Genomic DNA, 72,089 nt, shown 5'->3' with positions numbered 1-72,089 from the left:
CATCTTATTTATGCTCTAATCGCAGTGTGGCATAACGTAAACAGGAGTTCACACACCACGCTTCCCTTCAGGTGAGCAGTCTGCTCCCTGAATTATTAATACCACTCCAGGGTGTCTACCCAACCTGCAGGATGCAGCTGATCTGTACAGATTAGATTTATGCAGATTTCACAGTGAAAACGCTATCCTCGTATATCCTGCGGCCCAGGGAGAATCATCCGGCAGCGAAGGTTTATATCTGTGATTCCTTTTTAATTCTTTCCTGGCTTGGCTCTGTTTGCTGGCCTATCATTCAGGGAAATGAGGAGAGATCTTTCTATCATGACTGAATAAGAAAATGGTTGAGTCATGAAATATGAAAAAATGTTCAGCAAATTCATCTTCCAAATACAAACCAGAAATCTAATGACAGGGCTGGTTATTAGTTACATGCATAGTCGCAAATGTTAGAGGATGGCCCCACTAGGAATTCAGTTAAAAGGGGTTATTCAAGAGTCACACAGACATTCCAGAATGGCCGACCCCTTATGGAGATCATACTTACCTGCTTCCCGTATGCTGTGTTCGGTATCTAACACTCTTGTGCCGGCTCTTCCTCCCTGCTGCGCTGACGGGGGATAGGTGACAGGTGACCTGTTCCGCTCACTTCAAGACTACTGTTCACATGACGCCTATGATCGGCTGCAACGGTCACATGTCCCCCTATCGACGGATATTGATTTCAGCGTGGCAGGGAGAGGAGGAGCAGTCCCAGGAGCATTGGACACCAAACCCAGAAGCGGAGACCAGGTAAGCATGATGTATTGTACTATTCCCTAGATGCACTGCTTACTAACATACTGTATGGCTCTCCACCTGTCCTACATATACCATATTGCTATCTACCTGTACTGTATGACCAGGGTCGGTGCAAGGATTTTTGCCGCCCTAGGCAAGATAAAAATTGCCGCCCCCCCCCCCCTTATCAGATAATCTGCCCATATCATGACATCACATATGTTGCTGTCCGTGTTTTGTGGATCCGCAAAACACACACGGATGTGTGAATGGACCCTAAATGTGAGGTAAATTAGTCTCCAATGTAGTATTAATAACTAAACAATTACATAATAAACATATTGCATTGTCTACTTACCACCAGAACAATAAGATGATCTGGTCTCTGGCTGCAGTCTGGCTCTTGGTCTGGCTCTGGGGACTCCCTTGTCACTCTCTTCTGCTGGACACCACTCTCGGAAAACACATCCGAAAATTCAGAGAGAAAAGATGGCACAGTCTTGGTAGAAACCTCTGAAAGAGACGCTGTGAGGAAATTCTCTCTGCAAAACTCACTCCAACCATTTATTTGCCTTGCTTGCCAATCAATAGTGGGGTTATGTTTAGTGAGCCAGGGTAGCCCCAACACTAAAGGAGTAGGTAATCCGCTTAAGACGAAACATGACATATCCTCAACATGAGCGTCACCCACAGTCAAACGGATATTGTGAACTATGCCCTTTAACGATCTTTGAGAAAGTGGAGCAGAATCGATAGCAAAAACAGGTATATCCTTTTCCAAAGTGCATACCTGGAAACCATGCGTTATTGCAAATTGATTATCAATGAGATTGACAGCTGCTCCACTATCTACAAAAATCTCACAAACAATGTTCTTGCTGTCTAGCGCCACCCTGGCAGGTAGGAGAAAATGGGAACTACAAGTAAACGGCAAATCTTCAATTTCCGCATCAACCTTGCCAATAGTAGCAAATGGAAAGTTTTTAGAGGGTTTTTTTCCCTCATCAAGCCAGCAAGGAAACACAAATAAAGGAAAAAGACTTATCTGAGGAATCAGCAGTAGCAGGCTCCAGCAGTGAACAACTCATCCAGGAAGAAGTATAAACCGCAAAGTGAGGCAGTATGGGAGGGAATATAAAGGGAGACAATTAGTGTAAATAGGTGACAGCTGGGAGAAGGAAAGAAGATGACAAAGTGAAACCAAAACAAAGAACGTCATGCAAGAGGTAGAGAAGAACGTCTAACAGACCTTCTCACAGAACTGGTGGTGACATGGAGGAATTCAGGTACAAAAGAATACAGGCGAGGCAGACGAGGCATTGGGCTAGCTTCTCTAGTCTCCTCCCTGGCAGAAGAAGGGTTTGATGCTGAGGAAAGGCCTGAGCTAGCTGTCCCTCTCTCTCTTCAGGAGGCTGGCAACTTGGTCCAAGGTTGGTGATCAAGGGTCTGTGGCAGAGTATCTCCATTTCAGCGTCTTCTTCTGGTCACTCAGTAGACTGTATAACAAAACAATAACAAACACAGGTGCACTCTGCAGTAATACTAAATCCTCAAACTGATTTTAAAATTGAGAGATTAGTCAACATGTCCTACGGTGTAGAACATGTCTAAGCCCGGACACCGCGACAAGGTTTCTCAAGTAGCCCGGGACCCTACACTCTCCAACCTGAGCCGTTGGGCGATACCAGGAGCCAGTGGGCAAATTACAGGAGCATAAGGCCGACTCACAAACAACTCACCAGTTACCTCCAGCATGTGGCCATGCCTGCAATGGGAGGAGGGAGGAGTCTGTGAGTCCCACTCAAGACTTGCTGATATGTCCCAGGCCTCACAGGTGCACCTAAATGTGGCCTGTAGATGGAAAACAGGCACATTTAAATAGGAGTTTATACACCTCCAGAAATCTATATATACAAACTAAGAAGACAGGTTGGCATTAGCAGGAGGTGCTTCAAACCCACATGCAGTTGTGCATATATATAGGGGAGCAAATCCTGCACTTGTGGCCCGTTGCTATTGGCAATCCCCAGCAAAATGCATACAATGGAGGATGCCCGCGGCGAACCACAAGTACCACAATAGACATCCTACACAAGGTAACAAGTGCGGATGTAATAATTAATATAACAATATAACAAAACAATAACAAACACAGGTGCACTCTGCAGTAATACTAAATCCTCAAACTGATTTTAAAATTGAGAGATTAGTCAACATGTCCTACGGTGTAGAACATGTCTAAGCCCGGACACCGCGACAAGGTTTCTCAAGTAGCCCGGGACCCTACACTCTCCAACCTGAGCCGTTGGGCGATACCAGGAGCCAGTGGGCAAATTACAGGAGCATAAGGCCGACTCACAAACAACTCACCAGTTACCTCCAGCATGTGGCCATGCCTGCAATGGGAGGAGGGAGGAGTCTGTGAGTCCCACTCAAGACTTGCTGATATGTCCCAGGCCTCACAGGTGCACCTAAATGTGGCCTGTAGATGGAAAACAGGCACATTTAAATAGGAGTTTATACACCTCCAGAAATCTATATATACAAACTAAGAAGACAGGTTGGCATTAGCAGGAGGTGCTTCAAACCCACATGCAGTTGTGCATATATATAGGGGAGCAAATCCTGCACTTGTGGCCCGTTGCTATTGGCAATCCCCAGCAAAATGCATACAATGGAGGATGCCCGCGGCGAACCACAAGTACCACAATAGACATCCTACACAAGGTAACAAGTGCGGATGTAATAATTAATATAACAATATAACAAAACAATAACAAACACAGGTGCACTCTGCAGTAATACTAAATCCTCAAACTGATTTTAAAATTGAGAGATTAGCCAACATGTCCTACGGTGTAGAACATGTCTAAGCCCGGACACCGCGACAAGGTTTCTCAAGTAGCCCGGGACCCTACACTCTCCAACCTGAGCCGTTGGGCGATACCAGGAGCCAGTGGGCAAATTACAGGAGCATAAGGCCGACTCACAAACAACTCACCAGTTACCTCCAGCATGTGGCCATGCCTGCAATGGGAGGAGGGAGGAGTCTGTGAGTCCCACTCAAGACTTGCTGATATGTCCCAGGCCTCACAGGTGCACCTAAATGTGGCCTGTAGATGGAAAACAGGCACATTTAAATAGGAGTTTATACACCTCCAGAAATCTATATATACAAACTAAGAAGACAGGTTGGCATTAGCAGGAGGTGCTTCAAACCCACATGCAGTTGTGCATATATATAGGGGAGCAAATCCTGCACTTGTGGCCCGTTGCTATTGGCAATCCCCAGCAAAATGCATACAATGGAGGATGCCCGCGGCGAACCACAAGTACCACAATAGACATCCTACACAAGGTAACAAGTGCGGATGTAATAATTAATATAACAATATAACAAAGAGTGCACCTGTGTTTGTTATTGTTTTGTTATATTGTTATATTAATTATTACATCCGCACTTGTTACCTTGTGTAGGATGTCTATTGTGGTACTTGTGGTTCGCCGCGGGCATCCTCCATTGTATGCATTTTGCTGGGGATTGCCAATAGCAACGGGCCACAAGTGCAGGATTTGCTCCCCTATATATATGCACAACTGCATGTGGGTTTGAAGCACCTCCTGCTAATGCCAACCTGTCTTCTTAGTTTGTATATATAGATTTCTGGAGGTGTATAAACTCCTATTTAAATGTGCCTGTTTTCCATCTACAGGCCACATTTAGGTGCACCTGTGAGGCCTGGGACATATCAGCAAGTCTTGAGTGGGACTCACAGACTCCTCCCTCCTCCCATTGCAGGCATGGCCACATGCTGGAGGTAACTGGTGAGTTGTTTGTGAGTCGGCCTTATGCTCCTGTAATTTGCCCACTGGCTCCTGGTATCGCCCAACGGCTCAGGTTGGAGAGTGTAGGGTCCCGGGCTACTTGAGAAACCTTGTCGCGGTGTCCGGGCTTAGACATGTTCTACACCGTAGGACATGTTGACTAATCTCTCAATTTTAAAATCAGTTTGAGGATTTAGTATTACTGCAGAGTGCACCTGTGTTTGTTATTGTTTTGTTATATTGTTATATTAATTATTACATCCGCACTTGTTACCTTGTGTAGGATGTCTATTGTGGTACTTGTGGTTCGCCGCGGGCATCCTCCATTGTATGCATTTTGCTGGGGATTGCCAATAGCAACGGGCCACAAGTGCAGGATTTGCTCCCCTATATATATGCACAACTGCATGTGGGTTTGAAGCACCTCCTGCTAATGCCAACCTGTCTTCTTAGTTTGTATATATAGATTTCTGGAGGTGTATAAACTCCTATTTAAATGTGCCTGTTTTCCATCTACAGGCCACATTTAGGTGCACCTGTGAGGCCTGGGACATATCAGCAAGTCTTGAGTGGGACTCACAGACTCCTCCCTCCTCCCATTGCAGGCATGGCCACATGCTGGAGGTAACTGGTGAGTTGTTTGTGAGTCGGCCTTATGCTCCTGTAATTTGCCCACTGGCTCCTGGTATCGCCCAACGGCTCAGGTTGGAGAGTGTAGGGTCCCGGGCTACTTGAGAAACCTTGTCGCGGTGTCCGGGCTTAGACATGTTCTACACCGTAGGACATGTTGACTAATCTCTCAATTTTAAAATCAGTTTGAGGATTTAGTATTACTGCAGAGTGCACCTGTGTTTGTTATTGTTTTGTTATATTGTTATATTAATTATTACATCCGCACTTGTTACCTTGTGTAGGATGTCTATTGTGGTACTTGTGGTTCGCCGCGGGCATCCTCCATTGTATGCATTTTGCTGGGGATTGCCAATAGCAACGGGCCACAAGTGCAGGATTTGCTCCCCTATATATATGCACAACTGCATGTGGGTTTGAAGCACCTCCTGCTAATGCCAACCTGTCTTCTTAGTTTGTATATATAGATTTCTGGAGGTGTATAAACTCCTATTTAAATGTGCCTGTTTTCCATCTACAGGCCACATTTAGGTGCACCTGTGAGGCCTGGGACATATCAGCAAGTCTTGAGTGGGACTCACAGACTCCTCCCTCCTCCCATTGCAGGCATGGCCACATGCTGGAGGTAACTGGTGAGTTGTTTGTGAGTCGGCCTTATGCTCCTGTAATTTGCCCACTGGCTCCTGGTATCGCCCAACGGCTCAGGTTGGAGAGTGTAGGGTCCCGGGCTACTTGAGAAACCTTGTCGCGGTGTCCGGGCTTAGACATGTTCTACACCGTAGGACATGTTGACTAATCTCTCAATTTTAAAATCAGTTTGAGGATTTAGTATTACTGCAGAGTGCACCTGTGTTTGTTATTGTTTTGTTATATTGTTATATTAATTATTACATCCGCACTTGTTACCTTGTGTAGGATGTCTATTGTGGTACTTGTGGTTCGCCGCGGGCATCCTCCATTGTATGCATTTTGCTGGGGATTGCCAATAGCAACGGGCCACAAGTGCAGGATTTGCTCCCCTATATATATGCACAACTGCATGTGGGTTTGAAGCACCTCCTGCTAATGCCAACCTGTCTTCTTAGTTTGTACACTCAGTAGACTGGCAGAGTCTCCTCTTCCAAGCACTGTTCCCTAACTGCAGCACACTAGGGGCTCTGACTGCTCTCCTTATATACAGTTTTTGATAGACTAGAACCTTCTAGTGGGAGGGGTGGAGTGGAGAAACTTAGCACAAACAGATACATTGTAACATTTTCTATCTCTCATAGACTTACTTTAGACCTTCAATGATACTCAATGGCAATGACACAGCAGTTTTTCCAGACAAAAACAAGTTTCCAGACATAACAACATAGCTAAAACCAGACATTCAAAAGGTCAAACTGTGTGGTAAACAATATCTGGCTTTTTCCCTCCAAAACATGGTCTTCTTTAATCCTATGGCAGCTTCTCATTTAAAGGATAACTGTCGTATTATATTTTTTTTTTTGAGTATTGGATTGTGGTGATTAATATCACATTGGTGTCCCTATTTCAACTTTTCACTGTGTATTCAATTACCCCTTAATTCCACATTTTTGTTCCCTGTACTGCCTACTTTTACCTGTGCTTAAAATAGGGTTGCTAGGCATGGTCCGTCTATCTGTTGAAGGACGCAGAAGCAGGCTGCTGCAAGGTCACATTATTGACAGCCAGGGACTGTAAGTAAATGATTAAAGCCAGGTCCTCCCCAGCAGCTGATAACAGTGCCTGGGCTGTGTGCACTTCTCCCTGTCCCTGCGCTTGGCAGACGCTCCCTCAGCAGAGCTGGAGAATTCAGAGTTGGAGCAGCGCACACCAGGGAAGGGAGATCTGCCATCTGCTCAGTGTATAAATGAAAGCAACAAGGACCCCTTTGTGCTGCGGGAGATTAACCCTTTAGGGGGAGGGCTCTAGTTACTGACACTTTTGGGGGGCTATTGTTACTGGCTAGTGAGGGCAGGCGGTATTAGCCTCAGGGTGAGGGCAGTGGCTCTGGTGCAACCAATTACCTTCAGAAGTCACATAATTAGTGAAATGATATGCACCTGTGTGCAATCTAAGTGTCACATGACCTGTCATTAAATATACATACCATTTTTGAAAGGCCCCAGAGGCTGCAACACCTAAGCAAGAGGCATCACTAACCAAACAGTGCCATGAAGACCAAGGAACTCTCCAAACAAGTAAGGGACAATGTTGTTGAGAAGTACAAGTCAAATCTATCATAACCAAATGGAAGGAACATGGCACAACAGCAAACCTGCCAAAAGACGGCCGCCCACCAAAACTCACAGACCGGGCAAGGAGGGCATTAATCCGAGAGGCAGCACAGAGACCTAAGGTAACCCTAGAGGAGCTGCAGAGTTCCACAGCAGAGACTGGAGTATCTGTACATAGGACGACAATAAGCCGTACGCTCCATAGAGTTGGGCTTTATGGCAGAGTGGCCAGAAGAAAGCCATCACTTTCAGCTAAAAACAAAAAGGCACGTTGTGAGTTTGTGAAAAGCATGTGGGAGACTCCCAAAATGTATGGAGGAAGGTGCTCTGGTCTCATGAGATTAAAATTGAACTTTTCGGCCATCAAAGAAAACGCTATGTCTGGCTCAAACCCAACACATCACCCAAAGAACACCATCCCCACTGTGGTCAGACTTAAAGATTGCTGTACACAAGCGCAAACCATCCAACTTGAAGGAGCTGGAGCAGTTCTGCAAGGAGGAATGGACAAAAATCCCAGTGGTAAGATGTGGAAAGCTCATAGAGACATTTCCAAAGTGACTTGGAGCTGTGATTGTCACAAAAGGTGGCTCTACAAAATTGACTTTAAGGGGGTGAATACTTATACACATTGACTTTTTCTGTTATTTTGTCCTATTTGTTGTCTGCTTCACAATAAATAAATAAAAAAAATCTTCAAAGTTGTGGGCATGTTCTGTAAATTAAATGATGCAAATCCTCAAACAATTCATGCTAATTCCAGGTTATGAGGCACCAAAAAAATGAAAAAAAAAAGCCAAGGAGGGTGAATACTTTTGCAAGGCACTGTATATCACAAAATACATATAAAATGCAGTTACATAGTATTAAACAGTGCAAGTTAACCTTTTCAAGTGAAATAAAGTAAGAAGTTTATAACTTTGCATAGGGGAAATAGACAAATGTTCACAAATGTCCAAAAGTCTAAGTACCCCCTGCTCTAGGGCACTACATTCTCTACCTGTACTGCATATACATACTGCAATCTACCGGGACTGTATGGCTCTCTATCTTTTCTACATATACCATACTGCTATCTAACTGTACTGTATGCATGCTGCAGTTTTTGTTCGGCCGCCTCTCGGCATGCTTGCTGTGCTGCGGCCTGATCTCCGCAGCCTGATCGACTTCCGGCGGCACACTTGGGCTAGCGTTAGCACGGACCCTGCTAGCGCAAGTGTGAAAGTAGCCTTAGATAAGTTTCTTTATGCATCTCAGTCAGAGTACAATGTGATGTGGATGCTGTCTTCTAAGATACATGACTGTAATGTATTTGTAACACATGCGCTATATCCTGTACAAGCTTGATTCATGGATTTTGTACTCCTTGTTTATTCCTTTTTTTTTTTTAAAGAAAAATTCATAATAAAAATGATTTGATTTAAAAAAAAGATAAGTTTCTTTTCCTTGTCTAGTTCTACTTCAAAACAGAAGGCCATTATAGCCCAACTGAAAACGACACTTTTCCAGGACCAGCAACACTGTTTTTCTAATTTCTCTAAAAGACAAACGTTACAAAGTAGATTTTTATTAGTAATGGTTCATTAAAATTGCTGCCATACATTATTTACCAGCTAAACACTAATATGGCATTGGCTAATCCAGGGCTATACTACACAGTGTATTATTTTCAGCAGAAGATCAATAACTCAGTCAAACAGTTAATAATGAAAGAGTAGATTTACCTTTAGTACTTAGTGAAACTGCAATTTGACCAATTCCATTTAATCAGTCTATTGCCCATATCACTCCAGTTACAAACAGAAGCAATTTGAGTAATATGGATAAGCCATATTTTGTGAGGGCACACAGCACAGGCTTCCACAATGTGCTGATGGTTATCTATACAACTTCTCTCTAGTTCATTATTTACTTTGGAGAGAATTTATTAAGACTGGAGTTTCTTATGCCAGTCTTATGCATTTTACGTTAGATGTACCAAAATGATTAAAGCGTTACATACAGTTTAATAATTTTATAAAAGTCTGTACACCAGAAAATGAAAGCTCTTCACTCCAATTACCATAATCACTCTGAACTGAATGATTTGCCCAGTGGTGGATTATAATATGGGCAGTTTTTTGAGTGCTCAGGGACCTAGGTTCCCGAGGGGCCCATGGCTTCCCAAAGTGGCCAAAGTTTTAAAGCACAATGCAATTTTCTCTTGTTTTTTTAAGTGAATACTGCTTTCTGCAATGACACTTTGCACAAAAGTACTGTATGCAGGACCTGCAGAAAGACCCACGCAGGTGAAGTCACTGTTACTGATGAAGGACCTGTACAGAAACATAATGATATCTGTGTAGATCTGAAAGCCAAAGGGCAGAGCAGCAAGGAGACTGCAAAGAGTTGCAGAATGTGAGCTGATTTGCCAGCCAGTGATACATAGACAGACCAGCTCCTTTTACTTAGTGGCTCCATGCTCTAACTGATAGAAGCACGTGTAAGCAGGAGATGCCCTTCTATATCATCCATAAGCCCTAATATTAAAGAAAAGGGTAAAGAAAAGCTACTGGTATAAGTACAGCAAATGAGTTGTGTGCTGAATCCCATACAGTGGCCATTAACAGGGCCATGTGCACAAGGGTTTTCTGAGATTTTAATACTGATGACCTATCGTCTAAATAGGTCATCAGTAGCTAATCGTTGGGGGTCCGACACCCAGGACCCCCACCAATGAGCTGTTTGAGAAAGGCACCAGTGCTCCTGTGAGCACCGCTGCCTTCTCATAGCTTATCTAGCACAGTGCTGTACATTATATAGCGACTGTGCTTGGTATTGATCTCAGCCCCATTCACTTCAATGGGGATGAGCTGTGTCTAGGCCACGTGACCGATGAACATGTTGTCAGATGGCCTAGGAAAAGCTGAGAGAAGGCCGCAGCGTTAATGCGAGTGCCACTGCCTTCTCAAACAGCTGATCGGCGGGGTACCAAGCACAGCCACTATACAATGTACGGGCTGTGCTAGGTAAGTTATGAGAAGTCAGTGGCGCTCAGAGGAGCACCGGTGCCTTCTCAAACAGTTCATTGGCGGGGGTCCTGGGTGTCGGATCCCCACCGATCAGATACTGATGACCTATCCAGACGATAGGTCATCAGTAGTGTTGAGCGAATCAAAGCATCCAAAGTGGAATTTGATACGAAGTTTAGGAAAAATTTAATTTGCAATGAATCTGAATTTGACGGCTACACATTACAAAATGAAAGTAAGAAACCTGCGAATGCAAGATCACTCATAATTCCGTGCAGACAGCAAATCAGAAGATAGCCAGCCCCTGTGATGTCACAGCCCTTTAAACGCCTTATCCCGCATGGTCTCCTCCATTTCACTGTGAGCTGAGCATAGGGAGAGACATGACAAGCGCTAGGGACAGTGTTGCTAAAAGCTTTTAATTATGGAATATTGGATAGGGAGGTGCAGTGACAGTCGGAGGGACAGCGTAGGGAGATCATAGGGAGAGTTTTTACACACTGTCAGGAGAGAATAGGGAGACTATTAAGCTTGCTGACTTTAGACATGTGCTAATGTCAGCTTTAGGTAACAGTCTTTGCCCCTTCTTTCTATGTAAATGGTCTAGGAGCAATGAAGGTGCTGCCCCTACTCCTAGAGGCCCTGTTCTTCCTCCTCTGGCCATGCCCTCATCATGCTGATCAAATGTTCACATTATCCTGGCTGGCCCTCTCAATCAGCATGATGAGGGTGCAGCCAGAGAAGGGAGAACAAATCCTCTAGGACTAGTGTCAACACCCCCATTGCTCCTAGAGGCTCATAAAAGTTTGTTTTTCACAAAAACGGAGGCACATAGAAAAAAGGTACAATGACTGTTAGCTTCAGCAGACATTAGCACATGTCTAAAGTCAGCCGGTTTAATAACAATGTTCCTGATGACAGAAGCCCTTTATTCTCAAATTGGGGTGAATAAGCTGTTTAGTTCTACTGTTATTGGGGTGTCCCCCTGCCTGTCACTACCGGAAAGGGCTATCTATGCATGTTGCTGCAATGCACAGTGATGTACACCGAGACACACTCTCTCTGAAGGGCGGGATATAGCTGATTTAACGCACTTCATGAGAAATTCATTTGGAACTAAGTGAATTTCTTCGACAAAGCGTCTAAATTGAATTTTTGAAAACTTTGCTCATCTCTAGTCATCAGTATTAAAGTCTCAGAAAAACCCTATAAACTAGATAGCCTCACATGATATAAACAATATGTATGTAAAATTATTCTTCAACATGAACACCAATTTCCATACAAGTCAATATTTTAAAATTTGCTAGGATTTCATGTTATGCTTCCAACTAACAACATTAAGACACGTGTTGACGTGTCAGACACACAGCGTGGTAGTGTTCATCTGGGAATGTGTCGTTTCTTTTATTTCTTGCCATCATTCTGCAGTTTAGCTTTCAGTGGCCTGGCACATTTCCCCTGGAGTTTTGTTCATCTGAAATATCTGAAGCAATAATTGTAAAAGAAAGTTCCCCATGGCCATTTTTCCAAAACCTCTCATTTTGTGATCAGTTGAGACACTTGCTTGCAACCACAATATAAAATAACTTTGCATGCATGTGCCGTGCTCTCATAACACAGCGCCTTCTGACCCACTGCATGCCAGTGAATTTACTCCCTCAGCCAATAATAATAGAGAAGCCCCGCTAGCAGCAAGTCACTCCAGATTCATTATTAAAGCCATTTCCTCTGAAGTGGAAAACTCTCCCTTGCAAAATGTATGTGTCATTTTAAAGCATGGCCAAAATTGTTTCTAAATAATGGCAATTTCACTTCGGTACTGTAGGAAATAATGGCAGCTTCAGAAATATACACAAAGAGATTCAAACAAAAGAACAGCTTATTGCTCTAAAACACATACAGAAAGTTTGCTTTTCACAAAAGTTGTCTTCATATATATTTCACTACATAACATACACTACTGGAAAATGAAGAACTACACATGGAACGCTTAAAGGGTTGTTCTTCCCAGCATTTATAATGCTTTAGTAGTGGCTCCCAGCATTTATATTCCCAGCAGTGCCCATTAGTATTTATAATACTCCGTGTAGTGCCACCAGAATTTATAAATACCACCCTGTGGTGCCGTGAGTATTTATAATGCCCCCCTATAGCACCCCCAGTATCTATAATGCCTCTTGTATTTATAATGACTTCCTATAGTGGCCCTAGTATTTATGCCCTCTGTAGTGCCCCCAGTATTTATAATGCCTCCTGTATTTATAATGACTTCCTATAGTAGCCCCCTGTAGTGCCTCCAGTATTCATAATGCCCCCAGTAGTGCCCCCAGTATTTATAATGTCCATCTGTAGCACCCACAGTACTTAATATGTCCCTATGAAGTGCCTCGAATATTAATAATACCCCATTTATTGTTGCCAGTAGTTATAATGCACCCTCTAGTGCCCCCAGAATTTATTATGCCTCCTTGTAGTGCCTCTAGTATTTATAATAAACCCCTGTAGTGACCCTATAATGTCTATATGTAGTGCCGCCAGGCAATAATAATGCCCCAAGTAGTGTCAACAAATATGAAACCAGAATATTCACTTGACCGAATGGTCTGCAGTTACACAGCAAACTGAAGTGCAATGTGTTATGACGCATTTCTATCATAGCCAATATTAACTTTTACAATTTGTTCTACAGTAGCTCTTGCAGGATGAGACTAGATAGGCTAAACTTCACTCCCCACACAAATCAATGGGCGCCCATGACTTGCCAGTTCTCCAACTCTCCTTTCATGAACCACTTTTAGTAGCCTAACCCCTGCATACCAGGAACATCCCACAGGACCTGTTCTTTCAGAGATGCTCTGACCCATTTGTCTATTCATCACAATTTCAACAAAAGTTGACCCCTAGCACATGTTAAGGCACCCCTTAACTTTTATTATTGGTCCATCAGACCAATAACGCCTTTTTGTTCCATGTGCTACTTCTACTTGTTAAAAAGTAACATTTATTAAATCTATATTAATATATCTACTGACTAAATAAAAGGATTAAAAGTGTCAGCTGTGTCACATAGTTTCTTTCTATCTGTATCTACTATAACACACTGTTTGAGTCTCAGTGTGAATAACTAGCTAAGGGAACTGAGAAGTGAGCCTTTCCAGGGGGCTAATACAGGCTCACTTGCCTTCTATCCCTGCGCTATGTTCATTTGCTTATAAACCTTTGGTTAGATTTTCATATCTATGTGCACCTGCTGTCTAAAATAGTAACCAAACACAGCCCCTGGACATGTTTTGCCAGCTAATCCTGCGCATCACTGCGGCCGTCATCAAGAATCGCTTCGTTGGCATTCACTGCGCATGTCAAAGGACTTAGAAATTATTCTAAATACATTGGCAATTTATTCACTGTCACTCTCACATGTGTCCCCTTTTGGTTTTTACTGTTCTTTACTAAAATATTCCACCATATACTTTGGATATACTAGTATTGAATCTATGAGTTTTGATTTTTGATATGTTGATGACATCTGATGAGTTAGTCATAAATAAATCTACCCACATTGAATCATGTCTATTTTTCAAAACATGTCTATAAATACACTATTCCTATTTTTAATTATAAATTGCTAATCATGTTGTTCTTTATTAGATCATGGGCATTTATTTAATTATATTCTTCTCCTCACTATTTACAATGAACTACACTGCTCAAAAAAATAAAGGGATTACATAAACAACACAATGTAACTCCAAGTCAATCACACTTCTGTGAAATCAAACTGTCCACTTAGGAAGCAACACTGAGTGACAATCAATTTCACATGCTGTTGTGCAAATGGGATAGACAACAGGTGGAAATTCTAGGCAATTAGCAAGGTGACCACAGACCACTTCTCAGTTCCTATGCTTCCTGGCTGATGTTTTGGTCACTTTTGAATGCTGGCGGTGCTTTCACTCTAGTGGTAGCATGAGACTGAGTCTACAACCCACACAAGTGGCTCAGGTAGTGCAGCTTGTCAGCGTAGTGTCCAGAGCATGGAGGCGCTACCAGGAGACAGGCCAGTACATCAGAAGACGTGGAGGAGGCCGTAGGAGGGCAACAACCCAGCAGCAGGACTGCTACCTCCGCCTTTGTGCAAGGAGGAACAGGAGGAGCAATGCCAGAGCCCTGTAAAATGACCACAAATGGGCATGTGTCTGCTCAAACCTTCAGAAACAGACTCCATGAGGGTGATATGAGGGCCCGACGTCCACAGGTGGGGGTTCGGCTTACAGCCCAACACCGTGCAGGACGTTTGGCATTTGCCAGAGAACACCAAGATTGGCAAATTCGCCAATGGCGCCCTGTGCTCTTCACAGATGAAAGCAGGGTCACACTGAGCACATGTGACAGACGTGACAGAGTCTGGAGACGCCGTGGAGAATGTTCTGCTGCCTGCAACATCCTCCAGCATGACCGGTTTGGCATTGGGTCAGTAATGGTGTGGGGTGGCATTTCTTTGGAGGGCCGCACAGCCCTCCATGTGCTCGCCAGAGGTAGCCTGACTGCCATAGGGGTACCGAGATGAGATCCTCAGACCCCTTGTGAGACCATATGCTGGTGCGGTTGGCCCTGGGTTCCTCCTAATGCAAGACAATGCTAGACCTCATGTGGCTGGAGTGTGTCAGCAGTTCCTGCAAGACGAAGGCATTGATGCTATGGACTGGCCCGCCCGTTCCCCAGACCTGAATCCAATTGAGCACATCTGGGACATCATGTCTCGCTCTATCCACCAACGTCACGTTGCACCACAGACTGTCGAGGAGTTGGCAGATGCTTTAGTCCAGGTCTGGGAGGAGATCCCTCAGGAGACCATCCGCCACCTCATCAGGAGCATACACAGGCGTTGTAGGGAGGTCATACAGGCACGTGGAGGCCACACACACTACTGAGCCTCATTTTGACTTGTTTTAAGGACATTACATCAAAGTTGGATCAGCCTGTAGTGTGTTTTTCCACTTTAATTTTGAGTGTGACTCCAAATCCAGACCTCCATGGGTTAAAAAATTTGATTTCCATTTTTTAATTTTTGTGTGATTTTGTTGTCAGCACATTCAACTATGTAAAGAACAAAGTATTTCAGAAGAATATTTAATTAATTCAGATCTAGGATGTGTTATTTTTGTGTTCCCTTTATTTTTTTGAGCAGTGTATTTAATTGCCCTATATGTTTAATGTGCACAAGATTAACCTCACTGTTTTATTTCTTCAATTTCCTTTTTCATCAAAGAATCATGCTCATCTAATATCACAACTTTCATAATTACATTTATGTTTAATAGCCATGATTATTTCTATTTACAAATATTTGAGTCTACATTATTTTCCTTTTTATCATTTTTATTAGTTCTTTTCTTATTTATTTCTTATTTTTATTGTCATTTTTATTTACATTTCAATTATTATTCTTTTTTCTTATGTATTTATTTTGTGTCCCCTTCCTATGTGTATATATACATCTACCTCCAAATTATGGTAATTCATATATAGCACTGGGGTGCAGATGTACTGTGACATTATAAACCTTAGTGCTATTTCGAAGCTAGCTGGGAGTCAGAGAAAATGGGGGGGGAGGGGGAGTCCCCTTGGGGATAAAAGTTATCATATGGCGTAACCACTCCAAGTTATCATTATTATTAGTGTTGATCAAGCACCAAAGTGCTCGGGTGTTCGGGTCGAACACCTCGGGATGCTCGGGTGCTACCGAGCACCCGAGCACAATGGAAGTCAATGGGAGAACCCGAGCATTAAACCAGGCACCCCCTGCTCTGAAGAGGGTAGGGTGTCTGGTTCATAGTAAAAGGTCAGAAATTGATGGAAACACCACCAAAATGGTTCGGGAACAGCATGGGGAGGATGTCTGGATGCATCTTGGACTCCCAGGGAGCTGCTGAAAACGATGTTGTCCGAGTAGTACGCCACTTTTACAGACTGACAATAATACGCACCAAACCGAAGATAAAAGAGGAAAAATTGTTAGGAAACATTCTTTCCTGTATATTTACTTGTATATAAAGTGCAAGTGCTGTCAAAAATGACAAGGAAGAGGCACTCCGATACAACCGGTATATCACATAATCAGTGGCGTTGCCAGGGGGGGCCAGAGGGGGCCACGGCCCCCCCTACATCATGCTGTGCCCCCCATGTGCCCCCCCAACTAAAATTCCCCCCCCACAAGTGAGCCGCAGCCGCCGCTGCCGCCGGGCACAGGGGGATGAGCGCTTCCATTGCGCTCATCTCCATTGTAATCTGCCTGTGCCAGCGGAGGTGCAGGGAAGGGAGAGGCGTGTCCCTTCCCCTTCCTCTGATAGGCTGCAGGCACTAGGCCGGCAGCCTATCAGAGGCCGGCGCAGGCGGCGCGATGACGTCATCTCGCCGCCTGAGCCTTACATTACAGCGCGGGACACAGGAAGAGGCTGCATCGCATCGCTGACACTGAGGTAAGTATAAGTGTTTTTTTTTTGGTTTTTTTTTTACAATACTGTTACTGGCACATTAGGGGGGCTTATTACAATACTGGCACATGATGATGATGGGGGGACTTAATACTGGCACATGATGATGGGGGGACTTAATACTGGCACATGATGATGGGGGGACTTAATACTGGCACATGATGATGGGGGGGACTTAATACTGGCACATGATGATGGGGGGGACTTAATACTGGCACATGATGATGGGGGGGACTTAATACTGGCACATGATGATGGGGGTACTTAATACTGGCACATGATGATGGGGGTACTTAATACTGGCACATGATGATGGGGGGACTTAATACTGGCACATGATGGGGGGACTTAATAGTGGCACATGATGATGGGGGGACTTAATACTGGCACATGATGGGGGGAACTTAATACTGGCACATGATGGGAAGGGGACTTAATACTGGCACATGATGATGGGGGGACTTAATACTGGCACATGATGATGGGGGGACTTAATACTGGCACATGATGGGGGGGACTTAATACTGGCACATGATGGGGGGACTTAATACTGGCACATGATGGGGGGGACTTAATACTGGCACATGATGGGGGGGACTTAATACTGGCACATAATGGGGGACTTAATACTGGCACATGATGGGGGGAATTAATACTGGCACATGATGGGGGGACTTAATACTGGCACATGATGGGGGGGACTTAATACTGGCACATGATGGGGGGCTTAATACTGGCACGTGATGGGGGCTTATTACTGGTACGTGATGAGGGCTTATTACTGGCACGTGATGGGGGCTCTTGTTACTGGCACGTGATGGGGGCTTATTACTGGCACATTGGGGGGCTCTTGTTACTGGCAGTGGCACGTTATTGAGGGCACTTATTACTGGCACATTATTGGTGGGCACTATAGGGGCATCTACTGAGGCCACGAAGAAGGGGTGTTTTATATGGGGGGCTCTGTACAGTAGCATTTTATACTGGGACACATTATGGTGGGTACTATGGAGAAGGGGAGAGAGGAGTACTATGGAGTCATCTACGGGGGGCACTAAGAAGGGGTATTTTATACTTGCAAATTATGGGGGACACTGAGGGCATCTACTGGGGCACGATATATGGGGCATTTTATACTGGTACATTATGGGGGGCACTAGCAGGAAGGGGGAGAGGAGCACTATGGAGGCATTTACTGGGGCACTATATAGGGGTATTTTATACTAGCACATTATGGGGGACATTAGCTCAACTGGGGGCATAAGGGGGTATGTTTTGCACATTATAAGGAGAATTATTTCTACTGGGGGGCATTATGGTGGGTTTTATTACTCCCCCATGGTATGACCCCCTAGTAGCAGCACCAGCCTCTCCCTGCTCTGCTATCCCTCTGCCCCTTCTCCAAATCCTTATTATGAAATCTATCTCTTTAGGATAAAACACAACATCAGCTCCGCTGAGCCCCCAACCAAGTGTTGAAGTGGCGTCCGAGATCCCCAAGGGCCAAGCCAAGTAACTGTAAGTGTTCATGTGAAATATGTTTATTTTATATATGTACACTCCTGTGAGAGGCAGGGAGGGAGATCTGTGGATGACACTGTTATAGGGAGGGAGATCTGTGGATGACACTGTTATGGAGGGGGAAATGGGGATGACACTGTCATGGGGTGGATCTGTGGATGACACATATAGCATAAGATGCTATATACGGTATGTGGCATCCACAGATCCCCCCCCATAGCAGTGTCATCCACAGATCCCCCTCTCTATAAAAGTGTCATCCACAGACAGCTGGACTTTTCTTCCCTGTTGCGGTTTTAGGTATTGGGTAAAGTATCGCAGCCTTTCTAAGCGTACTTGTGTAAATGTATCGTTGTTATAGCTGCCCCCCCTACTTTTGTCCTGGCCCCCAGTGTGCCCCCCCAAAATTTGAAAGCTAGAGACGCCACTGCACATAATGGAGGGCTTTATTCACATTGTGGTACAATTGTTTAGGTAGTGGGACTCATAAAGCTTATGCACTAAGTGAAAGGGCTTCCAAAAATTACAAGGAACCGGCACTCCAATACACCCTTTATTGCACATAAAGGAGGGCATCATACACCATTGAACAATTATGATTGATGGCCTGCTGGTGACCCTCAAAAACATTAGGAGCAAGGGCCTGCTGGTGACCCTCTAAAATATTACGGGCAAGGGACTGCTGCTGAGCTGACCATCTAAAACATTAGGGGTGAGGGTCCGCTGCAGAGCTAACTCTCTAAAACATTAGGGGCGAGTGCCTGCTGCTGATCTGACCATTGAAAAAATTATGGGTGAGGGCCTGCTGGTGAGCTGACCCTGTAAAACCTTATGGTTGAGGGCCTGCTGGTGAGCTGACCCTGTAAAACCTTATGGTTGAGGGCCTGCTGGTGAGCTGACCCTCAGAAACATGTACCGCAGTATAGTAATACACTCGTATAGATCATATGAGTGTATTACTGTACTGCTGTGGCACAAAGCGCACGGCGTCATAGTAACGAATGACGCCGTGCGCTCCTGCACTAAGCAGAATGCCAGTCCGCTATCTCATGGACCATGTTCCACAGACGTGTGAATGAAGCCTTACCATGTAGATATATTAAACATAATCTACAATTATAACAAGAAAAGTGAGTGTAAAAATTTATATATTTCAGTGTCTGGGGGAGCTATGATGCAGTTACTGGTTATATTACATGCATTCTAATTGTCAGGTTAACTTTTGCCTGTTGCCTGGTTTGCCTGTTCACCTGAATGGCCTCTAAAGAAAGAAATGATTTTCCTTGTATAACCTTGATGGAAAATTTTAAATTATATTCTCATGAATTAACTAGTTTGCTCCACTGGGAATTTTTAAAGGTATCATTTATTATACATCCTTGGCTGAATGCCAGTGTAGCCTCATTAATAGCATCTTCTCTTAAATGATTAATATATTTAAGCTTTGCAAAGTTGGTGAACGTGAATAGAACTTTACACAAGTGTTATTAGAAAATGTCCTGGTTTTGCATCTCAATTATAAATCAAAGTATAAGTCATAGCATGGGTCCAGCGGTTGCAATAAGCTGGTGCGTTGCAATGGGGTAGCATCTCCATGTGTATTATTGTCGAGGACTGTCTTTTTGTCTGTCTTTTATCATTTACTAAATCTGAAATGGGTTATCACACATTGTATATAAATCAAACCCTTGGTCAGGCAGTTATGTATAGGTAGCTAATGCACAGCACCGTCTATATAAATACTCAGCACATGAGGAATCTTTGGACCTGATGGTGCATTAAATATTTCCTGAACATCCTACGGCAGCACACAATGGGTTAATCTTTTGGCCCACTACTTAGAACAGAAGACATGTTAATAACAATGGCAATTATGCAGATTAAACAGTTAAGACCTCCTGGTACTATAAAATTGCTAATTAAGAGTCAGACCATGTATTTTTTTCCCTTCTACTGAAGGCTACGTATGTTAGTAGGTTCACCGCCTCTATATCCTTTGGATCTTGCTATTTAGCAACTGAGAGCTCTGTAAACCTAGGTGTCGTGGGTCCCTCAGATGTTCTTATGTGTACCTATAAACAAGGAGAGTTCCTTGTCCCTCAGGGGATGCCGTCACATATTGTTCATGTGAAGCAGATGGACTGTGAGCATTTTCAAGCGTAGGTAAGGTGCTGGCATCTTTTCTTTGTGTGCGTGCGCACGGTCTACCACCGCTGTATGTGTATACAGAATTGCTTGGTCAAGGTGTTTGTTGGAATCAGGGAGCTGGCATCTGGAAATGTGCATTGCGCATGCACAACTTTCCTATGGTGCGTGTTTTGCAGCAGGGGGCTATATAAAGTGTATGAGTGTGGTTGCTCCTCTGCCGGGCAGCAGAACCCTCTGTGTTGAGAGGTATATTTGCTGCTTTCTGGGGGTCTGGTGGTAGTGATTTCTGTGGACTAATGGTTTCTATTACTTTCTACATGTCTTCCACAAGAAAAAGGACTACAAAGTCACAGACACAGACAATGCACTACCTGCCAACTGCCTATACCAGAAGATTATGATAATTGTGTCAGCCTGAAAATGTTTTCACCAGCCCTGCCTCTTCTCGGGGGTTGGTTCCGAGAACAACTTGTGGAGACCTTTGAGTCCTTTAAACCAGGGATGCTCAACCTGCGGCCCTCCAGCTATTGTAAAACTACAACTCCCACCATGCCCTGCTATAGGCTGATAGCTGTAGGCTGTCCAGGCATGCTTAGAGTTGTAGTTTTTCAACAGCTGGTGGGGTGCAGGTTGGGCATCCCTACTTTAAACAGTCTTCCATGAGTAAGAAATGGCGACGTAAAGAGACCACACTGCAAATTACTATAGAGTCTACTTCATCTAGTTACTCAGACAGCCAGGATTCCTTTGATGATTCTACCTCCATTAATATGGACAATATGTACTTGTTTCACAACGACAGAGCACCAAGTCTGCTCAAGCAAGTTAAACTTACAGTGGAATCTGATAAAAATGTGGAAAACAAGCCAGAAAAACAATGGGGGAGATTTATCAAACTGGTGTAAAGTAGAGATGGCTTAGTTGCCCATAGCAACCAATCAATTTCCACCTTTCATTTTTCATAGCTACATTGAAAAATGAAAGGTGGAATCTGATTGGTTGCTACAAAGACTGTCCACAAAGTGAATGTTCTAAACCTGAGAAGAGACTTGATCTCAGATCCAGATCTTAGCCCTTTACAGATTGGACTCTAATGAAGTAACAGAATGGGAAGCGCTGCCTAAAGTGGATCTGGTTGTTGCAAGGCTTTTCAAAAAGGTCTATTCCCGTCCGAAGAATCTTCATTGCTGAAGATTCTTCATTCCATGGAGAGAAAGGCGGAGTCCTTTCTTAAAAAAGACTATGGGGCTGTGGCTTCTGCATCCATGGTGGCATTGTCATTGGTGCCTGTGGAAAGAGCACTTAGGATTTGGCTGGGCCAGCTGTCTCAGGATATTCAAGACAGAGTAAGCCTGGAGAATCTCCTAGAATACCTGCCTATTCTAAAATCAGCAGCAGATTTTCTATGTGATATTCCTCTGGACATACTAAGATGTTCTTCAAAATCCATGGCTGCATCAAACTACTCTATGAGAGCTTTGTGGTTAAAACAATGGGAAGGAGTTTTTTTGCGCTTATTTTTCAGCCCACAGGTCTCTTTGGTCCTCAGCTGGAGAATAGATCACCAAAGTTCAGCAGTACAGATGTAAGCCTGACACAACTGACTCCAAACAGAAAGGAACTACCCAAAAGTCAGATGATCTATGAGTGGATCCAGTAGGAGTTAGATTGACTCAATTTGTGCAAGTTTGAGCATACACCTCCACAGATGCTTGGGTCTCCTCTCTCATCAAAAGAGAATACTCTCTAGAATTCAGACAAATGTCTCGTGACCAGTTCTTACTGAGTACTGTAAGTCTAGTTATACCACAGTTGGTTCAAGGATTCATTAAAAACAAGGCTCTGGAACCAGTAGCTTTTTTCAAGTGTGGCAAAGGAGTATCCAGAATTGTATCTGTGTTTGTTGGGCGTGGCCTATTATATGTAGGAGGGGCTTTTAATAATGGCCGGGAATCCCAAACCAGCGGGGACCATGAAAAAATCACAAGGGGAGTGCTAGGGTATTTGTAGGTGATTATCTGGGCCTATGGATTTTGCTATAAATATGCACGTAATCTGTGGCACTAGGACTTGATTGTGGATTTCATCATACCCATTCAATTCTGTGGGAAAATCTACAATGGTCTTTAATAGAAATTGAGATACTATCTATTTAAAAATTTCCATTTGGAAAAGTTTCGCAGGCGCACAACATGGATGAAATTTGTTCAAACCTCAGCCCCATGATTGGTACTGTAATCCATTGTGAATTTTCCTAACACATATTGGAACTGAAAGTCTGCACAGTTTCCAGTATGTGTGGAAGTGCCATTATGCTATCTGAGTTTCTTAGCTTGAAGAAAGTCTGTTCGGTTTATCATGTGCCTATGTCATGAAGGTTTGAGGATTAAATTTAATTTGCTTTTAATTACTAGAAAAAGCTGTGTGATAGATGACCCCACTTGTTGCTCCGAGCCCTAAATTCTATAAAACCAGCCCTGAGAGAGAATTTATAAAATATAATCGAAATTTCAACATTAGTCAATGCAGTATACATGTAGTAAGCAGATTACATTGCTAACGACTTCCACTGTGAAGCATCAAAGTGTCCTTGTATCTAATTATTTGCTCAGGGCTCCAATGGCACCTCCTTTTCCTGGAATTCCGAGTGGAAATCAGATAACATTAAATAAAAGGATGTGATTTATGCTGCTTCTAGCACTAGACTTTCCATCAGAACCTTCTTGTTAAAATGCAGCATTATTAAAGCATCAATTATCTGTGGAGGCGTCAGACGCTGCAAGAAGCAGGCTGCTAGCTTTGATAAGGGGACAGGCTGTTTGTTCATTAAAGTCCTCCACTGATGCAGCTAAGCAGCATCCTATACAAAGTGGAGCCTGTACAAGGATCACAAAAAGGGGTTAATTAAGGGGCTAAGCAGAAGTAATTTTCAGATGGACTGTGGAACACTCAGCAAGTTTGCAGTCTTCAATATTCAATATGTTGCTTTAAGAAGTCATTTTAAGTCTTAAAAACTAAACTTCAAATCCAAAAACTCCAAAAATAATCTTGCGTAACAATTGCATGTTTATGCCACAATCTATGAATATTGAGCTTTTCTTGGTAGATACCATGACTACACACCGGGCAACTGTAGAATATACAATGCATTCAGAAATTATTCAGACCATTTAACTTTGTTCACATTTTGTTATGTTACAGCCTTGTGCAAAAATAAAGCAAAAAGTCAAGATTGTTCCCAGAACTCTGCCATTAATAATAACCCATAATTACAAACAGAAAACAGACCCTTTACTCCATACTTACAGTTGCAATAAAAAATATGTGAACCCTTTGGAATGATATGGATTTCTGCACAAATTGGTCATAAAATGTGATCTGATCTTCATCTAAGTCACAACAATAGACAATCACAGTCTGCTTAAACTAATAACACACAAAGAATTAAATGTTACCATGTGTTTATTGAACACACCATGTAAACATTCACAGTGCAGGTGGAAAAAGTATGTGAACCCTTGGATTTAACAACTGGTTGAACCCCCTTTGGCAGCAATAATTTCAAGCAAACGTTTCCTGTAGTTGCAGATCAGACGTGCACAACGGTCAGGAGTAATTCTTGACCATTCCTCTTTACAGAACAGTTTCAGTTCAGCAATATTCTTGGGATGTCTAGTGTGAATCGCTTTCTTGAGGTCATGCCACAGCATCTCAATCGGGTTGAGGTCAGGACTCTGACTGGGCCACTCCAGAAGGCGTATTTTCTTCTGTGTAAGCCATTCTGTTGTTGATTTACTTCTATACTTTGGGTCGTTGTCCTGTTGCAACACCCATCTTCTGTTGAGCTTCAGCTGGTGGACAGATGGCCTTAAGTTCTCCTGCAAAATGTCTTCATAAACTTGAAAATTCATTTTTCCTTCGATGATAGCAATCCGTCCAGGCCCTGACGCAGCAAAGCAGCCCCAAACCATGATGCCCCCACCACCATACTTCACAGTTGGGATGAGGTTTTGATGTTGGTGTGCTGTGCCTCTTTTTCTCCACACATAGTGTTGTGTGTTTCTTCCAAACAACTCAACTTTGGTTTCACCTGTCCACAGAATATTTTGCCAGTACTGCTGTGGAACATCCAGGTGATCTTGTGCAAACTGTAAACGTGCAGCAATGTTTTTTTTTGGACAGAAGTGGCTTCCTCTGTGGTATCCTCCCATGAAATCCATTCTTGTTTAGTGTTTTACGTATCGTAGATTCGCTAACAGGGATGGTAGCATATGCCAGAGACTTTTGTAAGTCTTTAGCTGACACTCTAGGATTCTTCTTCACCTCATTGAGCAGTCTGCACTGTGCTCTTGCAGTCATCTTTACAGGACAGCCACTCCTAGGGAGAGTAGCAGCAGTGCTAAACTTTCTCCATTTATAGACATTTTGTCTTACCGTGGACTGATGAACAGCAAGGCTTTTGGAGATACTTTTATAACCCTTTCCAGCTTTATGCAAATCAACAGTTCTTAATCCTAGGTCTTCTGAGAGCTCTTTTGTGCGAGGCATTATTCACATCAGGCAATGCTTCCTGTAAAAAGCGAACCCAGAACTGGTGTGTGTTTTTTATAGGGCAGGGCAGCTGTAACCAACACCTCCAATCTCATGTCATTGATTGGACTCCAGTTGGCTGACACCTCACTCCAATTAGTTCTTGGAGATGTCATTAGTCTAGGGGTTCACATACTTTTTCCACCTGCACTGTGAATGTTTACATGGTGTGTCCAATAAAACATGGTAACATTTAATTCTTTGTGTGTTATTAGTTTAAGCAGACTGTGATTGTCTATTGTTGGGACTTAGATGAAGATCAGATCACATTTTATGACCAATTTGTGCAGAAATCCATATCATTCCAAAGGGTTCACATACTTTTTCTTGCAACTGTAGTTGATACATCTTTGGCAGCGACTATAGCCTCCAGTCTTCTTGGGTATAATGCCACAAGATTTTCTGCCATTCTTCTCTGCAGATCCTCTCAAGTTCTGGCAGGTTGGATGGGGGCTGTCAGTCAGCAGCCATTTTGATGTCTCTCCAGAGATGTTTGATTGAGTTCAAGTCAGGGCTATGGCTGGGCCACTCATGGAGATTCACAGAGTTGTCCCTAAGCCACTCCTGTGTTGTTTTGACTGTGTGCTTAGGGTCATTAGGAATATCTCTGCACTTTGCTCTATTCAGCTTTCCCTCAACCCTGACCAGTCTCATTGTTCCAGCAGCTAAAAAGCATCCAACAGCATGATGCTGTCACCACCATGCTTCACTGTAGGAATAATATTGAGCAAATGATGAGCAGTGCCTGGTGTCCTTGAGACATGACATTTATAATTGAGGCAAAAAAAAGTTCTCATCAGACCAGAGAATCTTGTTTCTCATAGTCTGAGTGTCCTTTAGATCCTTTTTTTTTTTTTTTTTTGCTAACTCCAGGTGAGCTTTTATGTGTCATTAACTGAGGAGAGGCTCCTCCAATTACTTAGTTTGGTGGCATGGCCAGCTTTAGGAAGAGTCCTGGGTGTTACAAACTTCTTCCATTTAAGAATTAGGGAGGTCTCTGTACTCGTAGGAACTTTTAGGGCAGCAGAATTTTTTGTACCTTTTTCCATAACTGTACCTCCACACAACCCTGTCTTTGGTCTCTACAAGTAGTCCTTTCCTCCTTATGGCTTGGTTTTTACTTTGAATTGCATTGTCAGCTGTGAGACCTTATACCAACAGGGATGTGTCTATCCAAATCATATCAATCAACCGAATTTAACACAGGTGGACTCCAATCAATCTCAAAGATGATCAAGAGAAATGGGAGGCTTCCCGAGCTAAATTTCAAGTGTCATAGCAAAGGATTTGAATAATTATGTCCATGCAATATTTTTTTATAAATTTGCAAACATTTCTAAAATTCTGTTTTCACTTTCTCACTATGGGGTATTGAGTTTAGATGGCAGAATTTTTTTAATTTTTTTTATTTATATTCTTTATTACATTGTTTTAAAAATGTATACATATATTTATACAATTGTACAATCATGACTTTTAATAAATTCATCATACATGTGTAAAATGTAATCAACTAAAATTTTTATCAGTAATTGTATAACCACACCTCCCCCTACATTCCTCCATTTGCTACTTAAAAAAAAGAAAGAAATCTGATCTTTCACCTCTCCTTGGGACCACTCACTAACCCCTTATCTCCAATTTCTCAACATCAAATTGCAACATCAAATTGGGACACAATTCTAACATTTTTGGATCTATACACCACCACAATGGATTTGAAATCAAACAAACAAGATGTGATTTAACTGCAGACTGTCAGCTTTAATTTGAGGGTATTAACATCCAAATCAGGTGAACGGTGTAGGAATTACAACAGTTTGCATATGTGCCTCCCACTTGCTAAGGGACCAAAAGTAATCGGACAATTGGCTTCTCAGCTGTTCAATGGCCAGATGTGTGTTATTCCCTCATTATCCCAATTACAATGAGCAGATAAAAGGTCCAGAGTTCATTTCAAGTGTGCTATTTGCATTTGGAATCTGTTGCTGTCAACTCTCAAGATGAGATTGAAAGAGCTGTCACTATCAGTGAAGCAAGCCATCATTAGGCTGAAAAAACAAAACAAACCCATCAGAGAGATAGCAAAAACATTAGGCGTGGCCAAAACAACTGTTTGGAACATTCTTAAAAAGAAGGAACGCACCAGTGAGCTCAGCAACACCAAAAGACCCGGAAAAGACCCGGAAGACCACGGAAAACGGAAAACAACGGAAAACAACTGTGGTGGATGACAGAAGAATTCTTTCACTGGTGAAGAAAACACCCTTCACAACAGTTGGCCAGAAGAGAAGAGTATGGAGAAGGAAAGGAACTTCTCATGATCCTAAGCATACCACCTCATCAGTGAAGCATGGTGGTGGTATTGTCATGGCGTGGGCATGCATGGCTGCCAATGGAACTGGTTCTATTGTATTTATTGATGATGTGACTGCTGACAAAATCAACAGGATGAATTCTGAAGTGTTTCGGGCAATATTATCTGCTCATATTCAGCCAAATGCTTCAGAACTCATTGGACGGCGCTTCACAGTGAAGATGGACAATGACCCAAAGCATACTGCAAAAGCAACCAAAGAGTTTTTTAATGGAAAGAAGTAGAATGTTATGCAATGGCCAAGTCAATCACCTGACCTGAATCCAATTGAGCATGCATTTCACTTGCTGAAGACAAAACTGAAGGGAAAATGCCTCAAGAACAAGCAGGAACTGAAGACAGTTGCAGTAGAGGCCTGCGCCTGTTCCTCAGAGCACTATGACGTCATCGGCGCAGGCGCAGTGGAGATGTCTGAGCAGGGAAGCGGTCAGACATTCACTGCGCATGCGCCGAATACAGAGGCGCCCGGCGCATGCGCGAGAATTCGTCCGCTTGATCGCATTCCGGAGGAGATGGGCGGGCTGGAGGGACGCGCTGGGCGGCGGCAGTTTGTGAAGGTAGACCGAGCCTCTAGGTGCTAATGACGCCCCCATAGCACCTAGAGGCTCATTATCATATCTATATAAGTTCGATTTTTAGCGAAACGGCAGGACAATAAACAGTTATATTAGGATTATTTGGTAGAGCAGACACTAGCGGATCGCTAGTGTCTGAAAGCTAATTATGTGAAAATGAAGTGGTAGAAACCCTTTAAAGAGATTCTTGCTTTCTAGCCCTCAACAAACAGTGCTGATGCACGTTGTGATATGCTGTTATGCTGATTTGCATATGTGTCTGTATACATATGATGGTCGGAGTTGTTTGGAAGGAACCTGTAATCAGAACATGCCCACTTAAATGCATTGCATCCTTAAGATGACATCGTATCAGTTCTGACTCTCAAGAAACATGGAGAATCTGGGAAGCACATGGCTCATTTATTCTATCTTGCTGGTAAGGCTATTTGGAGGGGGCAATTGCATTGCTTCAGTTGTGATGTCATATAATGTAAAGGGTCCACTCAAGATCATAGCGTGTATGACCTTTCCTACATCCCATGAAGTGATCCCATCCTTAATGCTGCACTCCCTGCAATATACTTTGTAGTTTAAATATCCCCACAGCCAAAGGACGTGGCCTGGCTAGGAATGTGAGCGGCAGCAGCATGTGTTAGCTCCCGCTGTCTACTCTAGAGCAAATGGTTTGCTCCGTGGGCTTACCTGAGCCTCCCAGGGACCGGCAGCGCTCTCTTCCTGCCGGCTGTTAATGCCTGGTGTCCTTCTGGAGGGGTCCCATGGCTGGAGGAACTGCCAAGAAGAGCAACGAGACGGCGGGAAGTGCAGAGCGCAGTGCGCAAGATGGCGCCGGAATGCTCTCCACGGTAAAGAAGATGGGCAGAGCGGGAGGCATGCCGGGGGCTGCGAGGGCTGCAGCGAACTCCAGGGCACCACTAAAGATGCTGCAGGGACCCTACATGGAAGAGGATCTGGAGGTGGAAGAGACAACCCAGACTACTGCAAGAGGAACCCATGAGGACACTATGGAGGTTGGTGAGGCAGTTAGGATAGAGGAGGAGAGGGCCATGTCTCCCCAGAGTGCAGAGCCGACACAAAAAGATGTCTTCAGGGCAGTTATTCAGTGTGGAGTGACCCTGACAGCATTACAGCAGCAAATGGGGTCCCTGAAGCAAGAGTTCACCTTTATTCACCATGATCTGAAGAAATTCTATGAAAGAATGGTGGAGGTGGAGGGTCGTGTCGGTGAGGTGGAAGATAAGCTACCCCCTCTAACCAGGACATCCCGCACCCATGAACAACAGATCTCAGCATTGATAGCCAAGACGGATGATCTGGAGAACCGCCTTAAACGCAACAATGTACATCTTCTGGGGATTCGTGAAAAAGTTGAGGGACAAGACCCTACGTCTTACTTTAAAACATGGCTTAAAGACGTCTTTGGCACTGGGGTGCTTTTGCCATCATATGCAGTGGAACCAGCGCACGGAGTCCCCACCAGACCTCTGCCGCCGGGAGCAACCCCATGACCTGTTCTGATTAAATTACTTCCCTATAGGGTCAGGGATGCCATTTTCAGGGCTGCCAGAAACCACCCTGACATTACCATCAACGGGCAAACAATTGCATTTTCTCAGGACTTTTCTTCCGAAGTCCAAAAGAAGCGGAGCCAGTTCCTGGATGTCAAGCGGCGACTTTGTTCCCTGCAAGTGTCCTATTCTATGATGTACCCAGCACGTCTGCGGATGGCTGCTCTGAGATCTGTTCATTTCTTCAATGCACCGAAAGATGCGGCCACGTGGATCGACCAGCATGAACGTCAGCTGCGACAGGAAAGATGATGGCCGTCCGTCTATCTCAAGTTTCTACCCTTGGTTGCTAATGAGCGACCTATTGGAAAGATATCCCTCAACTGTTCTACTCCTGAACTGCCCACGGAGTGCAAGTATCCTTTTATGGCAGGGGACAATCTCGCTCAGCAGAAGTAGAGTTTGAAACGTTACTTAGATGTCCGGTTTCATGGAGGACTTGTGCCTCGGCCTGTTAGATGATGCAATGCAGGCACGATTTTTTGGTTCTGGTTTTTCTTTCTGTTACTCTTTTTTTCTGGGGATCTTCTCTACCATGTCTGTATTGATGCTCTGTATCTGTGATATCATGCCTGTCTGTTGGTACGATACCGCCACTGTATCACCAATCCCTACAATGCTACTATTACGTTATGTTATCAGCTGGGTCATGTACTGCTAATGTATTTAATATTTTGAGCTGAAATGTGCACGGCATGGGTGACCCCTCAAAGTGATTTGCCGTGATAGATTAGGCTACTTTCACACTACCGTTCAGAGCGGGTCCGTCTGATGTCTGCTCAGACGGATCCGCTCCTATAATGCAGACGTTTGGATCCGTTCAGAACGGATCCGTCTGCATTATAGTTGAAAAAAATTTCTAAGTGTGAAAGTAGCCTGAATGGATCCGTCCAGACTTTACATTGAAAGTCAATGTGGGACGGATCCGTTTGAAGATTGAGCCATATGGTGTCATCTTCAAACGGATCCGTCCCCATTGACTTACATTGTAAGTCTGGATGGATCCGCTTGCCTCCGCACGGCCAGGCGGACACCCAAACGCTGCAAGCAGCGTTTAGGTGTCCGCTTGCTGAGCGGAGCGGAGGCTGAACGCTGCCAGACTGATGCATTCTCAGCGGATCCGCGTCCACTGAGAATGCATTAGGGCAGTACAGATGCGTTCGGGGCCGCTTGTGAGCCCCTTCAAACGGAGCTCACAAGCGGAGCCCCGAACGCTAGTGTGAAAATAGCCTTATCTGCACGCGCATTTCCCCGCTATTATTTGTTTGCAAGAAACCCATTTTAAAAAGGAGGGGGCACAGGTATTTCATAGGTCATGGATGAGTCATACATTCCACTCAGCGTTCTCTAGCTATTCCCATAGGGTTAGCATCCTGGTCCATAAATCAATTCCCTTCCAGGTTCAGTCGTCCAGTATCGACCCTGACGGACGCTTTATCTGCATACACTGTACTATCTTCATGCAGGAGTACCTGCTAGTATCACTATATATACCTCCACCTTATAGCAGTGTGGCGTTAAGAGGCGCCCCGACATTTATTAATAGTAACCCTGATATACCAGTCATTATGGTCGGAGATTTCAACAATACTATTCATCCCTACTGGGATAGATATGGGGGGGAATAGGCGGATACTAATGGCCCTGTATCAGCCTTTGGCAAGTTGTTGGAGGAGCTGGCCCTGATGGATTTGTGGCATATCAGACATCCCAATGTGCGTCAGTTTTCTTGCTATACCAGGTCGCACGAGGCCTTATCACATATTGATCTGGCACTGGGATCTGAGTTGGTGTGGAGACAGGTGGTGGAGGTGAAGTACTTGACTAGGGCTTTTTTCTGACCATTCCCCTTTGTTTTTGCGTCTGTCCGCCACACCCGTGGTTCCCGTCTCTCAGCGGCTGTGGACGTTTAACTCTTTTTGGTTACAGGTAATCAACTATTCCTACATTAGTTCTACTATACAGGAGTATTTTACCCTGAATGTAGGCTCAGCCGCAAGCGGGGTGGTATGGGACGCCATGAAGGCTTGCTTAAAGAGGACCTTTCACCGATTCTTACCCTATGAACTAACTATACAGACATGTGGAGCGGCGCCCGGGGATCTCACTGCACTTACTATTATCCCCGGGCGCCGCTCCGTTCTCCTGCTATGTCCTCCGGTATCTCCGTTCCCTAAGTTATGGTAGGCGGAGTCTGCCCTTGTTCTTCTGTAGCGCTGGCCAATCGCATTGCATAGCTCACAGCCTGGGAGAAAATAACCTCCCAGGCTGTGAGCTCTGCGCTGCGATTGGCCAGCACTAGGGCAGACTCCGCCTACCATAACTTAGGGACTGGTATCTCCGCCTACTATAACTTAGTGAGCGGAGATACCGGAGGGCATAACGGCAGAACGGAGCGGCGCCCGGGGATAATAGTAAGTGCAGTGAGATCCCCGGGCGCTGCTCCACATGTCTGTATAGTTAGTTCATAGGGTAAGAATCGGTGAAAGGTCCTCTTTAAGGGGAGTGCTTATTCAGGGGATTAGTAGAGCCAAACTTAAAAGCCGACAATTTGGAGAATTTTTGAGGGACCGAGTTGGGGTGATGGAGGCGAACTTTGTGGAGAATGGCGATCAGTTGTCTTTATCTGTCTGAAAGGAAGCTCAGGATGTATATAACTCGCATGTTGTGGAACTTGCCCACACAAAGCAATCCTTCCAGCGACAGAAGTATTATGATGAGGGGGAGAAGGCTGGCCACAGTCCACGTCGGCATATGTTACCGGGGTGTATGGAACAGAAGTTGTGGATAACCAGGCCATAGTGTCTGTATTTAGCTCCTTTTATGCTGATTTGTATCAGTCACGTCTAGGTTGTAATAGGGAAGATATATCATCATATCTACATCGGGTATCCTTGCCTAGGCTGTCAGATTTAGATAGAGCGTAACTTGATGGTCCGTTACAGTTGCTGGAAATTGAGGAGGTGGTGTCTTCCATGGCAAATAATAAATCACCGGGTACTTATGGGCTGCCGGTAGAAATTTATAAGAAGTTTGGAGATATCTTACTGCCCCAGTTGTTGAAGGTTTACCAGGAGGCCTCAGAAACAGGGACGCTTCCGGCATCCATGCAGGAGGCTATTAAAGTTGTTCTCCCTAAGCCGGGTAAAAATCCTCTCCTCCCGGATTCATACCGACCCATATCATTGTTACCCTCAGACATAAAGATACTGGCTAAGGTGCTGGCTACGCGCCTCTCGAAAGTTGTCTCTTCACTAGTACATATGGATCAGTCTGGATTCTTGCCGGATAGTCATTTGTTCCCTGGATGCCGCTAAGGCATTCGATAGTATTGAGTATTGAGTGGGAGTATCTATGGGAGGTGCTGGAGAGGTTTGGTTTGGGGGATAGTTTCATAGCATGGGTGTGGCTGTTATATAGTATTGCAAGAAAATTTAGACTAAAACCTTCAGGATCACAGGTGCATATCCATGAAGCAAACATTATTACAAAAAACAAAATGGCTGCACACCATTATATATACAAACAATAGAGCTAAGAAATGGGGGTCATTCTAGATAAAAGTGGTACAATACCGACTATAAATGAGTATACATGAATAATGGAAGCTCTTAGCGCACCTCTACTTCCCATTTTGTCCTACTAATCACTGGGTAGTTTTGCAGAAATCGGTCTAGTATAGCCTGATAGAGCAGGGAAATAACTCCAGACGAGGAATTCCTCAAGTCTACCAGGGCAATGATTTTGTTTTGGTATACCGTGGTCAACATACCATTAGCATGGTCAGCCCGGAAGGCATGGCGCAGCTGTAAATACCTATAAAAGTTAGAGAACAGTAAACCAGTTTCCGCCTGAAGTTGCTCATAAGTTTTGAGAACAGAAGGAGTTGGTGAACTCTGATAATGCCCTTATGACGCCAACCCCACATACCCTGTATGGAGCCCAGATGGGGCAACCATGGAGTGTCCCATATTAAGGTATACTGCGTGATGCCCTTTATGCCCTATAGGTCCCTCACTTTCCACCATGTCTTATGCAAGAGACGTAACGTAGGGAACGCCAGACCTGACATTTTCAACCTATCTGCCTTTAACGCTTCGTATAAGTTTGGTTCTGCCAAGAATCCTTTCAGTAACCTACTTTGGGTATCTCCCTCCTCCCTTTCCCAGTCCCGTTACAGAAAAAACTGTGGCTGTAGATTTTGGAGAGGACTCCACAGCTCTCGCTCAGTGAAGCCCATAGGTTGTCACAATTGTACCTGATTTATCGGGTTTACAGAACCCTTCAGTTTCTGTTTAATATAGGACTCCGGTTGGATTCCAAATGTCCGCGATGTGGGGAGGTGGATGTGGGTATGTTACACATGCTGTGGTCATGCTTGGCCATGGAGGGCTTTTGGCGCGCTGTGCTGCATCTCATTAACTCTCTATACGAAGTTACATTGGATGTGATCCCATTTGTTTGTGTATTGGGATATGTGGAGGATCTGCCAATCACTGAACCCAGAAAGGTAGCGGTGGCCAGAACGTTATATATGGCTGATTGCCCAGCATTGGCTAGATGAGTGTAGTCCTAGTAGAACTGAATATATAGCCAAGATTAACTGATTAATCAATTTGGAACGAGGGGTTTATAGGAAGAAAAAATTTGAGAAACTATGGACTCCTTGGATTGAGGCCCCAGGGCTGGCATCCAGGGAACTCCACCAGAGATACCGTCTGAGACTAGTGTGATGGGTACTAATGCCTGATGTGTGTAGCTGGATCCGTGATTGGCGGTCTCTTGCAGGATTTAGGGAATGTGTCTCCACTATTTAATATGGGGAAGTTGTGTCTGATGACAAAATTTAATTTTACCCACAGGATCAAAGATTCAACGCAGTATTGTTTAGAGTGCTGTAGGAAAAGAGCATGTATTTATCACAAAGACATGATGGTGGGGTCGGGTGGTGAGGAATGTGGGGGATGGAGAGCATCATCAAGATGTTATGAGGGGGGAGGGTATGGGGGTGTTGGGGTTAAAATATGTTAATAAAAAAATTCATTAAAAAAAAAATATATATATCCCCACAGCCAGACTCTACTGGCCACCACTGTTGAGATAGCTCAACATGCATTGATGCCATATTTGAGACAAAATCAGGAGCAAATCATAAAAGGAGAAAAAGCATTAAAGCGGTTTTCCGGGATTTTGATACTGATGACCTATTCTTAGGATCGCAGTAGAAATCGAGGGCCACAGCAGCATATCCAACCAAAATCTTCTTTATTGTTCAAAAACTCCCAAGTACAGTGTACAAAATAGCAAAGTTTCGGCTATATCTAGCCTTTGTCAAGCATATATTACAAATGTTAGTCCTCACATATAAATAGTAAAAGCAGTGCACACCCACAATATTAGTAACCCAATGATCAAATAGATTGGCGAACACAGATCAAATTGTGACTAATAACAAATCAAGTCTCACAGCAATTTCTAATTACTGAACATACGCCTATCTATCTCACCTGCATGAGATATTCCATAATCACTACTAGCATGGCACTCAGCGTCCCGCTACAACGACTGCGCATGTCATTTGTCTGCGACTATGCAAGGTATAGCAACATCGCGCGAGATTAGACCAGCGGCGTCAACCACCAATCCGATACGCCCGCACCGACGGCGTCATAGCCAGCGTGCAAGTCACGTGACTGGAGAAGCTCCGTCACATGACCGCTGTAGATATGTATCTTACTCTGAGCCGCGCTGTGTTGCTATAACAAAGCAGTACCACATTAATACATTATGCAGACAGAGACCTCCAGAGTGTGTTGTATATTTACAGGTAAGGAAAGGCTCATGTCATAAAAATAGAGATAATGACTGCTACAAGCCGACCACTGTGGAAGGAATCCCACCATAATCGGGTATAGCAATAATTACATAAATGTGTCACCTAATAGGATGATATAATAGGGGGTGCATATAAATCTCCAACATAAAAATATATATACAGCAGATGAAGATCTAGCTGATCCCTGCCACATTGAACTCCAAATTGAGTCCAAAGGGCTGTAAGGACCTCAGCGTGTATATCCATTTAAGTTCTTTCTTTCTCAGCACAGCATCCTTATCTCCACCCCTACGTAGGGTGCCCACACTGTCAATCACCCTGAAGCGCAGTTGATTGACAGTGTCCTGCCTCCACAAAATGTTTGGCTACAGGTTTATCCATGTTTGCCTTGCAAATTGTGCTTTTATGTTTATTAATCCGTTCACGGATTTCCATAGTAGTCTCACCTACATAGATGAGACTGCAAGGGCATTGTATGACATACACAACATCACGTGATCTACATGTATAGTAGCCATTGATCTTATACTTTTTACCACTATAGGGATGAAAGAAGTGGTCCCCTTTCAGGATATTGCCACAGTTACAGCAAGACAAACATGGAAACGTGCCATTTTTGCATGGGGCCAAAAGCTTTTGTGTACCCAAACCTGGGCCACCGCTGTCAGTTTTTACCAGCCTATCACGTAGGCTAGGGTTCCTCTTGTAGGCCATCATAGGAGGGGACTTGAACTCTTCAATATCAGGAAGACCTCTTTGCAAGATGTGCCACTCTTTTCTAAGGATGTGAGCGATGTCTCCACTGTCCCGACCAAAGATAGATACAAAGGGAACTATAGCCATGGATGTAACTTTTGCTGGCTTGTGGAGAACAGACTCTCTTTCAATCAAAGTCACCCTCTTCTTTGTTCTACTGAGAAGGGTCCTGGGATAACCACGATTAATGAAACGCTCACACATGGCATCCACCCTTTGTGTAAAATTGGGGTCATCAGATACAATCCTTCTGACCCTTAGTAGCTGGCTCCAAGGTAGGGAGTCCAACATTCGCCGCGGGTGGTAACTGTCATGTGTGAGGAGAGTGTTTCTATCTGCGGGCTTCTGAAAGAGGTCCGTTCTAATTTGACCCTCTACCACGAATACCCGTACATCCAAGAAATGCAGTTCACTTCTGGAGGACGTGACCGTGAACTGTAATCCCGGTACACCCACATTTAAGTGTGAGTGGAAATCCTCCAACTCATCAACTGTACCAGTCCAGATCATGAAGATGTCGTCGATGTAGCGCCACCAACATAGGACCCTCCAAAAAAATTGGGATTGGTATACCAGCCTGTCCTCCACCTCGGCCATAAAGATATTGGCTTAGGTGGGGGCCACATTGGACCCCATCGCCACGCCCTGTTCTTGAATGTAGTAAGAGTCTTGAAATAAGAAATAATTATACCTCAGCACAATTTCCAACAAAGATATAATAAACTGTTGGGAATAGTGAGTGAGTGAAGATTTTTCCAACATCAAGGAGACTGCAGCTAGTCCTTTCTGATGGTCTATTGAGGTGTAGAGTGAGGTGACATCAAACGATGCCAATATCACCCCCTGTACATCCATCAAATCAACCTCCTGCAATTTAAGCAAAAAATTCGGTAGTATCACGAATGTATGAGCTGCCTCCACATGAAAAGCTACGTAAAACTTTGTCAAGGAAGATGGCAACATGACTGAAAATCGAGTCAGAACCCGATACAATGGGGCGGCCAGGTGGATCAAAGAGGGACTTGTGGATCTTGGGCAACACAAATCACAGGAGTGACAGGATGCGTTACAGTGAGAAAATCCACAAGTCCCTCATCGATGACCCCCGCATGCAGGGCATCAGCTAATACATTGTCAATCAGCCCAGCAATTTTAAACCTTGGGTCAGAATCAATGTGTCTGTAGATGGTATTGTCACCCAATTGCCGCATGCTTTCTGCAATATATTTATGGGTGTCTAGCACGACCACCGCACCGCCTTTATCAGCGGCCTTAACTGTAAGTTCGGGATCAAGCTTTAATTCTTTAAGGGCAACCATCTCATCAGCTGTCACATTGGGATGACTAAAAGGTTGTGCAGAATGCGTCATTTTCAATCTCTGGATGTCAGATTTAACAGCAGCCATATACGCCTCAATTGCAGGCTCGTTAATTATAGGGTTGAAACTACTTCTAAGTGAGAGATCGAACATGCCAAGAGAGAGTTCACTCATCTTGGCATGCTCGATCTGCTCCTTATTCTGACCGTAGTAAATCTCTCTTCTAAGGACTTAACTGATGCCCGAGTGTGCTTAGTAAGGGCATTTCTTTTTGCCATAGAATTACTGCAGATTGGTTCGAACTTGATTTTGATTTGCATGCTTTTTATCGTGCTATTAAATTGAAGGTTTGGTTTCAGAATAAGGAGCAGATCGAGCTCTGTTATGGTCTGCTACATGCATGGCGGGTGGTTATGAGGAGAACCCTCTTGTTATGGTGGTGATGGGTGGGTTTTGATCGCTGTAGCGGTGCGACTCTGCATTCACATGCAGATGCGTACTCGTTCTTTGGTCACGGCTGTCGGTTCCACTTCGATGCTGTTGTGGTAGCCTTCACCCGAGCCCACTTAGCCACCTTTGTAACTATAGGGCATGTCTATATGCCACTACTACCTTGATCCTGCAATGTACCGGACTTGGCTGTTATTTGTGCGCCTGTGCATAACAATGGGTCGATTTCACCCTTATGTAAGATGGGCGATTTGATCTTATGGCTTGAAAGCGCATGCGCCATATGATGAGGATAACGCAAGTCAGAAGCATGAATTACATGTCACATAGACATGCGCAGTGGCGATTCAGGCACGCCGGACCGCACATGTCAGCATGGATGACAGCCGGCCTCCCTCCTTCATTCTCCGTTCGCATCACCTACGCAGTAAGCACTTGACACTTTATTTAATTGACCACAGTTGGCACTAATAATAATATTAATTATGTGTTTGTGTATATATTTTGTTATATTGTGTAATTACGGATGTATTTTTTGTAAAATCATGTGTATCACGATGCAATATTGATTGTTTGGATCAAATTTTTCTATATATTTGTAATGCACTTTTTATCTTGATTATTTATTAATTGTAATGAATTGTGTTCACCTGACATGTAAATTGTTATGATTTGATACAACACTATATACACTCACCTAAAGAATTATTAGGAACACCTGTTCTATTTCTCATTAATGCAATTATCTAGTCAACCAATCACATGGCAGTTGCTTCAATGCATTTAGGGGGGTGGTCCTGGTCAAGACAATCTCCTGAACTCCAAACTGAATGTCAGAATGGGAAAGAAAGGTGATTTAAGCAATTCTGAGCGTGGCATGGTTGCTGGTGCCAGACGGGCCGGTCTGAGTATTTCACAATCTGCTCAGTTAGTGGGATTTTCACGCACAACCATTTCTAGGGTTTACAAAGAATGGTGTAAAAAAAGGAAAAAACATCCAGTATGCGGCAGTCCTGTGGGCAAAAATGCCTTGTGGATGCTAGAGGTCAGAGGAGAATGGGCCGACTGATTCAAGCTGATAGAAGAGCAACGTTGACTGAAATAACCACTCGTTACAACCGAGGTATGCAGCAAAGCATTTGTGAAGCCACAACACGCACAACCTTGAGGCGGATGGGCTACAACAGCAGAAGACCCCACCGGGTACCACTCATCTCCACTACAAATAGGAAAAAGAGGCTACAATTTGCACGAGATCACCAAAATTAGAGACTGTTGAAGACTGGAAAAATGTTGCCTGGTCTGATGAGTCTCGATTTCTGTTGAGACATTCAAATGGTAGAGTCCGAATTTGGCGTAAACAGAATGAGAACATGTATCCATCCTCTGATGGCTACTTCCAGCAGGATAATGCACCATGTCACAAAGCTCCAATCATTTCACATTGGTTTCTTGAACATGACAATGAGTTCACTGTACTAAAATGGCCCCCTACAGTCACCAGATCTCAACCCAATAGAGCATCTTTGGGATGTGGTGGAACGAGAGCTTCGTGCCCTGGATGTGCATCCCTCAAATCTCCATCAACTGCAAGATGCTATCCTATCAATATGGGCCAACATTTCTAAAGAATGCCATCAGCACCTTGTTGAATCAATGCCACATAGAATTAAGGCAGTTCTGAAGGCAAAAGGGAGTCCAACACCGTATTAGTATGGTGTTCCTAATAATTCTTTAGGTGAGTGTATGTTCAGTATTTGGTTTGTACACACTGCTTGAGAAAGGCTCCTATGTAGAGCCGAAACGTCGCATCAGCCTTATGGGTAAATAAAGTTATTTCTATTTTTATCCGCTGGAGTGCTGCCCGTGTATATATATATATATATATTTTAATAGTTATGTCTACTGAGCTGTGTGGAGGCTAATTTTTTGAGGGACGATTTGTAGTTTTTATTGATACCATTTTGTGCGAGACACTTTCTGATCACATTTTATTCAATTTTTTGGGGGTAAGAGAAGCGATGAAAAAAATTGCAAATCAGCCACTTTAATAATTTTTTCTGTAACGCCATTCACTGTATGGGATAAATATTTTATTGTACGAGCATTTTCAGACACGGCCCTGCCCATGTTTATATTTTTTGTTCATGTATTTTGTATTCCATGGAAAGGAGGGTGAATTAAATGTTTATATTTTTTATAGCTCCTCTAGGAGTCTACAATATGCCGTACTCATTTATTACAGCTTATACTGTATTCCTATGGAATGATAGGATATCTGCAAAATCGGCTTGTACTACGTTGGCCTGGCACCTGCTGGTCAACATATGAACTGCAGCTCTAATAAGGTGGGTTACTTCAAAGAGACTTGGCCTATTAGAATTAATGACCGGCATCCCCAATCGCCACACAGGGGTGCTGGTCTTAACCCGCAAGTGCACACTTCCAGGTTTTTTGCTATTTAGATGCCGTAGTCATCCAAGATATCTTAAGGCTTAAATGACTGCGATCTGCATTATTGCCATTTGCAGACATTAGCTGGAGGCCTATGGCAGCCACTGCACACGCGAGCGGGCACCAGGTTTAAAGAAACTCCCAGCGCTGTTACATGTATGGTGCTAGGAGCCTAAGGGTTAATTAAACTCAACATGTTCTAAAAAATTTATAGTGCAACAGTCTGGAGAAATAAATCAGCACTGACAGATGATTAAGGGCTAGACCTCACCCTCAATATCACTCACCGGTAGATTGCTGCCCTACCCGGTTCTCTTGTAGTAATTACAAATATATGCTGGTTTAATAAAATTTAACAATCCCCCCCCCAAAATTTTTTTTTTATTGCAATCGTGTGGAAATGGAATTCACTGAAAAGGACGTTTGAGGCTTGACGCTCAATTTCTCATTAAAACACACAGGTAGATTACAGCTATACCTTGTGTACTGCTGCAGTAATCATGTATATATGCAGCTTAATTAAATTGACGCCCTTCCCACAAAAATAAATAAATTGAAACTGAATATATGTAAACAGACGATTGAGGCTTGACGCTCAATTTCACCTTAAGGGCTCATGGACACAGTCTGTTGTTGGCCACTGCCCACTTGAATAGGTTCGCAATCCGGAAGTTGCGGTGCCCAACGGAGGCCTCAGTGGGTTTTCTGTCCGTGTTCTATTTTTTGTGTTGAGGGGGGCAACAAAAATAAAAAATAGCACTTTTTTGCGATGCGGACAGATCACGGACCCATTCAAGTTGAATTGGTCTGCATCCGTCTGCACCAGCCACATAGATGGTGCCCAGAACATGCAGCACGCATTTGTGTGCATGAACCCTAGTACACAAAGGTAGATTTCTGCCACACTGAGTATTGCTGCAGTAATCACATATATATCCAGTTTGATTAAATTGAAACCCACAAAAATAAAAATGAAAGTATTTGCTTGCAGGTAGCTACTTTTGACATCTGTAGTGCGTTACCTGCACTTCCGATAGCAGACACAGCTCCCGTCTTCACGTTTCCAGTCAGCTGCCCTGCTTCTCTCTATTGTACACAACACACACAATTCTTCTTTGGAATTCTACCTTTTCCCTTCAATCGCGCTGGCAATAAACTTGATGGATTTCTGACCGCCCTCATTCACAGCACAGAATGGTTTTCTACTAAGGCATCCAGCTGCCTGCTGCAGCACTGATTGGCTCATTCAGGCTGTCTGTCAATCTGGGAGCTAATCAGGGCAAGCCCTCCCCCCTCTCAGGATCATGCGAGACCCCTTCTTTCTACCTAGTGCTTTTTTCCCCCCCGCCAACATGTGCACTAAAATGGCGCTATGCACTGTTTTAGCGGATTTTGTAAAAAACGAACCTGAAACGAACCTCGTCTGCCATCCAAAAAATAAAGTTTGGACCGAACCCAGTTCGCTCAACCTTAGTACTGACCTGAAGAATAAAGAGTGCAAGTCGGTGTTACCGCATAGTGAACGCCGTAAAAACTAAAACCATAAAACGGTGTTCCTTTAATCTGTGTGTAGCCTCAGCCTTAACATCTTTTAACAGAATACAGTTTCTCCAAGCTCATCCTTCCGGACAATTGCATAACTTTTCAATATACAATGAAAAACACACATGATATTTATTTAACCCCTTACTTCCCTTCATAATACAGTTTTTTTATTTGAATGTTTTACACAGTTTACTTCAGTCGTACTACATTTAGAGATCTCCCCTGCAGGAGGGGGAACTAGCTGACTGCACAGCAATAGCCCCGGAACAGAAAGCAGATGGAAGGACAACTGTGGATCCAATGGAATGATGGAGATACCCGCTTGTCCCCTAAAGCATTCGTAGACTGCAGCTATGCAACAGCACAGGCAAATTCCAGCAAATTTCACATTCTTAACCCTTAACATTTCACATATTGTGATGCTGTATAAAGGAGATTTGTTTGCTTCTTAGTCTACCCAGATATTTTATTTTCCAGGACACAGGACTTTTTTTTTTATTTGTTCGACATAGGAGTGGATTTTTCTATTTTGCAGGACATGTGTAGTGATACATTCAGAAATAACATTAATGTCGCATATTATATCACTTGCACAGCATGTAACCTGTCCTATGTTGGTTGCACCACTCATCAGCTAAAATGAAGAATCAGAGAACATCTGAATGGTGCAATCAACATAAAAGTAAGGAATCCTTCCAAATGTATCAAAGCACTTTATACAGGTGCATGTGATCTGTTTTTTCAGGCATAGAAAAAGTAAAAACTCCTAAATGAAGGGGCGATATAAAGGTTACTGGATTTTAATGCCAGGTACAACATTCCCAAAGTGACTAAATCATAGATCAGATCTTATTTTAAACTATTGACTTTTTTTATGATTTTTTTTTTTCATTTTGTATATTTGCTACCAATTTTATTAATTGCACCTTATCAATATGGGTGGGATCATGAGCTCACTTATGTTTGTATTCACAGTTATCTATGATTAAGGACACGGTGGGGTCGGAAACGCGTCAGCTGGTCTGCTACCTCTGCACTTGGACATGATGCATAGCAGTATGGAATAAATGTTACATTTTATGAAATTTTTCTGGTGTGCTCTCTTTCTGAATTTCCTGAAAGGCTGAAACGGCCTGAATCCTGTGCACCAATTGGAGGTGAGCCAACTAACGCTATACAAGCTCTATACACTTGTAAATGTATACATTGTCTAACATATGACGCCAATATACCACTACAAGAACACCGCTTACCTTTTAGTGACTTACGAGCGCTTTCTCCAGGAATTTTACAGACAATTACATTTTATTTTCCTTCCTTGTCACAGCACGGGCTTGGTCTGTAATGACATTCTGAACCAGCTCTGTGCACAGGTGCAAGCAGTGTCAAACAGATCACCCGAAATAGTGAGGACTGCACCACTAGCCCATTAATGGAAGTGAGGCTGGCAGGAATGGGTTAAAACCAATTTAATTTCAGTCAAATGAATGAGTATGCATTGTAAAGGCTTCTCTACCTCCACCAATCAGGAGGACAGGATTTGTTACAGCACACATCAATGTCGCTACAACAAATATTTCCCATGAGTGCTAAGATTGGATGTAAATACAATCACATGACTGAGACCTGACCAATGAGGTCCTAACAATGTTACCAGAAAGATTGAAAAAAAATCTGGATCAGGGGGGTTGTGGATGCCCGGTGGAACATAAATCAGCAGCTGAAGAATGGATGTATATACTTGTCAGGTCTGCAAGATGGCTAGAAAATATGGACGCATATTTACAGTGCGTGGTCATGAAGTGGTTAATCAAATTAAGGAGGGGGGAAGCGGGTAAAGGTTGTCATAACCAAACTAAATGTCTTGCAAATAAAGAACAATATTCTTGCAATACATAAACAAAACGGATAGGTTTCCAGTTATAAAGAAAAGTGGTCAGCGGTGATATCAAGCTTCTTGCCAAGAAGACCTTGAACAGGTTCAAACTCCAAAGGCACGGTATGGAATTTCTTCTTCATCTCCTGCTCAAAAAGCTGCAACAGAGATCATGTGTGTTAACATATATTTAGAATATTTCTACAGTCCAAAAAATGCATAGAAAATCCACGGTAAAGGCCATACGGAAGTAGAGAAATACAAGAGCACTTTCCTACTTGTACCTGTAACAGACAGCAATAAGGGAGAGAGCCCAGACTTACTACAGCCAAGTCCATGCACCCAGCTTTCAATACATCTCAATGTAAGACCTGTGCAGAAGGATGCTAGCTGGGCTCCATTCCCATTCTTCTCTATAGCTGCAGCAGACATCGCAGGCCTCTTTCACATGTCCGTGTTTTGCTCATTGATTTCTATCAGCCAATACTAGGTATAGGTCAACAGAGCCTTTCCCTTATACCTTATGTCTGTGGAGGCTCCATTCCTGGTTTTGTCTCACAATCACTGATGGAAATCACTGACCAAACACTGACTGTGTGGAAGAGGTCTTACCTCTGTGCCCCACTTACTATTCGTGTACAATCCCTTTATTGGAACCGGAGACAGATTAGTCTAACCTGCTTATATCACCGTCATTAGATGCTGTAAACCTGCCAGGAGGTACTAGATCTCCGAATATTCACCTACATCTGCAGGGCCCGTGCAGTTAGAAGGGCTTTCCGAGACTTTTGAACTGATGACCTATGCTCCGGATAGGTCTTTAGTAACTAATTGGTGGGGTCTGACACCTGGGACCCCCGCCAATCAGCTGTCTGAGAAGGCACCGGCTTGCAGTAGCGCCACAGCCTTCTCTCCGCTCACCAAGCACAGCACCAGCCATTTGATAGCAGCTGTGCATCCGTTTAATAGCTGTGGCTCGGCCATGAGACCGATGAACATGACGTCACATGGCCTAGGGAAAGGTGCAGGAAGGCTGTGGCGCTACTGCAAGCGCCGCTGCCTTCTTAAACAGCCGATTGGCGGGGGTGTTAGACCCTCACCGATCACATACTGATGACCTATCCTCCAGAAAGGTCATCAGTTAAATTTTCGGAAAACTCCTTTAATGCCTCATCATATCGTTCTGCATCCTGTATGTAGCCGATGGATCTAAATATTCAGGCATGCGACCTCCGCGGCTGAAACGGATTATTTCTTACAATCACTTCAGTCTCTCTGTATAAACACAGACATCATCAACTGATCAACTGGAATTAGTTACTAGGAGACCACAGGGAAGATGTGTTAATATGGTAATCCCTACCTCATAGGAGGACAGCTCCAGCAGCTCAGAAATGTCACTCTCTTGTGCGGACAAGGCCCGGCTAATTACATTGGCAGCTCTCACAATGTTTGGGTAGTAATGATTCTGTAAAGCCTGGTGTTAAGAAAAATGAATTTATATTAAGAAAAAAAACCCATCAAGGACTGCCAGGGAAAAAGGAATGGTCCAGTTCAGTTACATTAACTCAGTGCCATGAAGTCAATCCCCACTATTCAGGTCAAGAATTTTGTGCGATTCATTTCTTAAAAGACCCGTCACCATGAAATGCAGTACGTATGGAGGAGCTGAGCAGGTTACACCGCATTTCCTGGCGGCAGTTCTCTCTGCATAGGCGACATGGATTTAAAGGGAATCTGTCATTATTTTATCTGAGAAAAGCAGAAACTGACGACACAGACCCCGATGAAAAGATTGGGCCACGATTTTGACCCTGTTGGTTTCTTAAAATCCCTGTTGATAGCTCTAGTATGAGCCAGCTGCCCTGCCCTACCACAGATGATTGCCAGCGTTCTTCTCATACCGTGTACAGGAAGAAGCTGCCCGTGGGAGTTCATGACTACCAGGACTCCTGGGCATGTGCCCTGTATTGAGCAGACTCCAGTGGCCACTCACACTGAAGCTACTCAATCAGGATCTCCATCACCAGTTTGTGCTGCCCTCAGATAGGGGCTGATATCCTTTAAGAGATAGCATGCTGCTTGCCTGCAGCCACCACTAGAGGCAGCATTCAATGTATATCAGTATGCCGTAACTTATCAGCTCCTTCTATCGTCATCTGCCGGTACATGTTACAGGTTTATACTAGGGATCGACCGATATTGATTTTTTAGGGCCGATACCGATAATTTGTGAACTTTCAGGCCGATAGCCGATAATTTATACCGATATTCTGGGAATTTTCATTTTTGAGAAAAAAAATAAAAATTCCTACACAAATCTGCTGAAAATTAATATGTTTATTGTTAATGTGTATTTTTTTTGTTTATTTTTTTTATAAATCTTTTTCATTTATACTTAATATTTTTGTGTTTTTTTTTTTTTTTTTTACTAACTTTTAGTCCCCTTAGGGACTAGAACCCTTGTCCTATTCCCCCTGATAGATCTCTGTCAGGGTGAATAGGAGCTCACACTGTCCCTGCTGCTCTGTGCACACAGCAGCATGGAGCTTACCATGGCAGCCAGGGCTTCAGTAGCGTCCTGGCTGCCATGGTAACCGATCAGAGCATCGCAATTTCACTGCAATCGGAGGAGGAGGAGGGGAGAGGGGACCCTGTGGCCACTATTACTATTTACTATTGGCCGGGATTGGGATGGGGGTGGGGGGCGCACTGCGCCACCAATGATTAATACTGGGGGGCTTGGGGGGGCGCACTGCGCCACCAATGAAGATAAGTCTCTCAATCATTCATATACAGGAGGCGGGAGCTGGCTGTAGAATCACATAGCCGGCTCCCGACCTCTATGAGCGGTAGCTGCGATCCGCGGCACCTGAGGAGTTAACTACCGCGGATCGCAGCTATCGCTCAGAGGTCGGGAGCCGGCTATGTGATTCTGCAGCCAGCTCCCGCCTTCTGTATATGAATGAATGGCTTATCTTCATTGGTGGCGCAGCGGCCACAGCCCCTCCCCTTATGTTCTCTCCTCTCATTGGCGGCAGCGGCGGCAGCAGCAGCACAGGGGGAGGGAGACACTGCTTCCTTCTCCCCTGTGCTGCGGAGGGAACACAGAGAGCGCTGAGAGCAGCGCGTTCTGTGTTCCCAATACGTTATCGGTATATCGGCAAAATAGATGCCGATACCGTTCAAAATCCTCAATATCGGCCAAACCGATAATTGGTCGATCCCTAGTTTATACAGTATCAAGATAGCAAGTCTGTAAAAGTTAAATTGCTACAAATTTAAAAACTAATTTTTTTCACTTAAAATTGAACACTAATAATAATAATAATAATAATAATAATAAAATCTTTCACTAGATAAGACTTAGGCCATTTTCACATTTGCGGCAGTGTGAACCGGCAAGCAGTTCCTTCGTCTGAACTGCCCGCCGGATCCGCCGATCTGGATGTGACTGAAAGCATTTGGGAGACGCATCCGGATGCGGATGCGTCTCACAAATGCATAGCAAGAACGGATCCCTCTCTCCGCTTGTCAGGTGGACAGACGGATCAGTCTTCTAGCTTTTTTCACATTTTTACCAGTCTGCGCATGCGCAGACCGGAAGGATGGATCCAGCACTAATACATTCCTATGGGGAAAAATGGCATTCAGGCAAGTCTTCAGTTTTTTTTCGCCGAAGATAAAACCGTAGCATGCTGCGGTTTTATCTTTTGTCTGATCAGTCAAAATGACTGAACTGAAGACATCCTGAACGGATTGCTCTCCATTCAGAATGCATGGGGATATGCCTGATCAGTTCTTTTCCGGTATAGAGCCCCTGTGACGGAACTCTATCCCGGAAAAGAAAAACGCTAGTGTGAAAGTACCCTCACTTCTTCCCATAATGTCATTCAAAGCTCAAAAAAACATACATGCAGTGGTGCATGAAACCTTCAGAATTTTCTATATACTTCTACATAAATTTGACCTAAAGGTACATCAAATTTTCACAAAAAGCAGATAAAGATAACCAAATCAAAACACAAGAGTTTGAAGGTGAAATTAGAGTTGAAGCACAAAAATCCTTGGCATTATATAAGCCAGATTTTTAATAGCTCATTACAGGTGAAGCTTTCTGGATTACAAAGACATGCAGCCTTGATCAAACGTGTTGAGGTGCAGTAGAAGCCTGCCAACATTACCACAGGACATCTAATGTTCATTCACCACCTTAGGCTCTAAAGCAGTGATTCCCAACAGTATTACCACAGGGGAACCCATGAAATGTGTTTTCATGCTTGAACACCACTAATGGCATTCTGCCTCAGTTGAGCATTATAGAATTTTTGTCCAGTGCTATAATTTGGCTCAGATATGTTTAATGTTTCCATGACAAACACTTATCAACTGTTACTGTCAGGCTGAACAACTTTCCCTAATACTTTACCTTTAAACTGCCCTTTGTTTCCTTTTTAACCTCCTGTAGCCATCAGACCAGGAATCTGCAGCGTGCCTTATGTTCACGCTGAGCTCGCTGCCAAGGGCGTTCCGTCTCCAGCCCTGCCAACTGCTGGGGACAGATTCTACCCAATTCGCAGTTGGAGGGGATGGACAACTTTTCCCTACACGTCTAGTAGTGTGTGCTGTGTGGGAGCAGGAGAGGCAGAGCAGCAGAACATGCCGTCTTCACAGTGAGAAACTTGGTTCAGTAGCTGGAGTTACCATCCATCTGATGTATCCCTAGGGAAACACTCTATAGACTACTGAAGACCTTTCACTTCTAAGTGAATACATCAGATGGACAGTACCTGCATTCCAGCCACTGAAATAACAGTTCCTTACTGTGAAGATGGCATTCCCTTTCTTTTGCAGCTTGGTCACTTAAAATCTAAGGGAACTAATTCAGGACACTTCAATCAGTTCCTTTAGGGTATCTGCAAAAGGGGGCGAGTGAACACACAGAAGATCTGCACGAATTTCTGTGCACCCAATCCGCATTAAAAACCACATCTTCTGAGGATTCTGGTGATGATTTGATGCGGTTCATTTCATTTGAAGAGGGTGAAACCCACAGCTAAAACCGACATGCTGCGGATTTAGAAATCCACATGGCAGTAAAAAAGCCTCTAAATAAATCCCATGTACACTATCTCATACACCAGGGATCAGCAACCTCCGGCACTCCAGCTGTTCTGAAACTACAACTCCCAGAATCTTTTTTATACTCCTGTGGGAGTTACAAGAACAGCAGAGTAACTGTGCATGCTGGGAGTTGTAGTTTCACAGCAGCTGGAGTGCCGAAGGTTGCTGATGCCTGTCATACACTGTGCTGGTACTGTACAGCTCTGCGCTTTTTCTGCACAAGAATCCAAAAACGCTGGTATTCTGCAACGCGTGCAGGTGGCCTTGGAATACATAGATCATCAGGAAGTGCCCGCTCATATTTCTCTCCAAGAAACACATTTTCTAGATCACGTCTTTTACTGCCATTCAGCATATAACTCCACATAGCAGCAAGTAGGACATACAAGATGGGCATCAATTTAATTGTCTTTTCTTGGAAACACTGAGATGTTTTAGTTTCTGGGTGAGAGACTGGAGGAACACTTTAAAGGTAATTTTTTGGCTGAAAAAAATGGTACATTTTAATATATGCAAATGAGCCTTTAAGAGTAATGCGGGCGTTGCCATTACACTTAGAGGCTCTGCTCTCTCTGGAATGCTCTCTGCACTTTGATTGACAGGATCAGGCAGTGCTAATGTGATCACGCCTGGCCCAGTCAATCAAAGTGGAGAGGGTGCGGCACCTGCAAACTCCTAGAGGCTCACTTGCATATATTAAACCTCCATTTTTCTCAGCAATGCGGGCACATATGGACATGGGACTAACACAGATGTCTTCAGCTGCTAACTGCACATGTAACAGATCAGCCAGTTTCATGGGTACAAATCTGCTGACAGAAGCCCTTTAAGCAGGATGAAATCATTTTGCATTGCCCATTATAAAAGTCACAGGGAAATGTTTCAGTTTTGGCAAGGCAGTGATGGAGTTACCTCTATCTCCCAAAGAGAACTTTCCAAAGCGCGACTTTTAGCTGGATCTTGCTCCTCTATGATAAACGGATCTGATGCCATACCTAAAGAAAGTAAAAAAAATTTTTTTTAAAAAGACCATTTATATGCAAGAATCATCTATCAACTATAGCTGTCTCTTTCAGGTTTATTAAAAGGCACGATATTCATCATTTAAAACCAGTGAATGTGGTCAGAATGATGACAGAGCAGCAAATCCTCGATTCTGGACAGCACAATACATGTGAATGGGCTTTTTAAAAACTATGTAGCACAAATCAATCTGAATGGACTTTGCAGCATGTACCACAGGTTGCACATCAGGAAAGTAATGTATTTACATAGATGTATTCTAACAGTGCTGGATGGTGGAGAAGCGTCAGCTCTTCAATTGCTGATATAGATTTTAATGGAGAGAGCTGTGAACAAATGCACTCGCCTCTTCTAGTGAAGAATATGCAGAAGCTTGGAATAGGCGACCCTCATTCCCCTGACAGTCCGAATGTCTTTCACATATATATGGCACATCCTGTGACTTATTTTTAACCACGAAAAACTATACATCAAAGAAATCTCTCTGAAATAAGACATTTAAAATATAAGTCATTGATAGGCATCTTGAACTCTAAATGACTACAGAGACATATTTGAAATTCAGGACACAAGAAAAGCAGAGAGACAACGCTTAGGGAGGCTGAAATGCCAGATTTTCTAAAAACATAAGAAATTACACACAGTATATTTTTAACATTGGGGGGGTGATCCGGGAAAAGATATTGACGACCTATCTTCAGGATAGGCCATTAATATCAGATCTGCGGGGGTCTGACATGGAACCCCTGCCGATCAGCTGTTAGTAGAGGCCCGGCGCTCTGAGTGCCACGGCTTTTCCTGGGCCAGTGATGTCACCATACATCGGTCACGTGGCCTAGCTGCAGTTTAGCCCCATTCAAGTCAATGAATCTGAGCTGCAGTACCAAGCACTGCCCTGTGCGCGATAAGCTGACAGGAGTCCACAGCGCTCACCGGAGCTCCTCAACTCATTCTTGGATTCAGATTGCAGATATTCCGTCAAATTGACTGTAAAGGCATAGTCACACTTAAGATAAAAGCTGTGGCGCTGTGAAGCAGCAAATCCAGAACAATATCTGTACTTGCAGCACAGATTTTAAATACGCGGCAAATGTATATGATAATTTTCGGAAAGAAATCCAAACCATTTGGGCAGATTTTGGACTGTGGAATACCGGAGGATTCTCTGTAAAATCCTGCCACATGTGGCCATACCCTTAAACATTCATCGTTACTTGGTTGAGGACTGATAATGGCCATGCAGTTGTGCGGTAACGGTCAATCTGAAAAGCGCACACACGTGGAACTGTAACCTAGCAAGTTTTGCCACTGCTCTAACCTCCTTCAGCCGAGGGTCGATGTATAAGGGGTCGACAAGATGGATGTCTCCGGATCAGATTGCAAATAAAAGGAATTATCATCACCAGGACTTGTGGGGGTGCTGTAATGGATAGCCGCGAAAGGCGCTTGGCAAAGGCAGCAACAAGGTAAGCAGGTAAATGCCTGGAAGAAAATACAAATAAATGTAAATTGTAAGATGTTGCAGAGGAGAATTCCCATGTAGCTGCCAATTAAAAGACTTCAGGCCAAAAAAAGTGTTGTAAATCTTACGTGGATGACAAGAACAAGTTGGCCAAATGAAAGAAGCGGGCTCGATATTTCACATGAAACACTGAAGGATCCAGAAGTGAATAAAGCTTTTTATAGAAATCTGGGTATTCTCTGAAAGATCAAAGCACAACATATCAAGCAGTAAAACTACAGCTTTAATAGGTTTTCTATAGCAAAGAACATGTTATTTGTCTCACTGCCCCTTCCAAAATTCAAACCAGTTGTCCAGAATTAGTAAAATAAGGATACTTTCTTCCAAAAACAGCACAGGTTGTATGCTGTATTGCAGCTCAGCCCCAGTGCCTCCAAAGGAGCCGAGCTGAAATAGCAGACACAATCCATGGACAAGGGTGGTGCTGTTTTTGGAAGAAAGCAGCAATTATATGCTGGACAACCTCTTTAACTAATGTAGTGTATGGGTGAACAATCAGTACTGCCACTAGCTGCTGTCCATACTAGGGTTGTCTGGATACCAAAATTTTGATTCGATTTAGATACCATAAAAAAGTATTGCGATACTTAATACCATTCGATACCACGCGAAAAAAATAAAAACACCAAAAAAGCTGCATGCATTTTATGCAACATCTGACCCATAATAGAACCGTCCTATCCTATTTTTTGGGGGGACAAGAAGACAAAAAAAATAAAAAATGGCGAATCGCGTTTTCTATTACGGCATTAACCGCATAGGAGATATTTTTTTATATTTTAATAGTTTGGACTTTTTGGATGTGGCGATATGTAATATGTTTATTTACTGTTTATATATTTTCTATGTAAAATTGGGAAATGGGGGGGGGGGATTTAAACTTTTTTTTTTACTTTTTTTTTAATAACCATTAGCCCCCTTAGGGGCTAAAACCTGGGATCTTTTAATCCCTTGTCCTATTCACCCTAAATGAGCTCTATTATGGTAAATGGGACTTTACACTCTCCCTGCTGCCTAGTGCTTTGTGCACACAGCAGTAGGAAGCTTACCATGACAGCCAGGGCTTCAGTAGCATCCTGGCTGCCATGGTAACCGATCAGAGCATCGCAATTTCACTGCTGGGGCTCCTATCGGAAGCTACCACTGCACCACCAATGCAGAGGGGAGAAGGGGACCCTGTGGCCACTGCCACCAATGACTAGAATACTGAGGTTGGGAGGGCGCACTGCGCCACCAATGCAGATAACTAACCTTTTAATACAAATACAGGAGGCCAACAGCAGAATCCCATAGCCGACACACGACCTCCATTACAAGGTGCTGCGATCCGTGGCAGTTAACCCCTCAGGCGCCACACCTGAGGGGTTACCTGTCGCAGAACGCAGCGCATAGAGGCCAGGTATGTGATTATGCCGCGGGCGCCCGCCGCCTTATTTGAATTTAGGGTTGTTGCGGGTATCAAAATTTCGATACCCAATCGATACTTTCCATTTTTTCTATACTGGGCTGCGCAGTCTAGTATCTCCGAACATGAGCGCGCTGCTGTCAGCGCACTCATGTTCTCTCAGCAGCACAGGGGAGAAGGAAGCAGTCTCTCCCTCCCCCTGTGCTGCTGCTGCCACAAATGAACGGAGAGAGGGGCGGAGGAGGGGCGGGCGCACTGCGCCACCAATGATAGGACTTTTCCTGGGTCCGGACTTAGTTAAGAATTAGGCTACACAGAGCGGCGCCCAGAGATGTCCCAGCACTTACTATTATTCCTGGGCGCCGCTCCGTTCACCTGCTGTGCCCCATTACTGTCTCCTGCTCCATATGCTAATTGCTATTGGAGCAATGGGGAGGAGACAATAGCTTCTCTAGTGGGCGTTCCTTCTCCCTGCGCTGTCCAATCCCAGCGCAAAGGAACGCCCACTAGAAAAGCTTCCGTCTCCTCCCCATTGCTCCGATAGTAATTAGCATATGGAGCAGGAGACCGTAATGGGGCACAGCAGCCGAACGGAGTGGCGCCCAGAAATAATAGTAAGTGCTGGGACATCTCTGGGCGCCGCTCTGTGTAGCCTAAAACTTAACTAAGTCCGGACCCATATAAGGTGGTCTTTAACACATAATACAGGAGGCAGGTGCCAGCAGCAGAATCACATTGCTGGCACCCTGCCTCTGACAGGGAGCTGCAATCAGCGGCAGTTAACCCCAGGAAAAAAAATAAATATATAATATTAAGTATAAATCACCCCCTTTCCCAATTTCACATATAAAATATATAAACAATAAATAAATAAACATATCGCCACGTCAAAAAAGTCCAAACTATTCAAATATTTTTAAAAAAATCTATGCGGTGAACGCCGGAACAGAAAAAATAAAAATAAAAAACTGCGCGATTCGCCATTTTTTTTAAATGCGGAATGCACGTGGCTTTTATTGTTTATTTTTTCGCGTGGTATCGAAATCGAATCAAAAATTTGGTATCGCAAAAACTCTATTTGAATTAATGGGTTAGTTATCTTCATTGGTGGTGCAGTGCGCCACAGCCCCTCCCCTCCTCTCTCTTCTCATTGGTGGCAGCGGCACAATGGGGAGGGAGGGACTCCCTCTTTCTCCCCTGTGCTGCTGAGGAGAACATGGTGTGTGCTGAGAGCAGCGCGCGCCATGTTCTCTGATGCTAGGCTGCGCAGCAGTACAGCCTAGTATCAGCAAATGGCAAATCCCGGTATCGTATCAATCCGGGTACAAAAGTATTGATTGGGTATCGATAATTCGATACCCAGTGCAACCCTAGTCCATACCCTGCTGGACAGAAGCACATTTGATCACCTCCCTGTGCAATAAGCTGTGTTTCTGTAGGAACATTGCTGTGCCAGCAACTGCAAGGCTGCGATGGACGCCTTCCTCTGCAGTGAAGAAAAGTATTGACTGGCTAAACAGCCGCTTGCCACATAATTACAAGGTATGTTTATGTAGCCTACATTCACCAATGAGTGTTTCCCTCTGCAGTGAGCTAAAGCACTCATCAGTTACTGAGCGGCGCCTATCACAAAAGAATTCTGACTATATGAATGGCATCTGCTGCGTCTGTCCCACAAAGATACAGAGTCCTAACCATTCAAGGGTGGCTGGTCAATAGTGAATGGGGAGGGTATAAAATGGCATGTAGAATGTCCAGCATTAAGACCGACAGCACATGGTCGTGTCCATATTGCAGACCACAAAACAAAGACCTCGGCAATGTGTGCCCCACATTGCGGTGCAGACCTATTAACTTCAATGGGTTTACGATCTGCATGTTGTGGGCAAAGATAGAACATGTCCGCAAAACGGACACGGCCGTATGAATAAACTGTAAATAGTGAGGTCCACAATAGTTTCTATTAGAGAGGTCCTGACATTATCATGCAAATAGCTGGCAGTGTAAGGCATACTGCAGGCATGTGAGATCGCTATTTTCCCTAGTCGCTGCTCCGTTCCCCGCCCGGTATGTAAATTCATCCCATCGGTACAGGGAGGAGGACACGGCCATGTTTCTCAAGGGGCATCAATCTGCATCAGACCATACTTATAGCCTAATGTGATCTTGCTTTGCATGAACAGATTAGGTACTTTTTTCCTGAAACACTGGAGGACTTTTATGACACAACAGTAATGAAGTAACTGGACATGACAAGCCTAATTGCCCATGCTTTCCCAAATAACGACGACGTAGCACACTTAGGGAGTGTTCACAGATGGCAGATTTGCTGCTGGATTGTTCTACATATCCACTCTTGTCACAGTCTACAACTCCAATCATGCATTACCATGTAATACACCCATCCAGAACAAAACAACTGAAGCTATAACGTAAAAGGTCCTACAGGTACAGCATGTGGCAATTTATGTGTATAACTACAAAGTATTTATAGTCATAAAAAACATGACGACCACTTACAAATTATGCTGGTGAATCAGTACAAAAAGCCCATTTAGCGCAAGAAGACTTATTGCTCCACCTAAGCAAGTGTTCAAAAAGCAGAAAAGGGATGTTAGAAAAGACAACGGTAGTGCCACAACGAGTTGTACTGAGCTTACTTCTACTTACCAACGTCGTAAGCCGCCGTAAGAAAGTCTATCATCAAAGCGGCTTTACTCATGTGAGGCAATATGGACTCATGGAGGATTAAAAGCACCTTCTTGTACAGACTCACTGATAGCTGGGAGGAAATAGACATGAGAATAAAGGCAGGAATTAGACCTACCGGTAATTGATTTTCCACAAGTCCGGCATGACTGTACCACATGGATCAAATACTGGTGCGGTCATGAATGATGGCCCGGAAATCTTGCCGACCACCCACTGCCTATACACGTCTGGGCAATCAACATATCTCTGCACTGTATTTTTAAAACATCTGTGCAGAGATCGCAGGTGCACACTAAGCGGGGAGCCAGCTGTCAGTGACATAAGGGCTCATTATAGAAAAGGCAGGGATGGTTTTTCACCGTTTCTGCTTTCCCCATCGCTGAATGAGCACCGTGCATAGAGTCCAGTGACCGCCAGGACCTGGGCGTTTGCAGAGCTGGCTGGGTCTTAGCAGACCAAGATCATCTCTGCAGGGAAGCTGTACAAGCTGAGGGCTGTATTGCCCCTGTAACTGTGGTTTTTGTATCAGCACCAGTAACAGGAGAAATTAGCAATAAATGTAAAAACTTATGTCCCCTAAAGGTCTTGTGTTGCATGTTGTCCTATTAATAAATAAAATGTGAACAGACTTTACCCATTTATAAAAAATAATACCCCAAAAAATACTAAAAAATAAAGCCCCATGTATCATCAAAAAGGAGCAAAAATAATTGACATAACCAAATGCGAAAAAAAAAAATGTCTTTCAAAGACGCAGGTATTAAAACGGAAAAGGCGTCTGGTCAGGAAGCATAATAACAGGAGTTAGCACGTAGGCAACTATGCAGCCGAATAGAGCCGGCTCTGCAAACAAACCTTGTGCTTCAGGAAGCCCATCCAGACTCTCTCAAAGGCCTTCTTGTGTTCCTGTAAGAGAAACCATGAACGATTACTGGCAAGTCAACATTGCAGAGCTAATGCCGCACACGCAAATACTCCATTTACCTTCAGTTTTGCTGGCTTCCAGTCCTCTACTTTTTCTATTTCAGAAATAAATAAATAAAATAAAAAGTGACCAGGACATACGCATAAAAACTGAGGCTGCGCCTTACATGTACATACTGCATAGTACCTACACAGCAGAATACATGGTATGATGCAGAAAGCGATTAACCTTTCAGCAAGTGGGAAAACACAGTTCATGGTCATGTGAAGGTGCTGCCCCCAGCAATCAGACACCAACTGCAAATGGAAACTACACCTTTACTGGTAAGGGTCCATTTACATGTCCATAGTGCATTGCGGATCCACAATAAACCTGGCCAGCACCCTAATAGAAATACCAATTCTTGTCCGCAATTGCGGACAAGAATAGGACATGTTCTATTTTTTTCCGGAGCCGCGGGCCGGAAGATCAGCGGTGCATCTCCGGAAACACTGTGTGCTGTCCGCATCCATTCCTGCCCCATAGAGAATGAACGGGTCCGCACCTGTTCTGCAATTTGCGGAACGGATACAGACCCATTATTACGGACGCGTGAATGGAGCCTAACTAGGATGAAATCCCCCACTTGTTCCTTGCACGCATTTTTATTTTATTTTATAAATCTGAAAGGGAATGTGTCATCAGAAAATGATCTATTGTTTATTGAGTTTTTTATTCTTTTTATTTTTCCATGTCACCATCTAAATTGCAGTTTTCAGACGGGCCACTTGGTCTAAAATATGTTAAAAGAGTTTTCTGAGATTTTAATACTGACGACCTATCCTCTGGATAAGTCATTAGTATCTGATGGTGGGGGACCAACACCCAGGACCCCCCCAATCAGCTGTTTGAAAAGGCACCAGTGCTCCTGTGAGCACCGCAGCCTTCTCGCATCTTTTCCACGGCTGATGAACGACACGTTGATCTGTCATGTGGCCTAGGCGGAGCTCAGCCCTATAGAAGAAGTGAATGGGGGCTCATCTGCAATACCAAGCACAGTTACTGTACTGTGCTGTGCTTGGTAAGCACAGAGAAGGCCACAGCACTCGCAGGAGTGTTGGTGCCTTCTCAAACAGCTGATCGGCGGGGGTGCCGGGTGTCAGACCAAAGGTCAAGGCATAGGTCAGTTATAAAATCTCAGAAAACCCTTTTAAGACTTTGGTCCATGTAGTTGCTCTCAAAAGACATACAGTAGACAGGAGGGGACCCCATTGACTTCCATGGGAGTTTTCTAGGCATACTTTGTGACCTGTGCAGAGGTCAGAAGGGAGCTGATAAACTGTGAAATAACCTACTGTGAATGGTGGATTCGGAGTTATCTATATATAGGTGTTACTTGTCACTGTAATTCTGCCTGTGGCGATAATGGCTACTGAAAAATATCTGTAAAGAAGAGGAAATCATGACCTATTATTGGACCGAGGGGGCAGTGTGGAAATTGCAGGATATATATTTTAGTAAATATAGAGAGTGTCATGGAAATTTTTTTTATTTTTCTTTTAACATAAAATGTAATTTAAACAATAGCTCATTTTCTAATGACACATTCTTTTTACGTTTCATTGCCAGAGTTCATCTGTAATAGTAGACACACATACATCTTAGAAATTACAAAACTGAACATAATTAGCATTAGATTAAAGAAAAGGGACCACGAAGTATCACCACACAAAGCCCATATATAGGGTATTCCTACCTTTTGGTGCTAGGAGGAAGTTGGATAATTTGCTTTCAACTGGCATGTTAATGGATGACAGGAGACCAAAGCCATTGTTCAAGAATGTAGAATTTAAGGGCTGGAGAAAAAAAAAGGACATTTTACTATGCTCTGCTTATAACAGGAGTAAGAATAACGGTAAACCGTTTACATACTATATGATGACATCGTAAAGTCAGTAAGATTGCACACACACTACTTTCTTAACTCATGATTATATGTTACAGCCAGCATTCGACCACAGCGGCGTTCTCAGTTGCATTCGCTGCTTGTTCAGCGTCTGTATAGTGCTTGTCCACTGCCCCATCACACTGACTTTACTTTGAAAGACATCCAGTTCTAAACTGCCACAAGGCGAGTTTCCAACTTACCTCCTTAGTGTTCTGGGAGACTTGTGCAATCCTTTCATTGATCACAGACATGGTGTAGTATCGGACGTCATCATATTCCAGGAATTCTTGGAACCTAGATATTAGAGAAGAAGAATCCTTCTCTTCTTGGAGCAATCTATCTATAACAAGCTAAAGAGAAAACTACATAAGCCCACAAACCGTGTCAGAACTACATAGAATATGTGAACTATGACATTTTGGTTTACCTTCAACAAACGACGTGGAAACCAGTAACTATCTTTCCAACTGGCACTTTCCAAGGGGAACTTTCCTTCCAGCTGAACAAATTTCATAAGCATGCACAACGCCAGTTCCTGTAGCAGGAGACAAGATCAGCTGAAGCTTATATTAAAGGAAGTTTCCCGTATTGATGACCTATCCTCAGGACAGGTCACCAACATCAGATCGGCGGGTTCAGACTGCTTGCACCATCACTGATCAGCTGTTTGAAGACTCTGCAGCACTCGTGCTAACACTGCATTCTCTTCACTGTTTACCTGCTCATAGTCAACACCGCAGCAGTGAGCAGTGCAATTACAGCTCCTCTGTCCCATTCAAGTGAACGGGGTGGATAGGCTGTAATTACACTGCTCGCTGATCAGGTAAACAGTGAAGAGAATGCAGTGTTAGCACGAGTGCTGCAGAGTCTTCAAACAGCTGATTAGTGATGGTGCCAAGAGTCGGAACCTCGCCGATCTGATATTGATTACCTAGCCTGAGGATAGGTTATCAAGATAGGAAACTTTCATTGTAGTTCTCAATATCTAAGCCTTGGAGAAGAAATTTTAGAGGTTATTGTAAAATTAAAGTCGATAAACCATACTTTTTGCTTCTACTAGTGCAGGGATGCTCAACCTGTGGCCCTCCAGCTGTTGTAAAACTACAACTCCTACTATGCCCTGCCGCAGGGTGATAGCTGTAGACTGTCTGGGAATGCTGGGAATTGTAGTTTTGCAACAGCTGGAGGGCTGCAGGTTGAGCATGCCTGTACTAGAGTATATACCCGGCGCTGCTCGGGTGCAATTTTATGTATGTAAATATTTTCTAATGCTATTTCTTACCTAGAAATACTTGTTGTTTATGGTCCAATTGGAGAGGTAAAGAGAATATCCACCTTTTTAAAATCATTAAAAAAAAATTAAAGGTCTCCATACACATTAGTGTATAGTTGGCCGAACCTGTAGAGAACAGCGGATTTGGCCGACAGTTTACTGTTTAAGGGGAGCCTCTAACTCTCCCCCGACAGATGAAATTAATATTTCCCACTGATCCTTTTGATCTCCAAGGAGATAAGCTGCAGCCAGAAGTCTCTGGCTGTGGCTTTCTCTTTTCCTCCATTAAATACATATGCATGCTTGGCCGAGCCAAATGGGTATGGAGAAGCCAAGATGGAATCGGGCAAGACTGAATGTGTAAGGCCATGGTCATTTGGTCATGCCTGCAAACTTTCAAAATCCACTACTGCCCCAGGTGCCCACTCGTGGAGGAAATATCTTTGCACCTCTATTGGGAGTGCCCCATTGCATAGAGTCTGTTATATCTTACTGTACATCTCTGCTGAATTTCAGATTACCTGTCATCTCCCTGCATGTGCTGTCTAAAAGACAAACAGTTTGTTGCCCAAAGCAACCAATGATACAGAATGCATTTTATACACCAATGTAACTGCTGAGGCACTGCTTCTCACTCTGCCTCTCATCTCCCCTGCATTTCAGATTTTCTTTTAGGCAGCACATGCAGGATAATGACAAACTGTTTGTTGCCTATAGCAACCAATCACAGCACAGCTTTCATTTCACTATCGAGTTTCTTACAATACTGTAGACTTATGTTTACCAACCTGTGGCTCTCCATCTGTTGCAAAACTACCACTTCCATAATGCCCCACACCCTACAGCTATCAGGGTATGATGGAGTTGTAGTTTTGCAACAGCTAGAGAGTTACAGGTTGCTAAAGATATGTCTACAGTATTGTAAGAAGTGCTGTAACAAAATAAAAGCTGTGCCGTGGCTGGTTACTATGAGAAACAAACAGTTTATCTATTAGACAGCACAAGTAAAGAGATTACCACTCTAAATCAGAAAGAACCTTATTGTCACGCCCTGCCCTGTGAGTGATCTGAGAAGATCTGTCAGATTCACGTGCAGCAAGTCTATCTGACAGATTGCTTTGTTGTGGTGTTGGGCAGGATCCCACCCCCTCACAGGTTCTGCTCATTAGTTAGTTAGTGATGCTATTTATACCTGCCTCTTACTATAGCCCTTGTGGTTTATAGTTTCTTCTGGAGTTCTCTGTTGGTGTTTGGTGGATCTCCTGCTCCCAGTTTGTCTTCAGTTAAGTCCTCCTACCTTCCCTTCTGTTGTTTGTACTGGCTAGGCATTAGGTAGACGCTGGTTCCTTCATCTTGTGCAAGGAACCGGTTGTCTTTTCGCCTGCTCCCTAGCTGAGAATTTGTGTCAGTTGCAGCAGGGCTTAGGTTTGAGTGCATAAACACTTCTACCATCAAGATTTGTTCATGTTGGTAGCAGTCAGGAAAAGGCTCAGGGATTGTCAGGAGGTGACCTTTCCCTGTTCCCTAGCTGTGGGGCCTAGCCTGCTGTTTTGTTTAATTTTGTTGTGTTTGGTTTGCTTCCCTTCCCTCACCTTCCGTGACACTTATTTTCTGACAACTGACAGGGAGATGTAGATTGAGAAGCGCTGTAGTAAAATGAAAGCTGTGCTGTGGTTGGTCAATATGGGCAAAAATGAAAACTGCTATGAATGGGTGCTATGGACAACAGTGTTTTGTTAAACCGCACATGCAGGGAGATGAGAGGCAGGCTGAAATGCAGGGGTAAAAGAGAGGCAGTCAGAGACAGTGCCTCAGAAGTTACAGTTACATTAGTTTATACATTTTAAAGCATGTTGCATCAAAAACACAATACTTTATTAGAATCTTCTAGAACACTGCTGGCTGAACTTGACAACTGCAAATGCTATCAGGCTCTGGTCACATTTACACTATAGTTCCCATTAGTGTCACATGTCACATTGAAAATAGTTCCATAAAAGTGTTGCGCTCTTGTTAATTATCACATGCTATTTGCTAGCCCTTACCATTATAGCACTGAATGCATATGTCCTACTGACCTGAACCTGGAAAGAAGCAGCATGCAGAAGCTCCACCAGACAGGACACGCAGCTGTTGTACCGGTGCCTAATCCATATTTTGTACTTCTCTTCTGCGCTCAGTGAATCTGTCCATGCAAATATATTATAAATCAGAAAATATTTCACTGTAAACTAAAATAGACTATGTGAAGCTTCAAACTAATAAAAGAAAACAAGTTCAAACAGTTTCTCATGACAGAACATGTCAGCGTTTAGTTAGGCAGCACCATAAACATGGGATAATCAGTACGACCCAGTAACAAAAATCTCAAAGTTCGCTTGTCACCTAAATCTAATGCCCTCGTGCTAATTTTTTACGTGTCCGTTGTTTTTTTATTTTTGGGAGAAGTTGGGCAATGTGTTTTGGGGTGTCTTTTTACATATACCCATGCTGGGTGCTTTTATTGTGTAAAAAAAAACGATTTGATAGATATGCAAATTAACATAAAAGAGTCATATCTTACTTGTGTAACCAGAGAAGAGTCATATTTTCAAGCTCTGACTCATCTCAGGTTAATTTGCATATGTATCAAATCGGTTTTTTTACACAATAAAAGCACACAGAGCTATGGGGACTGGGTATAGCAGATGTGCTAGCGGCCATCTAGCAACCCATGTCCTCAGCTCTATACCCAAAATCCAGGTGACAGGTTCCCTTTAAACACCCTGAAAGACCAGGCCACTTTTTACACTTCTGACCTACACTACTTTCACCGTTTATTGCTCGGTCATGCAACTTACCACCCAAATGAATTTTACCTCCTTTTCTTCTCACTAATAGAGCTTTCATTTGGTGGTATTTCATTGCTGCTGACATTTTTACTTTTTTTGTTATTAATCGAAATTTAAAGATTTTTTTGCAAAAAAATGACATTTTTCACTTTCAGTTGTAAAATTTTGCAAATGCCCACAATGCCCAGACAGTACAAACACCCCACAAATGACCCCATTTCGGAAAGTACACACCCTAAGGTATTCGCTGATGGGCATAGTGAGTTCATAGAACTTTTTATTTTTTGTCACAAGTTACCGGAAAATGATGATTTTTTTTTTTTTTTTTTTTTTCTTACAAAGTCTCATATTCCACTAACTTGTGACAAAAAATAAAAAGTTCTATGAACTCACTATGCCCCTCACGGAATACCTTGGGGTGTCTTCTTTCCAAAATGGGGTCACTTGTGGGGTAGTTATACTGCCCTGGCATTCTAGGGGCCCAAATGTGTGGTAAGGAGTTTGAAATCAAATTCTGTAAAAAATGACCAGTGAAATCCGAAAGGTGCTCTTTGGAATGTGGGCCCCTTTGCCCACCTAAGCTGCAAAAAAGTGTCACACATCTGGTATCTCCGTATTCAGGAGAAGTTGGGGAATGTGTTTTGGGGTGTCATTTTACATATACCCATGCTGGGTGAGAGAAATATCTTGGCAAAAGACAACTTTTCCCATTTTTTTATACAAAGTTGTCTTTTGCCAAGATATTTCTCTCACCCAGCATGGGTATATGTAAAATGACACCCCAAAACACATTCCCCAACTTCTCCTGAGTACGGAGATACCAGATGTGTGACACTTTTTTGCAGCCTAGGTGGGCAAAGGGGCCCATATTCCAAAGAGCACCTTTCGGATTTCACTGGTCATTTTTTACAGAATTTGATTTCAAACTCCTTACCACACATTTGGGCCCCTAGAAAGCCAGGGCAGTATAACTACCCCACAAGTGACCCCATTTTGGAAAGAAGAGACCCCAAGGTATTCGCTGATGGGCATAGTGAGTTCATGGAAGTTTTTATTTTTTGTCACAAGTTAGTGGAATATGAGACTTTGTATGAAAAAAATAAAAATAAAAAAATCATCATTTTCCACTAACTTGTGACAAAAAATAAAAAATTCTAGGCACTCGCCATGCCCCTCACGGAATACCTTGGGGTGTCTTCTTTCCAAAATGGGGTCACTTGTGGGGTAGTTATACTGCCCTGGCATTTTCCAGGGGCCCTAATGTGTGGTAAGTAGGTAAATGACCTGTGAAATCCGAAAGGTGCTCTTTGGAATGTGGGCCCCTTTGCCCACCTAGGCTGCAAAAAAGTGTCACACATGTGGTATCGCCGTATTCAGGAGAAGTTGGGCAATGTGTTTTGGGGTGTCTTTTTACATATACCCATGCTGGGTGAAAGAAATATCTCGGCAAAAGACAACTTTTCCCATTTTTTTATACAAAGTTGGCATTTGACCAAGATATTTATCTCACCCAGCATGGGTATATGGAAAATGACACCCCAAAACACATTCCCCAACTTCTCCTGAGTACGGCGATACCAGATGTGTGACACTTTTTTGCAACCTAGATGCGCAAAGGGGCCCACATTCATTTTATGAGGGCATTTTTAGACATTTGGATCCCAGACTTCTTCTCACGCTTTAGGACCCCTAGAATGCCAGGGCAGTATAAATACCCCACATGTGACCCCATTTTGGAAAGAAGACACCCCAAGGTATTCAATGAGGGGCATGGCGAGTTCATAGAATTTTTTTTTTTTTGGCACAAGTTAGCAGAATTTTTTTTTTTTTTTTCTCACAAAGTCTCCCGTTCCGCTAACTTGGGACAAAAATTTCAATCTTTCATGGACTCAATATGCCCCTCACGGAATACCTGGGGGTGTCTTCTTTCCGAAATGGGGTCACATGTGGGGTATTTATACTGCCCTGGCATTCTAGGGGCCCTAAAGCGTGAGAAGAAGTCTGGAATATAAATGTCTAAAAAATTTTACGCATTTGGATTCCGTGAGGGGTATGGGGAGTTCATGTGAGATTTTATTTTTTGACACAAGTTAGTGGAATATGAGACTTTGTAAGAAAAAAAAAAAATAATTTCCGCTAACTTGGGCCAAAAAAATGTCTGAATGGAGCCTTACAGGGGGGTGATCAATGACAGGGGGGTGATCAGAGAGTCAATATGGGGTGATCACCCCCCTGTAAGGCTTCATTCAGATGTCCGTATGTGTTTTGCGGATCCGATCCATGTATCCGTGGATCCGTAAAAATCATACGGACATCTGAATGCAGCATGACAGGGGGGGGTGATCAATGACAGGGGGGGTGATCAATGACAGGGGGGTGATCAGGGAGTCTATATGGGGTGATCACCCCCCCTGGAAGGCTCCAGGGAGACGCCTGTATGTGTTTTGCGGATCCGATCCATCTATCAGTGGATCCGTAAAAATCATGCGGACGTCTGAATGGAGCTTTACAGGGGGTTGATCAATGACAGGGGTGTAATCAATGACAGGGGGGTGATCAGGGAGTCTATATGGGGTGATAACCACAGTCATTGACCACGCCCCTGTAAGGCTTCATTCAGACGCCCGTATGCGTTTTGCGGATCCGATCCATCTATCAGTGGATCCGTAAAAATCATGCGGACATCTGAATGGAGCTTTACAGGGGGTTGATCAATGACAGGGGTGTAATCAATGACAGGGGGGTGATCAGGGAGTCTATATGGGGTGATAACCACAGTCATTGATCACGCCCCTGTAAGGCTTCATTCAGACGCCCGTATGCGTTTTGCGGATCCGATCCATCTATCAGTGGATCCGTAAAAATCATGCGGACATCTGAATGGAGCTTTACAGGGGGTTGATCAATGACAGGGGGGTAATCAATGACAGGGGGGTGATCAGGGAGTCTATATGGGGTGATCAGGGGTGAATAAGGGGTTAATAAGTGACAGGGGGGGGGGGTGTAGTGTAGTGGTGCTTGGTGCAACATATTTACTGAGCTACCTGTGTCCTCTGGTGGTCGATCCAAACAAAGGGGACCACCAGAGGACCAGATAGCAGGTATATTAGACGCTGTTATCAAAACAGCGTCTAATATACCTGTTAGGGGTTAAAAAAAACACATCTCCAGCCTGCCAGCGAACGATCGCCGCTGGCAGGCTGGAGATCCACTCTCTTACCTTCCGTTCCTGTGAGCGCGCGCGCCTGTGTGCGCACGTTCACAGGAAATCTCGCGTCTCGCGAGAGGACGCACCGGCGCGTCCACCCAGAAGAGCAGGGCCGCCGCAAAGACGCAATCCTGCGTACGCCGGTCCTGAGGAGGTTAAAGGGGTTGTCTAGACTCTAGATCAGGAATTGGCAACCTTCGGCACTGCAGCTACTGTGAAACTGCAACTCCCATCATGCAAACTTAATTGGCTGTTCTTGTAACTCCCACAAAAGTAAAAGGAGGATTCTGGGAGTTGTAGTTTGAGAACAGCTGGACTGCCGGGGGTTGCTGATCCCTGCTCTAGATACTGATGACCTATTCTTAGGATAGTTCATCAATATCAGATTAGTGTAGGACCCCTACAGGTCAGCTGTTCTCAGCAGCTACCAGAAATGACACAGTGGTTGGAGCTGGAAGCAGACAGCCTCATCCATTGTGTAGTGGCCATCAATGGAATGGGAGCTGAGCTGCAGTAACCTGGTGCGCCCACCACACAGCAAGTTTGGAAAAGGTTCCCCCGCAATGTGTAAACCATGAAGACATCACCACAGATTGCCTCACTGACCACTGCAGCGTTGAGGGACAGGATTACCTGATGAGCTCTCATCTTCCGCTGGAAGGTCCCCAATATGAAGTTCTCCTTTCTCCAGTAAAGACTCAAAGAGCTTTGAACAGGTCCGGATGGCAGCAAGAACATCATCTTTATTTTCAGACTAAACAAGACAAATAGTACAAGCTGCTGAATACCAGACGGATGTGCAGGACACAGACTATATTAGGCAGGGGCATTGCTAGGGTCTGAAAACATCCGGGGCACATTAAAGGCATGCTTAAAGGGGTGTTCTGGTTTACACATATGAAGTGCAGACTGCAGTCATTATATAATACACTGCTCAAAAAAATAAAGGGAACACAAAAATAACACATCCTAGATCTGAATTAATTAAATATTCTTCTGAAATACTTTGTTCTTTACATAGTTGAATGTGCTGACAACAAAATCACACAAAAATTAAAAAATGGAAATCAAATTTTTCAACCCATGGAGGTCTGGATTTGGAGTCACACTCAAAATTAAAGTGGAAAAACACACTACAGGCTGATCCAACTTTGATGTAATGTCCTTAAAACAAGTCAAAATGAGGCTCAGTAGTGTGTGTGGCCTCCACGGGCCTGTATGACCTCCCTACAACGCCTGTGCATGCTCCTGATGAGGTGGCAGACGGTCTCCTGAGGCATCTCTTCCCAGACCTGGACTAAAGCATCTGCCAACTCCTGGACAGTCTGTGGTGCAACGTGACGTTGGTGGATAGAGCGAGACATGATGTCCCAGATGTGCTCAATTGGATTCAGGTCTGGGGAACGGGCGGGCCAGTCCATAGCATCAATGCCTTCGTCTTGCAGGAACTGCTGACACACTCCAGCCACATGAGGTCTAGCATTGTCTTGCATTAGGAGGAACCCAGGGCCAACCGCACCAGCATATGGTCTCACAAGGGGTCTGAGGGTCTCATCTCGGTACCTAACGGCATCTCAAGACTGTCAAATGTGCTCAGTGTGAACCTGCTTTCATCTGTGAAGAGCACAGGGCGCAAGTGGCGAATTTGCCAATATTGGTGTTCTCTGGAAAATGCCAAACGTCCTGCACGGTGTTGGGCTGTAAGCACAACCCCCACCTGTGGACATCGGGCCCTCATATCACCCTCATGGAGTCTGTTTCTGACCGTTTGAGCAGACACATGCACATTTGTGGCCTGCTGGAAGTCATTTTGCAGGGCTCTGGCAGTGCTCCTCCTGTTCCTCCTTGCACAAAGGCGGAGGTAGCGGTCCTGCTGCTGGGTTGTTGCCCTCCTACGGCCTCCTCCACGTCTCCTGATGTACTGGCCTGTCTCCTGGTAGCGCCTCCATGCTCTGGACACTACGCTGACAGACACAGCAAACCTTCTTGCCACAGCTCGCATTGATGTGCCATCCTGGATAAGCTGCACTACCTGAGCCACTTGTGTGGGTTGTAGACTCCGTCTCATGCTACCACTAGAGTGAAAGCACCGCCAGCATTCAAAAGTGACCAAAACATCAGCCAGGAAGCATAGGAACTGAGAACTGGTCTGTGGTCACCACCTGCAGAACCACTCCTTTATTGGGGGTCTCTTGCTAATTGCCTATAATTTGCACCTGTTGTCTATCCCATTTGCACAACAGCATGTGAAATTGATTGTCCCTCAGTGTTGCTTCCTAAGTGGACAGTTTGATTTCACAGAAGTGTGATTGACTTGGAGTTACATTGTGTTGTTTAAGTGTTCCCTTTATTTTTTTGAGCAGTGTACAACATTCAGTAACTTTCCAATATCTGTTATGTTTCATTTCCTCACCACTGTAGAAATCTTTGCTTGGGCCCTGTAATATTGATGGGAGTGGACCCTGGGCAACCCCACAGATCATCCCCTTCCCCACCACCCCCCCCCCCCCTCCCCTTGTACTTGTTCTGCTGATCTGCTACTTGCAAGCATGAGTTCAGTCACTTCAGTGCTCAATCCCATCCTGTGGCGCGCAGTCCCGCGAGACCTGGTCACACGCCGCAGGACGAGATTGCGCACCGAAATGACTGAACTCATGCCCGCAAATAGCGGATCAGCGGAACAAGTACAAGGGGGGGTAGGGGGATGATCTGTGGTGGGTTGCCCAGGTCCAATCAATATTAAAGGGCCCTGGAATAGCCAAATAAAAAAAATTAAAATGCTACCAGCATAACATTCGGGGCACTGGACAAAATATCCGGGGCTCAAGCCCTGAATGTTTTGACCTAACGACGCCCCTGATGTTAGGTGACTGTGTACCCAGTAAATGCTATTAGGCTCAGTTAAAGGGAACCTGACATCTCCACTGCTTTTAGCAGCAATAATTTTTAAAACCAGAACGATCTGAATGTCGGTGCTGATTTGGCTGTAACAAAAGTATGGCGTGTTAAAGGGAACCTGACATCTCGATAATGCCCCCCCAACCACCTGAATTACCTTAAGCCCTCTCGTTTTCAATGCTGTATTTTGTTCTGTTATATGATGGCATGTTGGAGGCGAGTCCTAGCATAGTCTGACTCTACCCAGTCAGCGATGCCATTGTCAGACTGGTTACCACCCCTCTGTACCCTTACTGCAGACTGCTAGCAATGCATTCATATCTAGCAGGAATAATAAAGGAACGGCACAATATAGAGTGATAAGAATAGATGCTCCAGAATTGTTATCAAACCAGGCATGTCAGCAGAGGTGACAGGTCCTCGTTAAGTGCATGGGATTTTGAGAAACCCACTCACAGCGTAAAAACTGTACCGAGACTTCAAGGCATGCTGCAGGAAGGACACCGACTTCACAGAGGAATCCATTCACTGCAAGCAATATGTGGCTAGATCTGCACCAAAATCAACTAGGAAATGTGACTGCGACTGATGAAATCCATGGCGGATTTCGGTAGATATTTTGTAAGCTCTCACTCCTTTTGTCATTATTGACTTGTCTGTCATGTTATTTATGAATGTTTGTACATGAACCCCTGCACTGTAAAGCGCTGCGGAATATGTTGGCGCCCGATAAATAAAGATTATTAGACCACTACCACGGTGTAACTTCTACATGACCCAAGTTGCCCCCACAATCTGTTATGGTGAACCTGTCCTAAGACAGGATGGGGATCGGGACATAAGGCTACTTTCACACTTGCGGCAGAGTGATCCGGCAAGCAGTTCCGTCGCCTGAACTGCCTGGCAGATCCGGCAAAACGTATGCCAACTGATGGCATTAGGGTACATTCACACTTGCGGCAAGACGGATCCGACAGGCTGTTCACCCTGTCGGATCCGTCCTTCCGCTATATTCGCCGTGCCGCCGCTCCGTCCCCATTGACTAAAAGCTCCGGTGCAGTACGGCAGTGCACGGCGAAAGGCCTGCATGTCCGACTTTTTAGTCCGGCGGCCTCTCACCGCGAACTGCGCCGGAGCTCCGCCCCGTCCCCGTTATAGTCAATGGGGATGGAGCGGCGGTCCGGCGGCATGGCGAAATAGCAGAAGGACAGATCCGACAGGGTGAACAGCCTGTCGGATCCGTCCTGCCGCAAGTGTGAAAGTACCCTTAGGCTGGTTTCACACGTGCGTTGCGGGAACATGCGCGATTTTTCCGCGCGAGTGCAAAACATTGTAATGCGTTTTGCACACGCGTGAGAAAAATCGGCATGTTTGGTACCCAAACCCGAACTTCTTCACAGAAGTTCGGGTTTGGGTTAGGTATTCTGTAGATTGTATTATTTTCCCTTATAACATGGTTATAAGGGAAAATAATAGCATTCTGAATACAGAATGCATAGTAAAATAGTGATGGAGGGGTTAAAAAAAATATATATATAATTTAACTCACCTTAATCCACTTGATCGCGTAGCCGGCATCTCCTTCTGTCTTCATCTTAGCTGTGTGCAGGAACAGGACCTGTGGTGACGTCACTCCGGTCATCACATGATCTTTTACCATGGTGATGGATCATGTGATAGACCATGCGATGACCGGAGTGACATCACCACAGGCCCTGTTCCTGCACACAGCTAAGATGAAGACAGAAGAGATGCCGGGCTGCGCGATCAAGTGGATTAAGGTGAGTTAAAAAAAAAAAAAAGTTTTTTTTTTTTTTTTAACCCCTCCAGCCCTATTGTACTATGCATTATGTATTCAGAATGCTATTATTTCCCCTTATAACCATGTTATAAGGGGAAATAATAATGATCGGGTCCCCACCCCGATCGTCTCCTAGCAACCGTGCGTGAAAATCGCACCGCATCCGCACTTGCTTGCGGATGCTTGCGATTTTCACGCAACCCCATTCACTTCTATGGGGCCTGCAGTGCGTGAAAAACGCTGAATATAGAGCATGCTGCGATTTTCACGCAACGCACAAGTGATGCGTGAAAATCACCGCTCATGTGAACAGCCCCATAGAAATGAATGGGTCGGGATTCAGTGCGGGCGCAATGCGTTCAACTCGCGCATCACATACGCGCGGAATACTCGCCCGTGTAAAAGGGGCCTTAGTAAGATCGATCAGGATCCTAATCAGTCAGAAAAATGCATTGAAATGCCGGAACAGTCTTTCTGGTGTCATCCGGCAAACAGTATCCAGCATTTATTTTTTTTGGTCTGCGCAGAAGGCCGGATCCGGCATTCAGACAAGTGTTCAGTTTTTTTGGCTTGAGATAAAACCGTAGCATGCTGCAGTTTTCTCTTTTGCCTGATCAGTCAAAATGACTGAACTGAAGACATCCTGAACGGAATGCTCTCCATTCAGAATGCATGGGGATATGCCTGATCAGTGCTTTTCCGGCATTGAGCCCTTTTGACGGAATTCAGTGCCGGAAAAGAAAACCTAATTCATTCAGCGGGTGCTCGTCCCATGGAGACCACTCCTATCTCCACTATATTACGGTATACGGCCTGAGAAGCCCACCTAGTATTCCCACCAGCCCAGCTATGGTAATTGCTGGTGCTTTGTGTGGCAGAGTGTAGGGTGCTGGAAGGGTCTTGGGATTAGTGGGGGTCCTGGCAGTCACACCTTGGTGCACAGTATGGACAGTGCTGGGGGGAGCGGGGTCCCCAGGGTGCTATGGTCTGTTCAGGTAATGTGGACTGTATACCTATGTACATAGGAACATCACTGCGGCACCGCACATGCGCCATTACCTCCAGATGTTCCAGGATATCAAACACCGAGTTGGCATTTGCCCGGCTCTGCAGCACCTCCCTGAGCTTCGTGTCCAGCTCCTGCCTCACGGACACGCCGTCCATGCCCCGGACCCGCTTTGCACGCTTTTCCTTGCGCGCCGCCATGTTTGCCCACGTGTAGGAAGTAGGCGCTGGTCTGACGGGCATGCGCGGGTGGCGAAAGAGGCGGTGGCCGCTCGTCTGCTTCATGTAGGACCCTGAAGGCTGTCAGCTCCGGAGGAGACAGACTGTGAGCGGTCACCAGCACCAAGTGCTAAGGCCACCTGATACAAAACGCTGAAGTAACCACAGATCCACTTTAATGAACAATAAAAGACAGGGATGAGGGTATTAAAAGGAAA

General features: G+C 44.2%; 1 protein-coding gene across 1 annotated transcript; it reads right to left on the bottom strand.

Moving 5' to 3' along the window:
• Positions 1-44,006: 44,006 nt before the first annotated feature.
• NOC4L (nucleolar complex associated 4 homolog) lies at positions 44,007-71,871 on the bottom strand. The gene is made up of 15 exons (XM_040416272.1): positions 71,707-71,871; positions 66,582-66,702; positions 61,988-62,094; positions 59,064-59,171; positions 58,837-58,986; positions 58,445-58,544; positions 56,769-56,803; positions 56,640-56,690; positions 55,743-55,854; positions 55,593-55,653; positions 51,736-51,846; positions 51,464-51,627; positions 50,035-50,117; positions 45,362-45,475; positions 44,007-44,156 (listed from the first exon to the last, which is right to left on the bottom strand). The coding sequence occupies exons 1-15, from the start codon at positions 71,851-71,853 to the stop codon at positions 44,043-44,045; spliced, it is 1,578 nt and encodes a 525-aa protein (XP_040272206.1). The 5' UTR covers positions 71,854-71,871; the 3' UTR covers positions 44,007-44,042.
• Positions 71,872-72,089: the final 218 nt, after the last annotated feature.

Source organism: Bufo bufo, chromosome 2 (genome assembly GCF_905171765.1).
Source record: "Bufo bufo chromosome 2, aBufBuf1.1, whole genome shotgun sequence".
NCBI classification, from domain to species: Eukaryota; Metazoa; Chordata; class Amphibia; order Anura; family Bufonidae; genus Bufo; species Bufo bufo.
This window is presented reverse-complemented; position numbering and strand designations above follow the sequence as displayed.

What these genes read in the sequence shown, in the direction of transcription:
- NOC4L (XM_040416272.1), bottom strand. Translation starts at nt 71,853, where the DNA reads ATGGCGGCGCGCAAGGAAAAGCGTGCAAAGCGGGTCCGGGGCATGGAC. An exon ending in GGAAGATGAGAGCTCATCAG is followed by an intron (nt 62,095 to 66,581) that starts GTAATCCTGTCC and finishes TTGCATGGACAG; the next exon opens with ATTCACTGAGCGCAGAAGAG. An exon ending in TCGACCCTCGGCTGAAGGAG is followed by an intron (nt 50,118 to 51,463) that starts GTTAGAGCAGTG and finishes TACTTTCTTTAG; the next exon opens with GTATGGCATCAGATCCGTTT.